The sequence below is a fragment of the Amphiprion ocellaris genome, chromosome 8, assembly GCF_022539595.1.
Source record: "Amphiprion ocellaris isolate individual 3 ecotype Okinawa chromosome 8, ASM2253959v1, whole genome shotgun sequence".
NCBI classification, from domain to species: domain Eukaryota; kingdom Metazoa; phylum Chordata; class Actinopteri; family Pomacentridae; genus Amphiprion; species Amphiprion ocellaris.
In genome coordinates, this window is record NC_072773.1 from 28242263 (window position 1) to 28312549 (window position 70287).

Here is a 70287-nt window from a genome sequence, read left to right on the forward strand (position 1 = left end):
ACAAATTTCTCCAATTATCTGATAAGTTTCCAATAGACCTGAAAATTGATGAATCGATGGAGTTCTGTTGCATAGTGTAATAGCGATATAAAGAATGAAGACATACTGCTGCAGTCAAACCCAACTGGATTACTCAAATCGACAGTCAAATGGAATAGCAGTCTTAAAATAAAACTGAAATTCATGCCAAATAAAAATAATTATTCCTTGAATACACAAAGAATCTTACTTTTCTCTTTGAAAAGGTTTCTCCTTTTGGCAGCAATAATCACGATAAACATGACGAGTAAAATCACAGCCAGAGGTACAGCCATTTTCAAGATTTCACCTAAGAAAAACAAAGAAAATCTATGTTAAATGTTATTTGGGAATAATAAATAACCCTCCTTCAGACATGCAATTTAAATGCAAATATTTCTTGAATGTGTTGAGAATATAGTATGATATTAGCTAATAAAGGGCAAAAGGTTCTGGCCAATCAATGACATCTTCCAAATGTCAGGATTTTAAAACTAAAGGTGAGTAGAAGTTGTTTGCTTGGAGGAGAAATAACAATTATATTTTATTCTAATCATACCTGCAGAATAAGAGTAGGTGTGCAGAGGCTCTTCTGACTCTGGGGTCCAAGTAATGTTGCCATTGCAGAGGTCTGCGTTGCACACACACTTCAGGAAGCGATTGTTGAAGTGTGATTGTGCTTTACAGGTTGCACTTGGGCAGGATTTTTCAACCATATCACAAGCTGCAACAGAAAAATCAGTGGTACAATAAACAATTTAGAGGTTCCGTGTGCGACAGTCAGACCCACTGGGTGTTGTTAGAGCTCCAGCATCTCAGATTGCAACAAATGGGGCACATTTCCTCTCTTCCCTTTACATCTTATTTACAACAAGAAAAAGTGTGTACACGAGAGCCAACAAAATAGAACTACAACCATCGGCCCACATCAGCACTGTAAAATACTTGAAGAATGGCTGTAACAAGCTGTGTCAAAGGGAGGGAATCACATGCAGGCCTGGCTGGACCAGCTGCCAAAGCGTAGGACAGAGAAATTTAGATGAAAACACACACAGAGGGATTGGTGACTAAGTTAAGGATGCTTTTACTCCACAGCAGACCGTTGTTTTCTGCTATTGACACTATGATCGTAATCAAAATCTCACATATTACCTCTTTAAAGATAAATATAGTATATGAGAAACCAGCCAAGACTGTCAAACAACATGGCCTACATACTACACATTACAGAAACTGATCTATATCAGTTTATAGCACTTGGAGGCTTGAAGAAATTCAATTTTAGATCCTTTCCTAAAAATATCTATAGCATAATGGTGAAATGGTATAACGACGAATCCAGCATGTAGTTCTGACACCGCTGCAGATATTAAGGTTTCTTACCAAGAACGTCAACCTTTGGCTGGCCGTTTACGATCAGATAATATCCCACACAGCACTGGGTGTTCTCGCACAGCTGCACCGATCCAATCACATTTCCAGCAGTAGTGTATTTGTCGTAGTTCTGTGACGTCACTTGAAAAACACACCTCCGTAATGAAGACTGGCTGGAAATGCATATACAGATGCATTCTGGGAAGAGGAAGAAAGACGAATATCTGTGTGATGACAATCCTTGTTAACTTAGTTAGTATTGATAAAGGTTCTATTGTGAGTTTCTGAATAGTGATTTTTGTATCATGACTTATAAACTTTACTAAACACACCAATTTAATGCTTACATCACCCAAGACAAGTACGTCTGAATTAATAATAGTAGATTACAAGACTCAGTCATGCACAATCCATGAAAGAATCTCATCAACACAGTAGCTCAGTTACAGAGCATATTCTGGTGGCATCCCCAGATCTGAAGCATAAATTCATGCATTCATTTACTGACCTGGGTAGCCAAGCAATAAATCAAGTCAAAGAAGTTAAAAAAAAACAACAGAAAATACAAAAAAACCCACATTTGCTATAATATTATCAAATTATTGATAAGGTGGGTTACACTGTGGGCAGCAATTATATTGTATTTGTTTAAATTTCGAGCCGTGAAGTTCACAGATTTAACTATGAACAGTTTATTTGTGCTGTCTACCATTGGATGCACGTACAGCTGTCACTGGAACATTTCATACTTATGAAATCTTGAAAAATGCGGTATTCTAAGGCCCATTCCTGCCCCACAGTACACACACAGTGAGGTACCCATTGCACTGCAAACTGAGCCTCGTTTCTACTATTTGGGCAGAAATATGAATAATTCATAAAAGCCTGTCAGTTTTTGCCATAGACTGTACAATATAGATTTCTTTATTATACAGTCTATGGTTATTGTAACGTCTTCAGTATGGGAGTAATTCAGTACAATGCTTCAGCAACACAACTACAAACAGCAGTCAAATTGCAAATTAGAAAACAACGATTTATCAAACATCTGTCCTGAAAAGAAGAATAACTTATTATGTTTAATAACTTTAAAAGATTGAGCGTTTTTTTCTTCTTTAAAAAAAAAAAAAAAAAAAGTGTACTCACCCACAGCCAAAAGCAGCCACTGCTGTTGCAGGATCATGGTCACTCTCAGGCCAGAATGGCCAAGCAGGGAGTGAATTATCAATCCTGGGAATGTGAGAGGAGTTTCCCACGTTTGCCTGCATCACTCCCACTGACACACACCTGCATATTGTATCCTTGCACGTTTACACACACTCTGAAAAACTCCTCAAGGCCGCCACACCCCCACAAATGTGCATTTAGTTAGTGCTGTCATTTAATAGTAATTCCGATGAATCCACTCCCTTAACAGGCCAGAAGAAGGGAAGCTGTGATGCATTAAAGGGGGAAAACAATTCACCCATAACATCATCCATCCATCCATTTTCTATACACTGCTTAATCCTCACTAGGGTCGCGGGGGGGGGGGCGCTGGAGCCTATCCCAGCTGACTCAGGTGAAGGCAGGGGACACCCTAGACAGGTCGCCAGTCTGTCGCAGAGCTACATACAAAGACAAACAAGCACTCTCACATTCACACCTACGGGCAATTTAGAGTAATCAATTAACCTCAGCATATTTTTGGACTGTGGGAGGAAGCCGGAGTACCCGGAGAGAACCCACGCATGCACAGGGAGAACATGCAAACTCCATGCAGAAAGATCCCGGGAAAGCCGGGACGCGAACCAGGGACCTTCTTGCTGCAAGGCGAAAGTGCTAACCACTACGCCACTGTGCAGCCCCCCATAACATCATATTACACAATAAAAGGCCAAATAAATAATCTGATAGTCTGTGTTACCAACAAAATCTTTTTGTTGTTAGATCATTTATGATGTCCCAAAGCCTGACAATTTTGTGTCGAAATAATGTGTCGAAATACGGCAACAGATACTAAAATTTTTTTGTGTGTTATTTGTTGACATTTTGGTAGTTACTTTCATGATCATAGTTACTATCCACACAAAGACTGCATGTAGCTTGCTGTGTAAAGTGGAAAAATGTTTGTAATAGAAGACGCATGTAATATTTTGACTTAAGTAAATTACACTTAAAATAACAATTAGCAGTAAAATATCAGTAAAGTAAAAACACCTTACTTGAGTGGCTCGGCTACGACGTCACTCTTGTGGGCGGAGACGGCGGACTTGAACCCGGAAGTTGTAGGGCACAGGCCCTGAGGAAATTTCTATTTTGGAGCTTGAATTAGAGTTTATGTTGTGTAGAGGAGAGAAAGATACACACCTGAATCAGACGTGACATGGGGAATTTGGGTGCGAGGACTTCCGGAGCGGGAGCGCTCAATTTTTTGTGGAGCTGGTGCGGGTGGACCGACGGGGCGGGCGGGGCTGGGACACCGACATTTCCTGGTGTGAAATTGAAGTTATAAGCTGAGGTAGTCTAAGCAAATCAAAAGTTTGTTATGACTTACGCCGCTCGGAGTTTGAATCTGACTGCTAGAAGCTCTTACTGCAGGCCCGGAGTGGCTCATCGGGAGGACCGGGACTTCCCGGTGTGCCGGTCGATGTTTGGGCCGCCAGGGCCGGTGTTCACCATTTTTTGTGTGCGTGTGCTCAGTCCATAGACTCATAGACTGTATATAAACTATACTCTATATAAACTCTATATATAATCTATATAACTATACTAAATCGCCATTGGCCATAATTGTTTTTTTGGTCACTTGGTTTTATTATTTATTCACAGATGCATGATTGTGCAATCACTTATTTCTCTGTAGTTTGAAATAATTGACTTTTTAAAAAAAATTGTGTTTACATTTTAACAAAGTATTTTTTGGTAAATTATTATAAAAATAATCTAAATTCTATCAATCATGATTTAATATTGAAGAGCAATAAAAAGGGAAAATTTTGCTTTTTTAAAAAATATGTTTATTTTATAATCCTTAAATTGTTTTAAAAGCTATAAAGATATGATATGCTCATAAGCGGTTTTGGGGCTGTGGGTAGGTGTTTGCTCAACATATGTAGAGTCAGGCCAGCCCATATTCCCAGTTCTAAGCTAAATTAACAGTCTCCTCACCGCAGAGTCATATTTAATAGACAGACATGAAACACTATTGCATTCTTTGGGAAGTTACTGACTGACATACAGAACAAAGCAGCAATCATGCAGACCTTGTTGTTGATACATTACAAATCCAGGACTGAAGCCAAGTTTAGATGAAGTTTTATGACGTTTAATGAACAGATGTTCACTTCTCACATATACTGAGCCCTAGCGTTGTTACTCAGAGTCAGGAGGAGATCTGTTAGGGTGTGAAGAGGCCTCGAGGATTGAGATTAGCAACTAGACAGACGTCATAGCTGTCGTGCATGGCTGCTCGTCTTTCCACCACCGTCCACACATTGTCCGTAGGGTCCAGTTCCAAAATCTCCTTGGTGATGATCTCATGACGGCCTGCAGACACAAGACAAAGTATGTAAGTGGTAGCTTACCAAAATCTAATTTCCAGAGACACTGCCTCATCAGTTAGCTGGGATTCCCTAACTCTGACAATGGAAGATCTGCCTTAGGTTGGTGCAACAGGAGGAAGTTTTGTCAGCAAATGCTATTTCCTCCAAGTCAGTCTGGTAGAAATGTTTTTGGAGACTATGCAAACCAAAGAACTGCAAAAAAAAAAAAAAAAAAAAAAAAAAAAGTAATTGTGTCAATATATAATTGCGGGACTTTTTGTATCATAGTTGACATTTTTGCTGTTTTCAGGGCTAAAATCAACATGGACGCCTATAACCAAACACCACATAACATTTTTAGAGGAAGATTCTTCTTCATATTATACATACAATTGAGTAAAACTGAAAGTTATTTCTAAAGATATTGTAGTAACACTGTTGACATGCCATAAATCCACACTTGACTCACACACTACTTTATATTAAATAACTCAGAAAGCCTTGGAGTCTTGCCAGTCTTTTCTTCAGGAGGAAATGACATCATGTGGAGCAGGTCATGTGATCTGGAATTAACACACTTCCTAGAGAGGTGTTTTTGTAATGGGTAACTTAATTGAAAGTGATTTCTCGGAAACAGATACAATTTGTTATTTTCCATATAAAATTTGATATATTGCCAAAAAAGTATCTGTCATGATTATCTCAACTTAATAAAAAGAGCACAATCGAAACTATTTTTGAATAAGCTCATTTTGTTATTGTTTAGCTAATTAAAAGGTGGTTGTTACTAAATCCAGACGGTTATTTAGTTGACATTTTAGTGATATCCAGTCATTTTTTATTAGTGATTGTTTCCATAATAAATAATTATGAAATTTGTAAAGACATGATCACAATGAACATAAAAAACATTAGTTTTTTAAAAACTTTTATTAAAAATGTATGCAAGATTTATCCCATGGACTTCAAAAGTCCCTCAGTTACATAGTGACCCAATTAACAGGTGTTAGATAACTGACCGGCCCCCTTGTAGTATCCACAGAGGTAAAGCTTTCCCTCCACTACTCCTATATTGGAGGCGTTGGTTCGAAGGGCGAGTAGGGATGTGGGGAGGGTTGGTCCGGCTCTCCAGGTGTCTGTGTCTGGGTTGTAGATCTCCACAGAGCTCAAACAGCGCCGTGATTGTCCACGGTCCTCTCCATCACAGCCTATACCACCTAAAAAGGAACACAGATAATCTTGTTCCTATGCACAAAATACAGTGCTACACAGTCCTGGACAGTAATACAGTTTTGTAGTCTGACCTAATATGTAGATTTCTCCACTGAGAACAGCTGTGCCACAGCGGTACCGTGAGTACTTCATCCTGGCACACTCTGTCCACCTGTCTTTGCCAGGGTCAAACTGAAACACACGGTTACTCAGCTTGTCAGGCTCATCATCTGGCAGATCCTGGAGGATGAGAAGAAAATCAAGGCAGAGAGGAGGGAAAAAAGACAAGAAAATACAATATGTGAAAAATGGAAAAAAAAGGGATGGAAAAAAGGCTTTAAGTCACAAAAAAATTGATGGTGTCACTACATTCTATGTAAATTTTACATGATTTTATTTTGATAGTACAAAGTCTTGTTGGAAATATATGAAGTTTAAACATCATCCCTTTGTCTCATGGCGCTTTTTAAAAATCCTTTAGAATGTTACCAATAGAGGGTGCTAAAGTCATGAATATGCAAATTCTCCACTTTGTGAATTTACAACCCCTGAAAACATGGCTTTAAATTTTAAGTGTTTCTTCATAATATTGAATGTTTCTGAAGAAATATGCAATGATCAAGTGTTCAATAAAAATGTGCCTAATTTCTTTGTGGAAACTGTGATATCAAGGTTTTCCAAGTGAGCTTTTCCAACTCAAACTTAATAAAACAGCAAAAAAACAAAAAACAAAAACAAACAAAAAAAAAAACAGCTATAATGCTATTCATGTAGGAGCCAAGTGCATAAACAGGAGTTTTTAGGTACCCTTCCCTACTGTGCATTTACTATAACCTGCAAAACTATGTATACTGACTGGTCTGTGAATACCTGTGGTGTCCAGCCGCCCAGCACATAGAGATGCTCCTTTAGGCTCACGGCACAATGGCAGGCTAAAGGAAGCGGCAGCGGAGCAAAGCTGAGCCAGCTCCCTGCTCTCTTCAGCGACCATCTCTCCACGCTGTCTGTGATTATGTAATGATTGTGCACTTTCATCTGACCACCTATTAAATAGAGGCAGTCGCCTACCAGCCCTAAAGCATACATGTCCCTGTATGCTGCTGAGCATAACTCCACCCAGCTGTTCTCCTCTGAATTATCGTACCTGGAACACAGACAGGCTGTTCAGATTTCCACTGCAGTGCCATTCAAAAATCTGTATTTTGCCTACATTACCACATACACACCTGTAGAAATCAACCCTTTTGATTCTGTGTTGGTCTTCTGCCTCTATGGCCACCACTATATTATTGTCTCTGGTCACTACTCCTGCTGTGATCTGTCCCATACCTCCACAGGCCCTCAGTGGAGAGGGGATGTAGTAGATCTTTCTACCACGGGTGTCAAAGCAAAAACAGAGATCTGCAACTCCTCCCCGTCGGGCAGGCACTCCCTCCGTATTTATTCCGCCCAAACAGAGCAACAGGTCAGTTGTTTCCATGCCATAGCGAAGAGCTGGACGAGGTGGAGCTGACGATTCACAGAGACCTGAGGTCTGGAGAGCAGCATCAATCATCCCAAAGCATTCAGCATCCCGTAGCAGCACCTGGGAGATTCATAAATAAGCATGAAAGTCCATCAGTCTACTTATCTTGTGATAAATGTCGATGAGGAGCTTTGACTTGTGGCCCTTGCCTCTCATCCCTTCTCACCGGGTTTGTCCTCCTAGCTTTACGGAGAAATCCAGGGTCTACCAGCTCCAGTCGAACGCGCCGGAGTAACTGCACGGCCTGGGCTTCGCTTTGTGAGTCACCCCTTCGCCTCTCCACCCAACGCAGCACCAGCTCCAGCACAGCCTCCTCCTGCGATATGTTGAGGTCATCTGAGCCCAGCAGATCCCCAAGACTCTGGGCGTCCAGCTCCACCACTTCTTCTTCCTCACAAACCTAGATGAAGCAAGAATAAAGGGAAAAAAAACAAAAAACAATGGCATTGATATGAAAAAAAATGAAAAACACCACAGTGGATGGTAGCCGAGATTGTTGAAAAGTTGGATCATAACATTTGTAACTGTCAAAATACTTTTACGCCTGTGGATGTAAAGTTTTCTGCCACCTACAGGCAGTGCGTCAGAGGAGTCAGAGAGAGGGGCAAGTAGGGGACATTCAGGCTTCATTGTGACAAAAAGCATCATGGAAGATCATCTGTTCTGGAAATTTAAAGCAGGCTAATCCTAAAGGGCTTATATAAGGGGATCTTCTTCTTCTTGTCTACATAAATATATCAGAAAGCAGGTGTTTTCATTAATCATATTCAGGACATACGTTGTTTTCAGGCATCATAACATGTTTTGTCTTTGAGTGTGGAACACTTTTTGACGCTTCGAGTTAAGAAAATATTTGCCACTTGTCATACTGAATGCCTCACCCTTGAAAAGTGTTGATAGAGGTATTTCAAGGCACCATCAGCCAGACCGGTTGCCCCCAGGTCTCTGGCCCAGTGGTACAAACCGATGCAGTTTGATGGGTCCATGCGGGCCTCCATATGGCTCTGACACAACCTTAACTCAGTAACATGTAGGAGATGATATTAGAAAAACAACTGTCAGTACTTCCTCAATAGGCCACTGCCTAGTTAGAATAATAATTGACATCCCATCCTCCAGGTTCTTCTCCCACCTGAAGGCTCCATCTATGTGCAGCAGGAAGGCCGCAGCAGCCACGGCCTGGATGTTGTTGTTGGAAAGAGGGAGCTCAGCACGGTACATGTAGTCCAGGAGCAGCTCCAGGCTCTGGGCAGGAATGTCTCTGAGAGGCACCTCTCCTCCTCGGGTCTCCTTCAGACCGCATGTAAACATGGCCTGGACACAATGATTTATCAAAGAAATAATGCAGCACGATACAATCACAGTAACATAACATCATAAACACACTTGCTTATAGCAGTTTTGCATTAAACATTGTTCTCCTCAGTACATGCATTATGAACCGCTTTACCTGGAAATATGGACTGAATGCAGACAGCACCACCTTGTGGCAATGGAAGGGAATCCCTTCTGCCAGCAGCACCACATCAGTGAGCTCCTCAGCTGCTCTCATCCTCTCCAGCTGCATGAGCAGAAGTGAGCCGTGTTCTGCATGAGCAGCGTGCAGCAACTCCACATCCATGGACTCTTGTTCTGGATGTCTGCACCCCTTATCTGAGCACTGAGATAAAGACCTTGTGACAGAGTTACGCCAAGCACATCTGAGAAAAAAATCTGAGACGTTCAACCTTGATCAAGCAAATACATGTCAGTACTATAATGTTATTTCTAGCTTATTGCTTTTTGTTCACAACAGAAATAAAATGTTGTTGAATTAAACATAAATCCAGATTTTGAAATTCTTTTGATTCTGAAGTTTATTATCTTACGATATCATGCAAAACTCACAGTGAGGTGACATCTAAACACCCAGTTTCCACTTCACACTTGTTTTGCAGTCTTTGTGTAATTTGTAATTAAGCTCAAACATCCACAGTATTGCAATTAGAATAAAATTATGAATCAAACATCTTAAATGAAATGCGGCATGAAAAGAAAAATGGATTTTTAAGTGAAGACTTAAGGCTTAATAACTGTCATTATCTCCAGTGTTCTGGATCCATGCACAAAATTAGGCTCCACTTTCTGTTTATTCCATCTGAGCTAATGAATCCCCACCAGGTGTTTTGCACAAGTGACTTCACTCATAACAATCGCTGTGGTCACCATTTTATGATCACACTAAATGTGCAAAACACTGTGGGCAGTTGAATGTTGCCCAACGCTGCACAAGTGAAGGACTGAAGGTAAAAGTAATTGGGTCCATCTAGATGAACGGATTGCACAACACGCTAGAACTGACAGAATGTTTCTATCATTTTGTCTTATTCAGCTGCAGGAGAACACGTTACATACTTGAAAGAATTGCAACTAATGACAAACAAAAGAATAGAGCCTCTTGGACTTCTTGTTTGTTGTTCGGAGGGATACTTAATGGCATTTAAACTGGCTCAGGCAGCAGCTGTGTATGGAATCGATCATAATACAAGAGCTCAACATGAGCAGGTCACCTACCAGACATGAACAGGCAGCTCACAGAATGAGTGGTAGCATGTTAGCATGACTTTAGCTAAGCACATGCAGAAAAACACATATCATACCAGTGGTGTCCAAAAATTATTCCAGGTCAAGATTTAGAAGGTTCAGAACCGATATGATGTCTCCATCGCTTTGGCTACAACATAGGGTGGTTTATTTTTGTTTGCTGGCAGATCTGTCTTGTGTTCTGTGCTATTTACTGACAGGGACTAGGGGCAATTGCATGCTCACTAGTTTTAAAAAAAAAAAAAAAAAAAAAAAAGTTTAAAATAGACCAGCAAGTGCGTGTAGAGCTGTTGGTCTGTTCAGGTTTCTAGAAGTTGCAGTACAGTCTGTCCTTGCTCTCATTTAAACAGTGTTTCACAGTGCTTTCTGCTGAAGATACATCTCAATTTGTCTGTAATTTTCTTTCTGACGTAAAGGCGCAAATTTCATGTACGAACTACAAGAATTAGCAGCATTATATTAACAAGTGGTTGACATTTTTGAGTATAAAATATAATTCTCTGGACATAGAGAAAAAAAATCAAGGGGAAAATACATTTCAAAGGGCACATGTAAGTGGATGTTTAACATAAAGAAGCTTTTGAACCACAATTTACAGAGTCTGTTATTTTAGACTGAAGCTGGACAATAACAAGGAAATCTGATAAGAGGCAGTGGGTGTTTTCTATGCATTTATCCTTTAGCTGGGCTCTTCAAAGGCCTCTGCATAGCCATATAAACCAGGAAAATAACATTTACTCGAGTACTGTTTGTTTGGAATCTCCTATTGAGATATCTATGAGTTGTTATCAGTTCCATAAATGACAAATTCTCTGCTTCTAGATGCAGAAAGGTTCACAGAAACAGCAACAAAAAGTAAATTATGTTGCAGAAATGTAGTGTTTTTCTTTCCATATCTACTGTCCATCCCTTGACATCCAGGGAATCTATTAAGTCTGACTTCTAGTTTGGGAGACACTGGATTAGTCTACCTAAATATAAAGAACTTAAAAATGGCTCCAACTCACCAGCAATTGCTTAAAGAATGAGCAATCAGGATTAGCTATCTAATAATGTCTGCATTGAGTTTAAATATCTCTTCCAGGTACCATGCTGAATATATGGTTCAAAGTTTGGGTACGCTTATTCATTCAAAGACTTTTCTTCATATTCCTTATTTTCTAAATTCTACAACAATACTGAAGACATTTAAATTTGTAAAAAAAATGCATTTATGTTTTGGGTGAAAGCCGGAGAACCCAAGCGCAGACTCACAGAAACTGACAGACAAATGAATAACTGAAAGAGATTTATTTAACCAAATAACTAACCAATACATAAATACAGAACTGAACTGGGGGGGAAGGAACCAAACCAAAACTACTAAATTCTACAAGTAAACTCTATGAATACAAAAACAGAAGTCTACAAAACTGAACTGACTTAACAAAACTAAGCTAAAGAGGGGTACTCACAATATGGGGAAACTGACAACCGAGGGGAAAACAGCCTGGGAAAAATCCATGAACAGACAAACAGGAACACAACAGAGTCCAAGAGGGAAGGAATCCAGGAGGGGAAAAGCAGCAGAGTCCATGAGGCTGAGGCAGTCCAGAAGTTGCAGGCTTGGTGGGAAACAGTATCTAGGAGGGTAACAGAATCGATGGTCCGACAGGGAATGAGTGACTGAGCAGAGTTTAAATAGTGAGCAGGTGATATTGAGGGCAGGTGAGCTGATTACTGCAAAGTGAGTCACCTGCAGTAATCAGCTGAGTGCAGACAGGTGAGCAGGGAGAGCAAGACACAGGGATGAGAGACAAGAGGGAGAGAGATGACATATAGAGGGAGCCAAAGGGACAGGTCAAAACAGAAACAGATCAGGAACCAAGGGAGAAAGGAGGAAAAAAGAGGAAGAAGGGAGAAGAAGCCTAAACTATGGTGCTTTGTACTAAAAAAACACCACCACCCACTGTTACTTTAAGATGTCAAGGTCAGGTCAGTGTGGAAAAAATGAAGAAGTTTGAAAGTTTCTTCAAGAGTGATCATAAACAAATTTGAAACACTGTAATGAATCTGGCTTTGATAAGAAGCAATCCCTTCTGTGGGGGATATTTACAATTAGTTACAAGGCTCGGAAATCAGTTCTCCTTCAGAGGAGACCACGTGAATCAGGCCTTCATGGTCAGATTGAAGAAAGAAACCACCACTGAAGCAGATTAGTATGAAAAGGAGCATTGCTTGGGTGAAGAAACTCAATAAATGTTCATTAGATTTAAGTCTGATGAGCCCAAATTAGAGATTTTTTTTTTCTGGAGCTGTGGGGGTGTTTACTTGTGACATTGTTGTTCTTTTAGGTAGCACAACATTCTGGCACCAAGACATTATGGCATCACATCTGATTTGTGCCTAGTAGGACCATCATTAGATTTTTAGCAGGATAATGACACAAAACACATCTCCAGGCTCTATAATGGCTGTCTCAAGAATCAAGAATCTTTATTGTCATTGTGTTTCCACACAGCGAAATTACAATTGGTGACTCCCAGCAATAGATAAAAAATAGAAAAAGGCATACTATATACAAATAAAATAACAAATACTGAAAAGATGTAAATATGTAAACAGAGTTAGTGCACATGAGCAGTAGGATGAGTGTAAAGTACAGTCCAGTGCAAGACTCAGTTATTTATGGCACATGGTATGTCTGTTGTGTGTGTGGGGGGGAAATGGACTGGACAGCTCTTGGATAAAAACTGTATCTGACCAAGAAGAACATGAAACTCTGATGATTTGGGATGAGTTGGACAGCAGAGTGAAGAAAAAACAGCCACCAGGTGCTCAGCATATTCTGGAACCTCTTAAAGTCTGTTGGAATACATTCATCCATCCATTATCTATACACCAATTAATCCTCACTGGGGTCGCAGGGGGGCTGGAGTCTATCCCAGATGACTTAGGGCGAAGGCAGGGGACACTCTGGACAGGTCATCAGTCTGTCACAGGGCTACATATACAGACAAACAATCACACTCGCATTCACACCTACGGGCAATTTAGAAAAATCAGTTAACCTCAGTATATTTTGGACTATGGGAGGAAGCCGGCGTATCCGGAGAAAACCTTGCACAGGGAGAACATGCAAACTCCATGCAGAAAGATCCTGGGACGCAAACCAGTGATCTTATAGTTGCAAAGTGCTAACCACCAAGCCTCTGTGCAGCCCTGCTGGAATACAGTTCCAGTAAGAACTGAAGTCAAATAAAAATAAAAATTCTGACTATGTCTTCACTTTAACATGTTATTTCTTGGATTTTGCTTCATGTCTGTAAAATAACAGGATAAATTAGATCAACTGAAAGTAAAAATTGCATATATCATCCATATGTGTAAATGCATGCATGTAAACTCTTGCACACGTGTACAACCACGCAAAAAATATTTAAAAAAAAAAAAATGACAGCAGCTAGATGAACTGGCTGACACAGACGACATGTGGCTCAGCATGAATGAGAAACAGCATTAATCATAGCCTGCTGTAAACTCAACTTTATTGGCCAATATGTCTACACCTGAGGTTAAAGTATGAATGAAAACAGATTTTATAGGCGTAGACAGTAGTTGTTTACTATCGACTGTGACTCATGCATCTCTGCTCAAAACACAGCTGATGGAAAAGACTGCAGAAAGCAGACCTTTGGTGTTGCAAAGTGAAACATTCACAAAAATGCACTCTCCCAGCACACCATGTTCTCTTCATAGACTCTGTCATGAGTCAAAATGTTGCAGGGGGGCGTCTTCTTCCTGGAACAGGCTATTGGAGGTGACATCAATTTCCATGCAGCGTTATTTCAGGCTTGTTGTTCTCTTACGGTATTTTTCACGCACAGCCGAGCATACTGCATTACACAACAGCAGGAGCAAAGTGTATAGACAGTTTACAGTTCATAGACGGTGCAGATTAATCAGTGACACTGGATCTGAATGTGAACACAATAATTCGTCTCCGCATAAGAAACATATGCACGTGCCAGTGGCAGTGCAGTGATCCCAGCTCTGATCCCAGCTCTGATCCCAGCTCTGATCCCAGCTCTGATCCCAGCTCTGATCCCAGCTCTGATCCCAGCTCTGATCCCAGCTCTGATCCCAGCTCTGATCCCAGCTCTGATCCCAGCTCTGATCCCAGCTCTGATCCCAGCTCTGATCCCAGCTCTGATCCCACCTCTTCAGCAGGAAGGCCTCAGTTTACATGCATGAATTGCAACTCTTAGGAATCCTCTTCTTAGGAATCCTGTAATAATTTTGAAGATCCTCTGACTGAGTTACTTTGTGTTTTGCTAAAATAAGGTGCTGATCTCTGCACACCGTTCTCTTATATCCCGTTATTAATCGTCCTTTATCGTAATGCAAAAACTGTCATGAAAAGTCCTCAATAAATCCTATTTTTTGTTGCTTTCTCTTTTATCATCGTAAGGTCAAGCTGTTCTAAAATTTCCATTCATATGAACCAATTTAAAATCTAGGTCACGAAAACAATTGACTTCCCGGCCACGAGGAAATCTACAACCCTAATAGGTTATTTCTTAACATGTAACCCACATAACACTTCACCTCTTCATCCCGAGCAGTTAAATGATTTATCGCACTATTTGCCTTTTGATAAGAGCATAAGCAAAGAGCTGTGCAGCGGAATCTCCATATTTGGAAGACTGACACCAAGTTAATGCAACACATCAATCATGAGTTAACAATGAGTTAATTTCATGAATATTTGTCCTTTGTCCTACACTTTCAGGATAGAAAGGATTTTGAATATTTGTTTTTACAGAAATCACCTTGATCTTTTTTTATAAAACATTTGACATTTGACACACACACACAGAGACTAAAAGATATGATATGCAGTTTCTAAATAAAGAATGAATTCTCTATATTCTCACCTCAAGAATACAGCATGTGTAGCCCTGTGATAGACTGGTGACCTGTCCAGGTGTCACCTTCCTTCACCCTAAGTCAGCTGGGATAGACTCCAGCTCCCCTGCGACGCTAATGAGGATTATGTAGTGCATAGATAATGGATGGATGGATGGATGGATGGGTGGATGGATGTGTACATATTTGTGTTTTGAAGAAAACATGCCAGACTGATCTTTATAATAATGTAGTGTACATACCGTTACAAAATCAAAAAACTAGGCCAACACATCTCAGGTTTCTACAAATCTGACTTTCCTACAAACAGAGGAATTCAGATACATACAGATACAAAACCAATGGGAAAATCGTAAATGGAATCAAAAAACAAGGGTAATTTCTTCTGGCAAACCTACTCATCAAAATGTGTTTGGATCCAAAAGAACGTGTGAATTTGAACTCAAACTTGTGTAATAATATGCTCACTCATGTCTGGTTATGCATGTTTGTACAAAGAGTTGCCTCTTGAAGTGGTGCTCCCGCAGATTTTACTAGTTGTCCTTTCGGCTGTGCTTGTTCATCAAAATGTTCCAGAGTTTTGACAAATTTCCTTGTGTGTGACGGGAGCCAGGGTTAATATGTGAACGTTAATGTTTGAATGTTACATCCAACACTCATCTATTGCTGTTAGGTATTTCAGTAATGTCCGCTTGTGAGTCAGTTGTCCCTTTACATAGCTGCTGTGGATCTGTTAAAGTGATTGTTTTGCCAGTGGTCACTGGATAACAGCAAAACCTGAGGAGTCTTTTCTTGACTCTGAAATTTTAGTGGCGACATGTAGTTCCCAGTGTTTAAAGCTCCAGGGGAAGGCATTCTGCTAAAGTGCTGCTAAAGTGAAGCATGGAATTATTATCTAAAACAGAAGGTTACAACTACAATTTCTGCTCATATGGGGATTTTGTCGTACGCTTCAACATCCTCATTAGTAAAAACAGAAGCGGTTGAGAACAACGTTTCAAATGCTACTACTAATACTGTGCAGTAACTGTCCTGCTGAGCACATTTGACTGATGCACTGTGCTGGGTGCATTGGAGGTTAACAGTGGTGCTAAAAATGTAAGGCAACAGGGACAGTTTGCTCTCAGTTGGACACTAAGACACTGAGTGATTGTTCTTTTTTAAATTTCAGATCTAATCAAATTCAAGTCCCTCAACTAATTGTTGGATTTTCCAGTTATTTCCCTTGCCATGCCACCCACACTAGCATTAAGATTTTTTATTATTCTATTGTATTGCTCATGGTTAAACAGAAAGTCAAAAAGAGGACTGATTGGTCTCTCATCAGATTTTGAGCTTTTAGAAGACAAGCTTTGTCACATACAGGTTACAGGAGAGTACATTTCCTCGGCCACATATCCCGTCTTGTCAGGAAGCCGAGGTCAGAGCACAGGGTCGGCCATGTCGCTGCAGCCCTGGAGCTGATAAGGTTAAGGGCCTTCCTGAAGGGCCAGCAGGGGCAGCTTGACAGGGCTGGGCCTTGAGCGCCCTTTTCAAACCTGCTTGTCTCAAACTTTATAGCGTATCGTTCTCCTTCTCACAGTCTGCGTAACAAGATAAACCTGAATCAATAATGAAAGTCCTTTGGACAAAGACCCCTTTAAACATTAACTAGTTCAACATAAACATCACAAAGATGATTTGAAGGAGCCTTGTCAGCAGTGTGACTGATGAATTTGTATTAAAAGGTCGCCTGGTTCAAATGGTCGTTTATTTACTATGTTTTGATGCTAAAGCGACACGTTGGAGCCTCTTAAGTATAAAAGGCATAAACATTTATTGTGTATGAAGCCACATCTGTGAGGTTTGAATTTGCTCGTAAAATGACAACGCATTAATCAGCTTATTTTACCTTTTGTTTTGTTTCTCATTTTCACTAAGCAACCTATAAAAGCACTTTTCTTAAAGCATTGAAGCTCTAAACAGAAAGGGAAACAAGAATCAGAAAACTTAATCTAAAACAATGCAAAAAAACTAAACAAAACAAACCAAACAGAGATCTTAAAATTGAGGAGAAGTGAATAAGGTATTACATACCAGAAAGTCTGTCATGAGTGGGATGATAAAATGCATCAAACATTCATAAAAGCATCACAGTGAGTCAGAGGAAATTCAAAGGTGCTAAAGATTTTGCTACTCTTGATAGTCAAATATATAGTAGTGATGTCTCCTATTCACAGAAGAAAACCAAAAATATAGGCAGCGCAAATGCTTAAATAGTAAAGACACATGTATGAGAGATAAATGATTTTAAAAAAGAAAAAAATGTTTTCATTAAAGTTAATAAAAACAAGGTTTTAAACCTTAAATTCGGTTTGTCACTGTTAGAACATCAGGGAATAAAACTTATCTTAGGTTCTGGACTTTAGGAAGTCACATAAAACACAATGTACATTTTCAAAAGAACAGACTATTGCAGCTTTTCTGCTGACAATGAAAATTCTGTTACTTAATCACCTGAGTAAGGAAAGTCTGGCTGCTATAAAGATAAGATCTTTATGTTATATTGTCTATTCAACATACGTGATACATGCGCTTGATAAAAGACAAACTAAGATACTTCTATCCAGTCCAGTTCTAGCTGATCGTGTGTTAATGCACATGCTTTGTAACATTCAGCACTGCTGCAGTGCGGCGTATCTCAGCGTCAAGTTTACCAGCTGTGCAGTTTTTGAGCAAGTTTAGCCTTTCAGTTAGTCACTGTTGGCTAACACACATGCTTGCACACACATTTCCTCAGGTGTGCGTATGCAGAACAGGGACATGTGGGATGGTTGTTGTTCTCTTATAAGGCCAGGAAAGGAACAGTCACTCCCACAGTCCAGAAACAGCTGTAGGAACAACAACTGTCAATCAGTATAGACCAGTGAGGAGGCTTCACTCCCACTACGCAGTGGTGACACCTGTAACTATCTCTTCTACTCACGAGTACCCTCGGACAAAGAACTGGGACTCCAACAGACGCCGGCTTCACAGAGGTTCTGCTGAATTTGCTCCAACAGACGAGGACATGAAGGAGAAGGAGTATTTTGTGCAGAGGGAGGTTCTGGATGAGATACGTCTTGATGAAGTGGCACAGAAAGGGACTTGGTCCGTTAAACCAACTCTGGGTGAACGAGTGAAAGAGTCCCTGAGGTAAAAATAGAGAGGAGAGGACACCGGGGAGGGAAATACCGCTGACAAATCGGACCATTGAAAAGCACTGACACAAACTGACAAAACAGAAAAAAAACAATGCAGTTGTTGTTGGCTGCCTGTGCATTTTTTGTATGGTTGCAACTATATGTGGTTGTCTGTGTGCCTCTAACTCAGTGAATCTTTCCACTGTTGCTCACAGATGAGTGAATGAGTTTGTGTTTCATTTGGATGCAAATTTTATGTGATTAGGTCATTACCTGCTCTGTTAGCAGCAGACCTTCACACATTTGGGTTAAATTTTACAACGGCTTGTGATACAATACATAATATTCTTAGCTTTGGAGTAATCACAACAGCACCGTGCATATTTAACCCTCCTGTTGTCTTCATTTATGGGCACCAAAAAATATTGTTTCCTTGTCTGAAAAAAATCTAAAAATTCAGCAAAAAAATTCCCCAAATTTCTGAAAATTTGCAAAACCTTCGGGAAGAAAATTCCAATAATTCCTTAAAAGTTTCCCTTAAAAGTTTTATTTTTAAAAAATACCCCACATTTGACAAGGAAATTCTTGTGAATATTTTCAAGAAATGAGTAGAAATCTTCCAAAAAAAATTCCTAAAAATATCTAAAATGATTACATATATATCAGTAAAACTTCAGATATTTTCGTAAGAACATTCACAAAAAAATCAACCAAAATCCAGCAAATTTTGATGAATTTTGGTTGATTTTTTGTGAATGTTCTTAAGAAACATTTTTAACATTTTTTTTCGGCCAAAAAATATTCAAAGATTTCCCAAAAATGTTGAAAATGTGGACATCAGAAGTTTCACTGTGAAAATATTTTTTCCCCACATTTTCAAACTTTACAACGGGTTAATTTTGACCCACAGTACAACACGAGGGTTAAAAAAAAACATACATTTTCCATTTAATTAACACAGCAGATAAATAATCTTGTGACATTTCAGCAGAGGAGGATAAGACACAGTTTGTTCTTGCAAGTTTCTGAAACTCTTCTTGGAAAAACAAATGAAGCGTTGATTCACAGGTGCAAGCTTTCTGGCATTTCAGTAGTAAATATTTGTAGTAGTAGTAGTAAATATTTGCTGTGAGGAGGCTTCACTCTCACTGTCCTGTTTGTTTTTAAAAAAAACAAACAGAATGCAATAAACACTTAAGCTTCCCTGACTATGATCTAAAAACATCTGGTTTGGATTAAAACCCAAAGAAGAGCGCTTGTCTGTTTCTATGTTTTTCCAAAGTGCCTCCACGTTTATTTATTCTTTGAAGTGAACAACAACATATCAATATGCTGGTTTTATCCAGAGTGTCGCTGTTTTGCAAGGCCAGCTGATAAAACCTATAGCAGGTGTTGCAATTCACAAGTCTCACTACATTGCATTGCTCATAAAAATGCATTAATATGTATGTTTTACAGCCTCTCTTCAGCTAATTAGTAGATGGTGTAATCATAATGTATTATTTTCTTTATCTTGCACACAGCATAGATGACTAAAGCTGTCGGACATTCAACAAAAAACTTGACAGTGGTATTGTGGATCTGTATGACTCCAGTGCTACAAGTAGCTTGATTGTTGTGTTTTTCTGGAATGGTTGTTGCAGGTGTTCGGGGCCCAGGCTGAAGCACATACTTCTGAGCTGGATTCCTGTTCTTGGCTGGTTACCTCGTTACTCTTTCAGAGAAAATGCCATAGGGGACCTGATATCTGGCTGCAGTGTGGGCATCATGCATCTGCCGCAGGGTTTGTATGTGTGAATGTGTACACTGGCGGGAGCTCACAGTTTTTCCACGCACTTTAAAAAACTTTAAAAAAAAAAAAACAACAGATTTTTCCAAGAGTGACGTGGGAGTTTCAGCACCATTCTCACGCCTGTCTGTTAATCGTGAAGCCGTGGTTGAATTAGCTGAATGTAGAGAGTAGAAGCGAGCAGTGACAGCTGGTTTGGCTCAGTGTAAATGTAACAACAACAAATTGTGGTATTTATGGAGTCTCTGCTGCTTCACATTCAATGGGCAAACATGAGATTGATCCTCTCTTTTCTATTTCATCAAGAAGGAGACTACGTTTCTGAAAATGTGTAACAATTCCATAAATGTTTTAAACACCTTCACTATCACTGAATTAGTTTTGGTCAAGGGACAGGCTTTCTTATCCCTCTTTTTGTTTTGTTTTTTAACCAGGCATGGCATATGCTCTTCTGGCTTCCTTACGTCCAGTGTTTGGTCTTTACACCTCTCTCTACCCAGTGCTGGTCTACTTCATCTTTGGTACTTCCAGACACATCTCCATAGGTGAGAGGAGATCAAAAAGGAGGAAAATAAGTCAACAATGGCAACATGGATAAACGGATCCTTTCGTATGTCTTTTTGCATGAATGTGTGTGTTCATGGTTGTGTGTCCAGGCACGTTTGCTGTGATCAGCATCATGATTGGGAGTGTGACAGAAAGGCTGGCACCGGACAGCAACTTTATTGTAAATGGGACGAACGGGACAGAAATTGTGAACCTCGACGAAAGGGACGCATACAGAGTACAGATAGCATGTTCGCTCACAGTGTTGGCAGGAATCTTTCAGGTGTGTGTTTCTCTGTGTATGTGAGTGTCCACTTTGACCACACTGGAAACTTCCAGTGACATTGTTGAGGAAGAAGCTGCCCTTTGAATAACCTGCTCTCTCTAATTTGCCATCCTAAGATCCTGCTGGGTGTGGTGAGGTTTGGTTTCGTGGTCACCTATCTGTCTGAGCCACTTGTTCGCGGCTACACTACGGGATCAGCATGTCATGTGTGTGTCTCCCAGCTAAAGTATCTGTTTGGAGTTGCACCATCTCGCTTCACTGGTCCCCTCTCCCTCATTTATGTGAGTATGTCATATATTCTGAGTTACTTGGACCTCCTTTCTTCCATTTCATGCTACAGCACATTTCAAGGAGAATATATTGTGTTCTGTAGATAAAGATTTTACATACAAAACAAGTACTGACCTCTGCATTGTTAGAAATTATACAGTGTATAGTTAAATTAACTGCAGTGCAACCACTGCAACAGTAACATGTTATCTACATTTAACTGCATTCCTAAATCTTGTTCTAATCTTTTTGTTGTCTGACCAAGCAGTTAACCAAATATCTCAATTAACATTTCACAACTATTACTAGTTTACTTAACAATCAAAGGCCTTGGACAGTCAGTAGCTCCAGCGGATCTCTGCTGATCTGTTTGAAGTTGGGTGGAGCAATGCAGGAAGTTACAGGAGGCCACATATTATATATGATAAAGGTGTACTTTCACCCTTCCTAATAGGTGCAGTTTTACATGCACACAGAGTCCCAAGAAGAAATAAAATCATGCGACCTACACCCATGTGGAGTACAGAATGTACAGTACTCAGTGTGTTTTTACTTTTTTGCCAACTGGTATAGTGTTAATGGATTTTGGCATACACTGTCAATATGTATTTTAACCTGCTGCACTGCACACTGTAAAAAAAAAAAGGTTGTTTTTATGGTAAAATTCCGGCAGCTGTGGTTGACAGAATGCTACCGTAAAATTACAGTAAAAATATTTTCTACATTTATGGTAAAGAAATGTTCTGATTTTGCTTATTTTTGAATTAAAAATTGTGCTTCATTCCATATTTTACTGTAAAAAAAGAAACGTCAACCTTTGGAAAATTGAAAATTTACATGAAAATACTATATAAAATAAAGCTTGTGTAACTTATAAATATTCCAGCATTTTTCCTTATTAGCAGAACAGTTAGTGTTAACATTAAATGTTTTTTTTTGTTTTTTTTGTTTTTTTTTAGCAAAAAACAGTTAAAGCTGTCATAAATATTAAAGCATATGTCTGTTATTAACACAACATTAATATTTACTGGGAAAAACAGTTTTCTTTTCAAGGCCTAAATGCAAAGATTACGGTATTGTTATGCATGTTGAGGCATTTTTCCACTGAAAACTGTGCAGGAGTCGGGAAATGCATTATTTCAAGAGACAAAAGATCTAAAAAAAAAAACAACCCACTTTTCTCCTGATTAACCTATTTACGGTGATTCAGTGTTATATAAATGGCATCAAACTGTTATAGAGTTTACAGATTTTTACTGTCATGGTTTGACAGTTTTTCATCGTAAAATGTACAAACATTTTGTACAGTGCAGCTAAAAGCTACAAGCATGTCTGATATTACACTAAGATGAAACAATTAGCAATGGGCTACTGCTTTGATTTTTCAAAGAAATAAAAGTTAACCAGTCAATGTGCATACAAGCTGGATATTTGCAGAAACACCTGTCACAAACTCTGCAATGTGGAAAAGAGACAAGCCAATTAAAATACCATAGCAAACACTGGACACCAAACATGCTGGGATAAGGCCCCATAGCTGATAGCAATATAAATGAATCTAAAGGAGTTGAGTTTAAATAAAATGCTTCCAAAGGCAAATAGAAACCATGACAAGTATCATCACTTATGATTCCCTGCAGAACTGTCATATTGTTTAATTTTTCCACAGTTGTGTTCACTCCCACCACTTAGAGGGCACTTCTTTATTACTTTTTGACAGTATTTGTGCATTCACTTTGCTTCCAACTCTTAATTCTATCTGTCCTCCACTGTTTTCTTCGCAGACTCTGGTGGATCTTTGCAAACTGCTGCCTCAGACGAAGCTTCCAGAGTTGGTGGTCAGCCTGGTGGCGCTCAGCGTTCTTATTGTGGTCAAAGAAGTCAATGCGTGCTACAGACAAAAGCTACCTCTGCCTATCCCCATAGAGCTCATAGTTGTGAGTCCTCCTGTTGCTTTTTCCTCTCTTTTTTTCTCCCCACACAAACATTAGGTGTATACATTAAATAATCCAGCAGGGGGCATCTTGACCACAATGATCAGAGGAGCTGCTGACCTTGTTTTGCACTTGCCAAAAAAACAAACAAAAAAAAACAGACTGCATGTGAGGAAAATAATGATTTACCTCATGTACTCATAGTGAAACACCACCGTCTGTGCTTGTTTTCAACAGATCATAGCAGCTACAATCATTACCCACTTCTGTGGACTTACTGACAAATACTATATTGATGTGGTTGGAGAAATTCCCAGTGGGTAAGTTCATCTTTGTATGTTTGCAAAACAGTAAGCAGAAGAAACGGGCTTTGGGGGTGAAACTCAAGATACCAGTTAATTCATGGCTGTTTACAAGATCACAGATAGTAAAGTCTCATATTTCACAGTTGCCAAAAATGCAGAGCTGTTTATAAGACACGCAAAAAAGGGTCACATTGTGTGTTTGTATGAGCGAGCGTCTAAAAAAGCTGGAAAAGCTCCTGTGGTGGAAAAATCCATAAGTGAGCACTGAATCTCCGTAGTAGTCACAAAAACAGGGAAGTTTAGATATGAGAAATAATAGCAGATAAATGTCATAGCCTATATATACAAAATCTACTTGCTTTGTGCTTGCAATCAGAACTGGATTCATCCAATTCCTCTGTGTTCCAGGGTGGGTGTGTTTCTAAATTGTTATAAAAAGCTGCACGTATATAAGTAGTGTTATATATGTTTGCAAGTTACCACCTTTCCCCCCCCCCACTACAGACTCAAGGCTCCTCGTGCTCCAGATGCCACTTTGTTCTCAAAAGTTTTAGGTGATGCTTTTGCCGTGGCCATCGTGGGCTACGCCATCAACATTTCTCTCGGCAAAACGTTTGCCCTCAAACACGGCTACAAGGTGGATAGTAACCAGGTGAGGAAAACACACACACAGACATGCACGTACGCACTGCAGTACTCACAAACAGCTGATAGCGTTATAATTGGAGTGTCTGTTCCTGTCTGACTCACTACTAACAGGGGGGGAGTAGTTTGGCCTAATATTAGACTCAACCCTTCAGTCACTCACAGTTGCTCATGACTGTCACATTAATGGACACAATTGTTCAGATTGTTCCAGATCAACCCTCGTCTCGACAGCATTACTTCCACAGACATTTTTGCTCATGGTGCTTCTAGTGTATAGTTCTTTTCAAAGAAATTCTACTTGAGTAATTTCTTGGCATTAACTGCAACATCAATACGCGTGACTGAAGCAACAAATAAATGGAATTATATTATATGAGCTACTAAAACTCAGCACATTTTAAAAAATTTTTTTGCAATAATTTACTGTCTTTCACCAGGACTCTTTGTAAATTGTAATTTTTTTTATTTGAGAAAAGCCTTTCTGTTTCCCAAAGCATGTTTATGTGACTGAAAAAGAGTGTTTTCTTATTTTCTCATAGTCCCCACCTGGTATTTTATGCATCATCAGCGTGATTATGTCCAAACAGTAACAACAGACTATAGTTTAGGTCGTGTAAATGTCTGCAGGAGTTGGCCAAAGATGTGTTTAAGTCAGTCACTAAACAAATCCTTTCCAAATATTACCTCAAATGTCTCCCAGTGCATAATGTTGTGTGATAAAATTTGCCACTTATCTGCAAGATAGCAGGCATGTTTTGCTTTTCGCTGGCCAACTTGTTCTGCATGTGGCAAAAATAGATGAGATAAGATTATATGTTAGAAAAAAATACAGCTTCAAGGTGCATAAAACCAGCAGGCACTGCAGAAAAGTCTGTCACTTCTGATTATTATTATTATTTTTTCCAAACATGTCTGGGGGTTGAACTGCACTGTCTTCCCCTTTGCTGCTATATCAGGCCAAGATGCATGCAAATATCTTCTCATAACCTGCAATTATTTTTTTTCAAGACATTTGTATTTTTATCTTGTATCATTATGTGTAACACAAACACTTGTTCACACAAACAAAGAGTCATGTGATTGGGAGCATACTGCTCTGGAAAGAGGTGGGTTAGAAGCACCCATAGCCTCTAAGAACTGGCCTGCTAAAACATTAATGCCCAACAAGCTTTATTCAACCCAGCATCTTAAATATACTGGCCACTACTCTCAGCGTGGCACTGATGTGTTAACCAGGCCATAATGTTAATGAATGCTACGCTAATGTCACTGACTCCTTCAGACTGAGGTCAGGTGTTATTAGTGTCAAATGTCATGATTAGTGTCAAACAATGATATTGCATTTAACTAAGATGTTCTGTCTGTCTTGCTGCTTCTGTTTTTCCAGGAGCTGGTTGCCTTGGGACTCAGCAACACTGTCGGTGGCTTTTTCCAGTGCTACTCTGTGACTTCCTCCTTGTCTCGGAGTCTTGTCCAGGAGAGCACAGGGGGCAAGACACAAGTAAAAACACAACACAAATACAGCCCTGTGCAAAAGTTTTCAGACGGCTTGACAAAATGCAGAGAAAAAAGTTAAGGAAGTCCAGCTGTTCTGTGGATTTAAGGATCGATACCGCTTAATTGTCTAAAGCTTTTGCACAGTGGGGTTCCTGATTGCATCTCATTCTTATGCTCGTGTTGAGAATATTTGTTGCACAATAAGTGAGTGTTTTCTCTGCGTGTGATTTGTCAGGTTGCAGGACTGATTTCCTCTATCATTGTGCTGATCACAGTTTTGAAAATAGGTTCTCTCTTTGAAGATCTCCCCAAGGTACCGCTCTCCTTCCTGTGCCGTTTCTCACTAGCGATCAGAATCTCTCCTGGCAATATTATACCCAGTCCGACTGTGGGAATGTGGGAGTTCATTCGTCTGTGTGTGTGTGTGTGTGTGTTTGCTCCTCAGGCCGTCTTATCCACAATAGTGTTTGTGAATTTGAAAGGAATGTTTAAGCAGTTCATGGACGTGCCTTCGCTGTGGAAGACCAACAAGGTTGATTTGGTAAGACTTAATCCTCTTTAACAGTCATTCAGCTCAGTTGAATGCTGCAGGCATGTTATTGAACTGTTGACCCCATTGACTGTCAGTGTTTATACCGCCCTCTAGCTTGTGTGGCTGGTGACATTCACAAGCACCATACTGCTCAACCTGGACCTGGGCCTGGCTGTCTCCATTGGCTTTTCCATGCTCACCGTCATCTTCAGAACACAGCTGTAACTACACACCTCAATTTAATGAATACAGAAGTATACGCAAAACATTTATGAAGATTTCCATCGAGATGAAGGCACTTTTTGCTGCAATAAAGACATTTTAATACCTTCCAGACCCCACTACTCTATCTTGGGCAACGTGCCAGGCACTGACCTGTATCTGGACACAGAGAAGTACAAAGAGGTGAGAATATTACTCAGTATCATATTTATTCACAGCAAGTTTAAGTTTAGCCTAATCTAAATTATGATAAAAAGGCATATATTCTCATTCACCATGTGTGATATTTAGCCAAGTAGAGGGCTGCTATAGTAGTGAGCAGTTGTCATCTGTCTTCAGAAACCTAAAGTCAGATATCTTAATAACTGGACAAACTAAAGCAAAACTACCATTACTAGTTACTAAAGGGAAATGCAATTGTTTCCCCCTTGAAATTGGGTTCAAGTGACCCTTTTAGAGGAGCACTCTATGGATAGCATTACATCCACTTTCAATCATTAACAGATAAAAGAGCTCAGTTTAGTCAAACAACACCTGAGGGAGTTAGGAAGTGCAAATGAAAGTACAACAGGGTTTAAGTTTCCGAAGCCTTCTACTGTCTGGTTTGTCCCCGCAGGCTAAAGAGATTCCAGGAATTAAAATCTTCCGTTCATCAACGACTATCTACTACACGAATGCTGAGATGTACTTGGAGGTCCTGCAAGAGAAGGTGTGTATGTGTTTTTGTGTGTGCAGGCTGGTGGTGCCTTTGATTATGAGATGCAATCCCTGTCCGCTGTCTACGGCACCCATAATTGCTTTCATTATCTCTCCCACTCGTCTCACTTTCTCTTCTCTCTCTTTAATGTGATGCTCGGCTTTTTGTGCAGAGTGGAATTGAAATTGGGAAGCTGCTAACGGCCAAGAAGAAACAGCAGGCAAAGCAGAAGCGTAAGCAAGAGAAAGAGAAAAAGAAAGCCAAAAAGGAGGAAAAGAAACAAGTACAGTATCCGAAATGACATATTTAAATAAAGTTCAATTCATCTGCAATATCAGTCAATTATGGATTTCAAGTGGTACCTTTTTTTAATAGTTGTTTTCATTTTTTCAACTTTTTTGGCAGAAAAAAGCTGTCAAACATTTGCCCAATGGCACATTCTCTTTGAAGGAGTCAGAGATCAACAAGAGAAAAGTCTCTGAAGAAACAAATGGACAGCGTCAAGGCAATGGTGTCGCCGCAAACGGCCTTAGTAAAGGCCGAGTAAACTGGGCTTACCAACCTGACACAACAATATCAGAGTCAGACTCAGACACAGGTTGCCATGGCGATGACAGCATCACCCAGGTTTCGCACCACAGTGACGAGGAGAAAGGAAAGGCCAGCGGATCAGGCACCCACAGCATCATCTTGGACATTTCCACAACCAGCTTTGTGGACTCAGTCACTGTGAAGACGCTGAAAAATGTATGTGTCTGTGCTGAAGTTATTAATTTAATCATCAGACAGCCAATAAGAGATTAAATAAGTGACTATGATTTTCTAAGAAGAAGACTAGATGACAAACACAAACATAAAATGAATTTTGTGTTTTCTCTCAGATTTTCAGGGACTTTGGAGAGGTTGATCTGGAAATCTACCTCGCTGGCTGCCAAGGTGAGGGACGCACCTGACAAAACAGAGACAGAGTTAATGTCCTCAATGCACAGTCAAGGCAATGAAGTTTTTGAAAATGCATTCAGACATCAGTGACATGTCAGTCAAAGATAAATGTTAATTACTATAATCACAAATGCTTTCCTAATGATGTTTCATTTTCTTACCTTAGCTTGTGTCGTGGAACAGCTGGAAACGGCAGGTTTCTTCTCGGAGTCCATCCCAAAGAGCAGGCTGTTCGTCACCGTTCATGATGCAGTGCTGCATATTCTCAATAAACTGGGGCAGAAAGACTTCATGCTCGTGAGTCAGGCTTTCATGAATGATTGTTCATTACACTCTTGAGCTCTCACATCTTTACTTGTCACTCGTTATTGCTGTGACACAATCAGAATTTTTCATTCTTTCAGCACTGAATCTTTCAAATATTTTTCAGGATATGTCCTGCAACACCCAGATGTGACCAGCAGGTGTCAGATTGCTCCAACTCCAGCCATCTTCCTCCTCCTCCTCCTCTTCTAAGGCCGCCTCTTCCATTGCTCACTATTGGTCACCAGTGTCTCCTCCCCTTTCAGTGGGGGAGAATGCACCACCTTGACATGGCGGCTGGTTGCCATGGAAATACAGGGAGCCGTTACTGTGGCAACAGGCTTTTTATGATATTGTCTAATGAGATAGCCAGCAATACGTCATTGCAGCTCTCTCGCTGTGTGGTGTGTGTTAGAGACAGCAAAGGGGCGGGGGTTGAGTGGGAGAATGTAACACTGGACTAATAGGAGTCTGTATTTATAGCCTGTGTGAGAGTGGAAAGTGAGTGAAAGGTTGAAACTCATATGCAGGAGGTGTTTGTTGTGAACACACAGGCCATGATGTGTGTGCATGTGTCTGTCCGTCAGTCCATATTCCACAAGAGGAGGAAAGCCAGGTGTCTCCAACGGATCAATAAAATGTAAATATTCTTCACTGATATTGACGTGTCCATCCGTTTTGGAGGGGTTCTTAATTCTAATATCACCCCTCATTTGCTCCAGCAGTGAAGAGCTGAATGGGGGACATAGTGTATATGTGTTACATTTTAAAACAGCAGGAGTGTGTATTTATAGTTTGCATTCACATGTCTGATTCCTCTGACATTTTGAGCTCCATTCTATTTTTAGGATCCAATGTCATCTGCTGTTGCAACGATAGAGGCTAAACACTGTGTAGTAATACGTGATGATTTCCATGGATTGAACCGGAAGGTCCAAAGATAAACGCTCCCAGACATTTTTTTTAACCTTCTGATTACTTTTTTACTTTCAAAAATGTACTGTACACTGGAAATGCATGTGAAAGCACAAGGGGCTTAGAAGGGCTTTGAGATCTGGGAGGTGCATTTATGTGTACTCCTAAAGTCGTAGACTTTCCTAATCAGACATAGTTCATGAGTGAAGTGGGGCTTTCCTTCACATGGGGCCGACCACCACAAACAAGTGATCAAAGTGCTGAAAACACAGCTGAATGTCCCCATCTTTAAATTATTTGTTTGCTGGATCGACCACTACAATGTAATGAATTGTAGAACTTATTCCTTGTCTCCAGAGCATGTTGCTCGCCGTTGTGTTCATTGCAGTTTTATGAAGCTGACTTGCATGAAATGTTGAACTATCAAATGTGTCTTGAAATGTATTTTTATACAGGTGTCAATGTGTAACGTATTTAATGTGAATGAACCTGAATATCTTCTGTACATATCCACGGCATTTCGTTTCTGATTAAAAAAACAAACGCGACGATGTAAATGAAGACCCATAAAAACACAGTACATCCCTCTTTATCTGGTCATTTATTGCTTCTCTCCTGACCATATCAAGTTTCTTTCCCCTCCCCACAACCCAGTCTCCTGCTCATTACACAGTTCAGTCGGAAGTTTCTCTCCTTCTCTAAATGTGGAAATAATGATTATCATCCCCTTCAAATAGTAACACTGATTCACAGACCCTACGATACACTGAATACTTAAGTTAGTTTAAAATACACAGCTGGAAGTGGTGATGTATTGTCTCCTTATGATTCTTTTTTTTCTTACAAATGGAAGGTTGTTTTTGTACAGTTAATTCAGAGAGCACAGATGGCAGCAAACGATGGCCAAAAGGCTTTGCCACATGTAAATGAAGACAACACTGCCAAAGTTCAGCACACACTCCTTTTCACAGGCACCTGCACACGCCCCCACACACGTACGGACACATGCGCACAGGCATACGTGCATCTACACACGTACACGCTGAGACCAATGCATTGTAGCAGCAGACATAAGGTCTTCCATTTAAAAAGGTTCACCCGAATCTTTTAAAAACAAAACGACATAATGGCTTGGGACAGATGAAGCTGTTGAAACCCTGACAGAAAGGTGTGGAAAGGGAAGATACAGCAAGGACACCAGACACATCACACTCACAGGACGAGACAGGACAGGACAGCACAAAGGCAGGGGGCAGAAAGAGAGAGGGGAGAGCCAGCGAGGTAGAGTCAGAAAACAGAGCAGAGGGTATATCAGCCTGTGATGACATATGGTTGCGGGTGTGTTTCAGTTCTTCTCCGATCTAATCTTTGGTCCATTTGTCCAGGGCTTTTTCATAGCTTTAAAACTGTGGGGTGTGTAACTAATCTGCGTTTAACTCTCACCAGGTCAGTGTAGTGTGCAAGTGTTTTGTGTATGTGTGTGCTGATGTCAAAGGTGATACGGCTCTATGTTCTGCAGAGCTCAGCTCGTCAGATGACACTCTCAAAGAGAAGCGTACTCTTGGTTCCTACAGGGGGCAGCAGTTTGGCCTCACTCTCTGGGGCCAGGTACTCCAGGTGATGTCTGCCCCAAACTGGGGTGGTCAGATGCTGCCACCTCTGCAGAGACAAAAACAGAGACATGATGAGATCTTTGTTGGACAAAGGCTTCAGCATTCTTAGTAATGATAAAGTCACCTAACCAAATAATGGATGTGAGGGGGAGAGGGAGATACAAGGAGATACATTCCTACTAACTTATCAACAGCTCTGCACAAAAACATGCACACGGGAACCGATATGAAGGCATACACCTGCAAGCGGGAATACTGACCTCCCGCAAAGATCCTTTGCAGCGCAGAAGTTTGTAGAGAACAGTGAGTGGTATACAGAGCATAGAGGACAGGGCCAGCGCCCAGCCAAGTGCTTGACCCCACACAGGGTATGTGTACACCGTGTTGTAAGTCAGGGGCTTGTAGTTCACCACGTGGAACAGGAACAGTCCCTATATGCATGAAAAATTATCAGCAGTTTGCAACTGGTAGTGGAAACACATTTTAAAAAAACCGACAGAGCTGCACATACCACACAGACAAAAGGTGTGACGTAGGACCAGCACCACTTCATGTAGGGTAGGGGCTGATAGCCAATCATACGAGCCACGTCGTCCATGAAACGGTCTGCGCCTGACGGGTGACATAACGATGATGTGACTATGCACGGAATCGAGCAGTGTGTATTGTTTGTACTGTAATTGTTTGTACTGTCTCACCATAAACCCATGCAATCACCACACACTCCCACAAGGCTTGCCACAACAGAGTGATGCCACTGGCAGAGTAGTAGTCAAACAGCTGGAAGACATACATCCCTCCCTGACAGAAGCAGTGAGAGGATTAGAACCATTATGTAAATACTTCATGCGTAGCCTGTTTACAGCTTTCATCCCAGATCATGTCTGGAAATGGCTAATTGTTCGAGTTACTATTAATTATTATTAATTACAGCATAAGTTATCAAACGAAATTTCTTAAACATTAAAATATAAAATATTTTTCCACTTTTGCCTATAGTTGCCTACAAGGTTGCTGTGTTATGGTGAGAAAATAACTGTTGTCCACCTAATTCTGAAGAAAGAATCTAAAAATTCCCACTGTACCTCAGTGACCATGGACATGTCAATAAGGAAGCAGATGACGCAGCAGATGGCAGCTACCACCTCTCGCCGCAGGGAGCCCATGACAGATTTAGGGGGTAGCATGTCCATGATTCCCGTTATCAAACCTTCTACACCTACAAACTGAAAAAGAGAGAAAGCAATATGAGGGGAAAAAGCAAGAGGCAAGGGAGCACAAAGGAGAGAGAGTGGACAAAACTGAAACATGCCTCTGTGAACATTTATGGTTCAGATATTACTGGACCTGGAAACAACATTATGGTGCTCACTGGATGATAAAGGTGTTGGATATATCAAAGTAAACAACACAGAAACTGACAACCGGTAAACTAAAATAAAAGGTGTACATTCTTAGACTGGCTACTGCTACTCAATAACCTTCCCTTCAAACAACCAGCATGTGTCAGACAAACTGAATTGCACATGAGCTTGACGTGTAATTGAGATTTTGCAGATGAGCATATTGGCCCAAACCCCTTCTCTACCTTTCTGTGCAGGAATGTTTATGTTTATCTTTCTAAAAAAACATATTTTGGCCTCTGGAATGAGCTGCGGGGACGACAGCTGTGCGGCTATTTTTACATCATTTAACAGAAATGGCAGCATATTTATAGGCAATGCGGCCTGAGCAGCACAAAAAAAGAGAGATGGATAGAGAAGAAATGCGGGAGAGAATGGAAAGTGAGAATAAATGAATGGATTGGAGGGGAGACAGGCGCTCTCTGTGTGAATCAGACAGAAGCTCATTGACAAATCTCTGGGCTCTAAAACAATGGATGTAGGCACTGGCTCAAACAGACACACAACAAACAGGCTGCTGAGAAATGTAATGCTAAAACTGGACGTGACGTGTTCAGGCTGTTTCTGTCACTCTTGCGCATCACATCAAGTAAGACGGAACAAGGAATGTAGATTAGCTATATATTCTACAAAATATATGAATGCACTACACAATCAAAGTGACACCAAAATATAGAATCTAGTAATACCTAACATTTGCATATATTCTCTTGAAGCTAAATTCTTTCTCCAGTGTTTAAAGTGGATATAATAAAGCAAACTCAAATGTGGCTACTATCAGGATATTACCTGACTGTCCAGGCCCAGTATCAGCAGCATAAAGAAGAAAAGTGCTGCCCAGAGTGGTGCCAGAGGCATCAGAGTCACAGCCTTGGGGTAGGCTATGAAGGCCAGGCCTGGACCTGCACATTGAGAGACAGAGTCAGAAGTATCAAGCTTTTGTGGTTCTCACTGTCAGTACTTAGCTCATTACACTTGATTTTTCATTTGCCGATTCTTACCACTCTCAGCTACCTTACTGATGTCCACTCCTTGCTCTGCAGCCATGAAACCCAGCACAGAGAACACCACGAAGCCTGCAAAGAAACTGGTGCCACTATTAATGAGGGCCAGCACAAATGCATCCCTATAGAGAAACAGAGACAGGCAGAGTAATTGAGAAAGAGGGGGGAAAAGAGCACAGAAAAGGACACTGTGAGAAAAAGCATTCTAATATGATGTAACATGAGGCTCCAGTAACAAACTCAAGACAAACATTGGCTTGGAGAAGATGGCCCGGGATAGTAAAGAGAGGATCAATAGCAATTTCTTTGAAAGCTGCAGCTGTCTTTATAGTTGGCAGGTAGAAAACAAGGAACACATAAGCCAATAGGCAGTCTGTCTCAAGGTCTGAGAGGAGAGAGGATAAAAGGAAAACTCTTTTTGACTACTTGCTACGCATACGCAGTGTACACTGTATATGACATTGCAATAATAAATAAATTAGTAATATTAAGAGACTGAATTCTCATTTAAGTATGAAGTCAACAACATCCCTACTATCTGTCTGCAAAGTGAGGACTGAACTTCTGTTTATCTTGACGAGTCCAGTCGAGTTGGCAACACAAACCAAGAATCCTGGCTGATGTGAAGAATGTATAAACAACAGTTGCATCAGGATGGTTTTATCACACTGTTACACAGCTGCATTCAGCAGCAACCTCCACGCAGTCAACTGTCAACATTCTCTTTCAGTCTGAGGCGGTACTCAGAGGACTGCGTATGGATTTAGATAGTCACAAGAAGTGAGAGTGAGTGACTGTGCTGAGAAAGCAGCCCATTACGAGACTATAATCATTAAAGAACACTGAAATTCTATGGACATACCAACAGCTCTTACAGACTGTGATGCTCATCACATGCCAGGAAACAAAGCTATTGGATACTGAATTGACAAACAAGGTAAATTTAACATACCTAACTCCACTTAGCTTAGTACCTACCTCTTTTAATAAAGTTGTTGTATAGTCTGCTTATCCAAACACAAAAATAAGCTCACACTGAAAAAAAATTTATGTATTTTAAGAGGAAATAAAGCTGGAATAGTTTAGTTAAATATAGAATTCAATAACACAGGAGAAATAGTTACCCAGACCAACAATAGGGAAGAGATGTGTCATATGTTGGGCTGATTTATAACTCATTCACTTTTGATTAGATGGCTGAATGGTTGCTGCCTTCGCTCTTACTCAGTGAACACACTCAGGACTGGGTGGAGCTGGATTTACGATCTGTCTGAACGATATGTCAGATGGTCAGATAGCTTCCAAAACCTCCTTCCTCCACACTTCTCAGAGGGTGTCTGTGGCATCCATCATTGGTAAGTTTCTGAGACCTAAAGTCTGACAGGTACATCCACTGTGCTTAGTGAGTGACCAGTGTGGAGGCAGGAGAACAAAGTGTATACTAACTTCTTTATCACACGGACTTCTGTTAGATTTTGTTGATACAAATAAGAGAGAACACCATATATGCCTTTAAGGAGGGACTGCATAAAGAATGTGTGCCACTATCCCAACTTGTCATTGCATCAAGACAACAAAGATACAAAATTCCCGGAGAGAAACTGGAGCTTGTTCAAGAGAGCCACAGTCACATGAGAGCACACTCACTGAGAAATATTGTAACACTACTTTACAAAAGGTGTTAATTTTGGCCCAAAAAGATCATAGCTTTTTTTGGAGAAAAGACAGCAAATGGGTCTTTCAAGTTGGAAACAGTGGTTAACACATTAGTATGCAACATTAGCAGTAGTAACGTGTCAAACTGGGTTTAAGATATTTCACTTTGGACCAATGTATTAGACCAACAGATGGACAGACTGATACTGTGATCCATAAAGCTACACAGCCAAAAGGGCTTAAAAAAGTCAGAAACTATTTGTTTTTAAAGCAAGTGAACCAAAACCTGAGTGCAAAATTTTCCATATACAAGTATAGTTTATGTGTGAGCCCGCTATCTACTTATAAGCATCATGCTATGTGTGTGTGTGAGAAAAAGAGCTGACATACCTCAGAATGTGTACTCATCTTTAAACTTCCAAGTAAGGTCAAGGGAGAGAAAATATCAGATAGCAGGATATTCATGAGACCCCTCCAATTATGGGCATTCCAAATATGCAAGCAAGTGATGAGATTTACCAAAACAAAGTCATTATTACTGCTATGGAGCTACCAACCTCATGAGCGTCTCAATAGGTTTACATGTCCGTCTGTTTAGGCTAAACACATGCTGGCTTATCAGCCAACGGCAAAAACAACAGGTCAGCCGACGGGCAGTAAAGCCTTTCAAAATGCATAATGTAATGTTTGCTCGAAAACAAAAATAAAGCTGTTACATACTCAGGACTTACGGAGGCCTTCCTGGCAACCCATTCACTTCTATTTTAATCAGGGATGGAAAATACTTTAAATGAGCAGTGTGCAGGGAAGTCGTTGGGCCTTCGATCATATTTCCTGTGCATAGTCTATTTAAGTGTAATGGTCACTGTGAAGTCCACAGAACAGCATGGTCCTTGCAATAAGGCAATAATGAGAGGTGTTTCTAGGAGAAAAGGAACGGATCTTTCTGGTATTTCACGTGACTGTTAGTAAAGGCAGAGTGAGATATGCTCCTTCTCTCAGAGTGTGTGTGGTGGAAAAGCAGCCTGCTTCTAGTTGAATATATGCGTTGTCAGGTTGTGCAACAGAATGCAGGTCAGGCTGTGACTTTGTGTTGACATTGGCCTCCTTCCAGTGATAGTGGCGTCTGATTTTATGTTGTGTATAAACTCACTGGTAACAGTTGTTATGGAAGCGGTTGTAGCTGCCCAGTGCAGTCAGGGCACCTAGTCCGATGGCATAGGAGAAAAAAATCTGAGTGCCGGCATCAATCCACACCTATCATAAAGAGAAATGTGTGAGCAATGCTTCACATTAGTTTTGACCTAAGTCTTCGAGAAGTTGCTGTGAAAATCCGTCATATTTCCTTGTCACTACACTGCTACAGAAAAATGTGCACTGTTGCCAAATGCTAATGCAAAAGTGAAACCTGTGCTTCTCCAAGTTTGGACCAGTCTGGTTTCAGGTAGTAAACAATGCCATCCAAAGCTCCGGGCAGAGTGACTCCGTGGGCCAGCAGAACAACCAGAACCAGGTAGGGGAACAAAGCTGTGAAGTACACAACCTACAGAGAGATGGAAAAGGAGAGCTGTGAAGTACATTTCTGGGTAATGTTTGACCAATTTACAGGATATTCTTTGGGTAGGGAGGTGAAGTTTGAGTGCTATGCATTAACTTGCATTAAGTGACAATAGAAAACTCCACAGTAAATACTTAAACCCTTCATATTACATGATGTAAGTACATAAAAAGATGTGGTTATACTATCAATTTAATAGACTAGCTGGAAAGGTTTAGTGCTAATCAACATGGTTCATCAGCTATGGTCAAATGTAACTGCACCTAAGTATATTTTTATCACTTTGATTAAGCAATTACCTGCTTTGCAAATACTCAAGTCATAAGTAGAAGCCCATTAGGTCCTTCCTGTAGTAGATGTGTAATGGGTCATGTTACTTTGAAGAAAAGGTAGCCTGTAAATGGAAAGCCAGACAATTTGTAAACCTCCTGCAATAGCAGGGGTTTTTGGCAGACCTTTTCAGAAGGTATTCTTTGTCAAGTTATGCTGAGAAAGCCACCCCCTGCTACCTAGTAGAAGCATCAAATCCCAGCTAAATCAGAGTGGTAAAAGCAAAGTAGCGAGAAAGCACATATTTGCCTTGATCTAGGGCGAACATGGGCACAAAAGCCCCTTTCCAGCTTTCAAACATCTACATGGTGGAAAGTTAGTAATCGGCTTACAGCTGGCTGGTTCAATCTCTTTCATTATTTTTTCCCTCGCTCTATGAGCTTTGGCTACTCTGGAGACACAAGTATGCAAACACAGACATCCCCACATGCAACAAAATAAGGACGTGTTTTTTATGTCAGTGTATCAGAGCACACATATATAAAAGAATGAGGAAATGGCAAAGTAGAAGTCACTCTGAACAATGTGTATGTTTAGCATAACAATATAAATCTAGGGATCAGTGGAAGATTATAGTCTGACTAAAAACAACGACAGAAATGAGAAAACATTCAAACAATACACGTGTGCTTATATTGTGTTCATATGTGTTTCAGTCTAGACACTGATCCTCTCACTATGCTAAAGCTGATTTGGGGTCAAAGGGCAAAATGCTGCAATTATTTAACTCTTTGAATGAAGCCATGCAAGTATCAGTCTGCACTCCATAAACCCAAATGGTGACATGTGACATTATGCATCATGAATTGAATAGCCAGAAAATGCTTTACCTTGCCAGTAGATTTAACTCCTTTCCACATGCAGAAGTAAACAATGATCCAGGTGGCTATGAGACACAGCACCATCTCATAGCTTATGTCACCAGGCTCATGTAGGCCTCCAGACAGACGGAGCACTTTGCGTCTAGAAAGAACAACAAAAAAGTGTGGCCATAAGAGACAAAAAACATGCACATTCATAAAAACAAACAAAAGCACAAGCTAAATTTTGTATTTGGCAAAAATGACCAGTAAACAAACCGGGAGTACAATACATTTTTAAGATCCTTAATATTAGGGATCGACCGATATGGATTTTCCAGGGTCGATACCGATGCCAATTATTGGTACTGAAGAAAGGCAGGTGACTGATATTTTGGAGCGATATGCATTACATGTAATATTTTAATAGCATGTGATGGCAGAGAACCATTCCTAACTAAGCTTCTTCATTAATACGACTGAATATATAAAATAGAAATAGGAGTGATTAAATTAGGGTGCTGTCTGTTTATGTGAGATCAACTGAGATTAATCAGTTTGTCTTCTGCAGTTACATCTGCTGTTCTTCTATTTTCTTAATCTGTCACTGCTCTATCCCTTTTACTGTCCGCTAAGGTTCAGAGCTTATAGCACTGTTAGTTATTGTTTTCCACACACTGTTTCATTGTAATTTGTGGCCACCTTCTAACTTAAGTGTTAGCCATTAGCGTAGCCTTAGCCACTGTGGGAGTAGCTAATGTCCTGGTTTGTGGCAACAGCTTGTATTTCTTGTTCAGTTTTTGCAGTCTTTGCTTGAGAGACATTTCTGAGACCACAGACGGACTACAGACAGAGAGAGGAAGAAGCATCAGAAATTTAGTAGTTAATTTATGAACAAATATTGGCCATGACAATTGACCAGGCTGATAATTGGTCTATCCCTACTTAATATTTAGATTGAGGGTGTATTCAAGTCTTTATCGCTTTGAGTGTATCTTAAAGACTGCTGACTCCCATTTAAGTCAATGAATGACATACTCCCAGAACTCGATGACTGGGGAGCGCATGCCCTCAGCCTCCATGCAGCTGCCATTAAAGAGGATCTGGGCTGAGGACAAGTTCAACGGGGACGCGGAGGACAGGAGGTTGGAGGGGGTGGCAGCAGATGAAGGCAGAGCAGACTGCGCAGCGCTGCGGTTGTGGCAGGCACGTCGGAAGTCCTGTGTACAGTTTGGGGTGTTCCAGGGATGTCCACAGGTGGCCCAGGGCAGTGGGTTAGTGAAAGAGTGGAAGAGAAAGTAGAGGCCCCACACCAGGATCATGACGTAGTAGGTGTTACAGAAGAACACTATGACCATTGACGCCAGGCCCAGACCTGACAGAGAGAAAGAGAGAGAGAGGGAGAGAGGTGTATGGGTATAAAATTTGCAAACTCAAAGTGACGACCGGATTAAAAAATGTCTCATCTTCTCTGCATTTTCCTGCAACACCAACATACACAGAGATCTGTACCTTTGAAGAGGGGTGCGATGTTCCAGGCAGAGACCCCTCCCTGCTTCATGAACTGTCCCAGAGCAATCTCTAGGAAGAACACTGGGATGCCCCCGATGAACACGATCAGCAGGTAAGGGATCAGAAAAACTCCTGCAACACACATATTTATCATGTGGTGTCAGAAGTAGCAGGCAGATATTGATAGATATTGCAAAAACAATGATTGCCCCAACATATAAAATAAAACCACTGGCATGGGTTGAATAACTACGTGGATATGCATTTCTTGCGATTTTATGTGTCATGGTGTGATTAAACTTAATTATTTTAATATCATTTTGTCTATTATCATAGACGTACAAAAGTAAAAAGAAAGACATAAATATAGGGAGAGTCAGAAATAGAAAGAGATCTACAAATGTAGATAAAATTACCTTGATAATAACATCATTAATATTACATTAAGCTATTCCTATTCAAACTAATTATGTTTGTGTGTCTTACTGCTGGCTTAATAGAACCAGGCTCTTTAAATATGTGCTGCTCTTACAATCTGAGTTATAGCAGTAACATCTGAACAGACAGAAAATCGGATACAAAAGTCAGATTTAAAACTTGCAAGTGCACGAGCTGCACAAACACAAACAAACATGGCTCTTAGCACTCCACAGACCAAGAAACAATCAAGAGGAGGTGGAAACGTTAAAGGACAAAAGAGCGAACATCAGGAAAGAGGACAGACAAGGCCACAGATAAGAGACGCATTGAAAATCTATGTGGGAGATGACCACATTGTCTCCCATTCCGCGAGTGCTTGGACATTTTGGCAAGCACAATATTGTCCTTCAACTTGAAAACTGCAAAATGAGACAACAGACAAAGGGCTGTCAGTGGAGAAGGGAGGAACACAATAGACTCAAGCAGGAATTATTAGTCCTGATAGAGACATCTAATACCTGTTTCATTTTGATTAGCAGCAGTTGGCCCAGAGCAATTGGTTTGTGCTTTTCTATAAATAATCTCCTTTTGGATTCTCTTACAATAGCAGATGCTTGCTCCGATCAGTAGAAAATACATGAAAAGGCAGCGTAATGCATTTAAATCACTAAATCCAAGTGCAGCAATTTGGTTTGAATAATAATATAGCTGAGTGATGCCACCACAATGCGCAGATGGAAGGGAGTCACATGACCAGCTATGACGCAGAGCAGAATAAGGGTATGAAGCAAGGAGGGAAACATGGATAGATTACAGGAGAGGCAGGCAGAAAAACTGGGATGTCGAGGTAGAGGAGGTTCAACAAATAACAAAAATGACACACCAAGGCGTTGACCTCGTTGCTCTGCAACAATGCCATTGCTTCACATATATATATATTTTTTTGCCTCATTCAGTTCATCATTCTTTATGTCATTCACTGAGAGCAGAGGGCTGTAGCCATATAAGGAGACATTCGTGAGTCTACGAGAGAAAGGGGTGGGTGAGCGAGAGAGATGCAGAGAGAAAGACAGAGAAGGGGAGAGATGCAATGAAAGGAGTGAATGGAATGACTAGAGAAAATGCTTATGCTGACATACCCCAACATATTGGCCAAATCACCAAGGAACAGCATCTTTAATAGGCTTTAATAAATCCTGTGTAATCATAAATGGACCAGACACATCAGACCCAGCAGCTGAGTTACAAATAAGTAGATGAGATTTGCAGAGCACTAATTCCATGCTTTTACAGTTCATTCACCTGTTACTGTCTCCAGTGGACTGTGACCTTGTTTCAGAAACAAGCAGGTCTTTCTAAAAGCCCAGAGCTCTTATCTGATACCTTTGTCATGTCACGAGGTGTACCCTGGGTTGGTCAAGGGTGTAAGCACTGTAGCGGATGTGGCTGTGCTGACGCATAGGAGACAAATTGGCAAGGTCACAGAACGGTTATTGTGTGACATATCCATATGCCTCCTTATCAGGAGGAGGGTGGGAGAGAGCACCTCTGTGTGCCTCATGAGTGCTGGGCAGGAGCACAGGGGGTGGACTGTGTGAGGCAGGCCATTGTTACATGATACCACAAGGTGGGTATCAGAGCCACTGGTCACAAGACACACACACATGAGGGAGAGCTGGACAAAGAAACACACACACACACACACACACACACACACACACACACACACACACACACACACACACACACACACACACACACACACACACACACACACACACACACACACACACACACACACACACACCCTCTTACACATTCAGCTTCATTACATAAAAAAACAGTACAGTGGGTTGGGCAGAGATAAGGAAAAGTCAAGGGTAAAAGCTGCAAATAGGTCAGGTTACTGTTGGGCAAGTCGGCATTGATAGAAAAATAAGGGATATGTAACTTATAACGGCTCAAATAACCTAATATTTCAATGGGAGCCAGAGCAACACCGCAGTGCAACTTGCACTTTGTCCGTCTGTTAAGCAACTGGCAGCTGTAATAAATAAAGTGAAATCACGTGGGGGAGTCACAGCTTTGGAGCTACGTGATCACAGCCATGCAGGACCTGCTTTGTCTACCTTTTATGTCTATTATAGTATTACCTCTCACCATGCTGCCTTTCACTGCTATCCTTCTGTTGGAGTTATATAACCCGTTTTATACTGACTGTAAAGTAAAATACCATGGTGATTCTGAAGGTAGTGAAACTGAAACGGCAGAATTATTCTTTAATTAGTAAAACTTCTCTTTGCACTGAAGATTTTCTAGAATTTATTTTTCTGAAAATGCATAATGTGTTCGAATAACAAGGTAATGGTAGCTCTAAATCTTTCTGTTTTGACGTTTCAATGATATATTTTATTCTCTTTTAATAGTACTGTGGAGGTTAACCTGTTGTTTAATACTGAAGACCCGAATCTCATTTTGTCTTTGTGAATAATACACTTCTTCACCAACAGAACTCAAGGCAGTTTGGATTAGCACAAGGCACATGAAAAGGAGAAGTAGTTCGCACACTGAAGTCTCCAAAATGCTAAAATTTTTATTGTGGCAGACAACACACCAGGTGACCCTCAAAGCTGTGACCTCTTACGTTTACCCATAACAGCTGTCACTGCATCTACCTTTTAACATGAGGGTATTTCACTCCTTACCTTTGCAGACGACACCGCCATTACCACCTAAATTTTTCAGCAATGATGGGGACCATGGGGATGACACATTTAAAAGTGACACTTCTCATATGGTTATTGCAGTAGTGCTCATTTGTGTTGAAACACAAACTAGATGAACCACACAGTGCTCCTGAGGCTCACCTCCTCCGTTCTTGTAGCAGAGGTATGGGAAGCGCCACACATTGCCCAAGCCAACAGCAAAACCCACGCAGGACATGATGAAGTCCATCTGTCTGGTCCAAGTTTCTCTCTCCACCACTGGTACCGCTACAGCTCCATTTCCAGTCCCAGTTGCAGTCCCGTCCTGGGTCAGCGGTGGGCCAGCCCCTCCGGCCTCACCACACCCTTGGCCCACTCCAGGCACAGGCACGAGGGGGCAAACCGACTCGCCGCCCTCCTCCTCAGACAGGATCCCTGCCTCCAACTGGGGGACACTGATTTCACCTGGACAGAAAAACAACATGTCAGATAAGAAAGAAGATGATAGTCTTAGGAAACAAAGAGACAGGAAAAGGAGTTGGTATGGCACTAATAAAATCTTCTTTTTCACAAAAAAACTGCACTCAATGTTGCAACACCACTCATTCCTGAAGTGTACACATTCAGAACTTCACATCGCGTGTCAGCACTGGAGACAGATGATCTCTTGGACCACACTTGTGCTGAATGGAGAGAGGCTTCCCATTCATTGTGATACTGTAAATAATCAGTACAACTGTAGCCAATTATTACAAACCTTAAGCAGCAACAGGATTGAAATACATCTCATTCACATTTAATAGATTGTATTTATAATGTGAACTGCCCACATCCTGTTGCAGCTATATTATCATCCCTGAGCCCTCCCCTGATGTTCATTCTGTCTGTCTCTGTCTGACAGAGTGATTAGTGTGCTGCGGAACAACACAGCAGAGAGCTGCCTCAAGGTATATCTCAGGCTCCCCTGTTACTCACAAAGCTTTCATTTCCCGTCTTTCAGGTAAACCACTGAGCAAACGCATGTAGACTCCCAAACACAAATGAGCGCAACGTGTCACTGGTTAGTGCCATTCTAGAATATTAGTATCAGCCGCTCTGTGCTGGATGCAAAGCAAGGCAGATCAATCCAGATCAGAGCAGTTTGAGGGGGTGTGTGAATGGAGAAGGGGGAAAGAATGGGGAAGGTGAGGGATGTAAGCATCTACGGTACAACTCATTAGACTATTCCTGCTGTTTAATATCATTTGTGAGAGGAATAGGTGCATGCTGTGTTTTCTTAGTTTAAATATTTAATAAGAATTTGCTGGGTCAAGAATAAAAGAGACACCTATTGTTCTGGAGAATAAACGGGGTGCATGTCAATGAAATACAATGCTAGACACTTAGATCCATGCGGGTCGACGCATGTACAGGAGTTGCCTAATTTTACAATCAGGGCAAGGTTTACCAACCTGAATGATGATGCCAATATAAAACTTGTCTATTTGCAGATCTCCTGTACTCACCAGGAGTGACACCTGCTCAGCAACATCAGATTCAAAATGATTTGAGGCTGCTCAGAGTCACCTCTGGTGCCATGTTCCTAGTGATGTATCATTGTGTATGCATGATGTAATGAGAAATGCACTGAGGCATGCTATGTGCAGCTGCAACGTCAAAGCAGTGGTGGAAGCATGGATGCTTTCATTCCCCCAGCTTCTGTTTAGCTAGTGGTTGAATCATATGGCACATAAAGGAGTCATTATTAAGCAGTGGAGGTCATACGTCATACTCACCTTGGCTGTTCTCTTCCAACTCTGGTGACATGTTGTTGGGTAGCGGCACAAAAATATATATGATTAGTGTTATAATTTTTAAAAAAAGCAAGCTGACTGTTTTAATTTAGCCAGGGGGCAGTCGAAGTTTAATAAACGCCTGGCTAAGAAGGCACCCGGCGGGCTCAGAGAGGCAGACGGAGAGATGTAGCCACAATATATAGCGCTCCAGTTGTCTTTTCTTGATTTTCTGAGTTTGTTATTTCTCCCTCCTTGATTTTTAATTTTAAAAAAAAAAAAAAAAAAAAAAGGAAAATCGCAGTTTTTGTGATTACCACACGTCGGAACCCCTCAGCTCAGCCAAGAGATGGAAACAAATTTCACAAAGCGCCGCGGTCAGTTGAGCCGTTGACGGAGGAGATTCAAAAGCAGTCGACGAAGCACTTGAAGGTAAGCCTGAAGAATCTCATGGATAACAGTTAAACGAAAATGATAGTGCGCCTTGGAGTAAAGATGCTTTGGGTTTTTTCTGTCTTTCTCTCAGCAGCCCGGTCAGAAGTCCATGAACCTGTATGGGATGCGGCGGTTCAACGGACGAAGAATGTGATCCTCTGCACGGTCCGTTAACTGTGACGGACGCCTCCTCCCCCCGCGTCCTCCCGCCGCCGGCAGACGTGATTGGCTGAACGAAACCCAGTGCGGTGCGCACAGCATCAGCAGCAGTCAAAATGAGAGGAGTCACAAGGATGGGTTTATTACACTGCTTACGTCCTTGACCTGAAATCCCACAAATAACTGCAGATGGATGCCTAAAGCGGTGTCTGAGTCGCTCTGTCTATTTGCTGCATATCTCTGTGTTTAAGGGACCCAGCTTGGAGTGCAAGGCGCCCTGTGGCACAAAGGTGGCCTCCACATGGCTCCCAGACAAAGAGACTATTACTTTGTCCACCAAATCACTTCATCTGTAGTTATCTGAAATGTTATTTACCCCCTCTACCTGCTTGAACAGCCACACAAATGTAACAGGGAATTCGTGTACCAACAGGAACATAATTAGCCCTTGTAAATAGATTTTAATTGAATTTTTAGGCCCTCTCAGATTGTAGTATCACATACTTCTCACTCCATTATATATTTTAATAACAATGTATTTACCTAAAAAGAACACATCAGTCCATCCATCCATTATCTGCCCACCGCTCAATTCTCACTAGGGGCGTGGTGCAGCTGGAGCCTATCCCAGCTGACTTAGGGTGAAGACAGGGACACCCAGGCAGGTCACCGGTCTATCACAGGGTCACATAGAAAGACAGACAGTCAAACACACTTACAGACAATTTAGAATCACCAATTAACCTCAGCATGTTTGTGGAGTGTGGCAGGAAGCCAGCGCCAACATTATCACCACTTTTCAAACAGAAAAAAAACAAAAAAAAAAAAAAAAAGCAGTATTTAATATTCAAATCAGCTATGTCTCAAGTAGGTTTAAAACTAAAATATCGCTGACATGTTAATAAGCAGCAATAAAAATCCGACATTCACCTATTTATAAATCAATAATTTCACAATGAGATGCTTTCAGATGTACTTTTAGCATATATTGTTGCCAACACATTTTTTTACTTTTACTTATGCATAATTTTTAATGCAACACTACTTGGTAATGGAGTGCCCTATATCTGTGGTGATGCTACCTTTGCTCAAGTGATATAAAATATTCATTTGCACTCTAGTCCGAGCCAGATATATATGATATAATTGGATTATCCATATTAAAAGGTGCTGGCCAAGATTCTCATGAAGCTGTTGCAAATTATATCACAATTTGAATGTTCGAACCAGCTCATTCTAATCACTGAAACTGTAATTCTGTAGTTGTTGTTGGACGACATCTAGTGGTTGTTGCATATATCAGCAGCATGAAAGAAGACAGATCCCACTCACAGCACTACAAATAAAACATTGCTTTATATACTTTAGAACATAAATGAAATGCAAAACAAACACAGTGACAGATTCGGTGCAACATCAAGCCGTTATAAATATTCACACTTTAACTTAAATCACCAGGCGGTGGTAATAAATAACACTCAAATAAATAGTCTTAGACAATAAATATCTTTGAGTTGTGAGAATAAGAAACACAAAAATTGGGATTCCAAAGTTAATCTTAGTTTAAATTACACCTGAAGGACAGACCTTGCACAGCCAGTGTGACAAGTGATCGTTTTGTCCAGTCTACAGCAGCCCTGCTTTTGCAGTGGGTATAGCAAACGCTTCTTAAATAACACTTTATGATAAAAGCTCATTAACTCTGGAAACAAAAGTGAAGAACAAAACAGATATACAAGATCTCACAAAAACATCCCTCAAGAATACACTCACATATGAATATTGTGATATGGCTTGTAACAAAAGGCTTCAATTCCATAAGAATAAATAACATTGACCTGTAAACGGGGCAGTTGCCTAGTAAACCCATACACACTGCCTGACCAAAAAAAAAAAATTCGTCACCTGGATTTAATTAAGCAAATAGGTAAGAGCCTTCCATTGGATAATTACTGCAGTGATGAATACGTTTCAGCTGCAACAACTTATTTAACCCTAGCTGATGCAGTGAGGAGCTTCTCATTTCTTAAACAACCGTGTTGGAAGATATATCCTGTGGTAGTAGAAAGGATGTTAATTTGTTTCAGAATGGTCAAATAATTTGGCCTGTATCAAGCACAGAAAACAACAAAGGAGATTTCTGAAATGACTAAAATCAGGATAGGAACCGTCCAACGCATTATTAAAACCTGGATAATGGTGAACCATCATCTTCGAGGAACAAATATGGTCTGATGAGTCCAGATTTACTCTGTTCCAAAGTGATGGAGGCATCAGGGTAAGAAGAGAGGCAGATGATTTTATTTTATTTAGCATTTATTTAACCAGGTTAGTGAAGTGATGCACTCATCATGGCTAGTGCCTACCAGCCTGTGGGGGTTAGGGTTATGATCTGGGGTTGGTCAGGTTCAGCAACATTATGTTCCCAAAGAATGAGGTCAGCTGACTACCTGAATATACTGAATGACCAACTCTTTCCAAGATGACAATGCCAGGATTCATGGGGCTCACACTGAGAATGAGTGGCTCAGGGAGCATGAGACATCATTTTCACACATGGACTAGCCTCCACAGAGTCCAGACCTCAGCCCCATTGAGAATCTTTGGAATGTGCTGGAGAAGACTTTGCACAGCTGTCCGACTTTCCCATCATCAATATAAGATCTTGGGGAAAATGAATGAATCTCTGGACAGAAATAAATGCTGTGACATTGCAGAAGCTTATCGAAACGATGCCACAGCGAATGAGTGCCATAGTCAAAGTTAAAGGCAGTCCAACAAAGTATTAGTGTGTGACTTTTTTTTTTTTGGCCGGGCAGTGTAGAAGGCAGTCAAGCAGGCCTATTTCTTAGACATGACTGCATTTTTTTCCAACTCATATCATGGCGTCTGTACATAATTGTTACAGATAATTTTTTGAAAGTGCGATTTCATAGTGAACACCATTCACCTGTCAAATTGGTGTGTATTTGTTATTTTGTTTTATAAATTATTTGTCAGGAATTCAGTTAATTTGCCCCCACAAGTCTGTGGTAATATCTATAGTAAAATTCACCAAAACAAATTTACCGAAAAAAAGGTATGTGCTGCCATTTTGCGCAATTTTCATTCTAGCGAAACATCTGACTGGAAAGGTCTATCAGATCTCACTGGCTTCAATGAAAAGGTTTAGCTATAGATCCTGGTGGAGGTCACTGTGTGAAAGAGATTGATAATGGTCCTCCCTGCCAGATTTAGCTTGATACCTTTGAGCCACTAGTCTCTGGTACCGGGCCTGCTGCCGGTGATCTGGGTCCACATTTACCCAGCTGTTGGCCACCCACTTCACCCCACGCCTGACTGGGCAGTCGCCGTGCAAGGAATACTCATCTAACTCCCCCATCCAACCTGAGGAAGCAAGCGGAGAAGATAAACAGCATTTTAAAAAGAGGAATAGGTGTAATTGCTACTTCAGTGAGGTAAACAAGAGGAAAAAAATATTTCCACAACATCCATAATGAAGTTTCAGATGTAACGCCGGATTTAGGGACGTAGAGTTTTGTTTAGTGAAAGACAGACATGACAGAAATCCTTGTCATTATTATGCTACCGACTGTTATGATAACTGTAAGTCACCTCAATTCAATGTATCACACTGCAAATCATACTGTATAATGTTGCCCTTGATGACTTCAAGACGAATGGCAGTGTTTTGATTGTTAAACTTGGTTACCCCTGATTGTATGGCAGTTAATGTAATATCTGAAAATCACCCAGGATCGTGAAAAGCTTTTACAATCTCCTTGAACAAAATTCTATTATTTTAGTCCAATGTCAATGTGTGGCATAAGAAAATATGAAAAAGAAAAAGAAAATGAGGATGACACAACAAATGACCAGGAAAAAAGCAACGTGGCAGTAGAAAAGTAAGATCGAAGACTCCTGGTTGAATATTTGCTTCACTACAGGCCCTCAGTCGATCATATGTCTATCAGCTGATACCGAATAAAGGGCTTTTTTCTCTGAGATGCTGAGATGGTCCATTTTCTCAGGAGGCTAACATAATGGTATGCTTTCAGCTGTGTAAAGGAACCACATGCGGAGAAGTTCGATTTAAAAAAGTACATTGGCATGTTTGAGTCTCCCTGGATTTAGGCCTATTGCTAGCAATACAATAGAAGGGTCCAAACGACATACTGGACTGCTCACATATGTGTTTGCACAAGATAAAGCTAAATCAGTCTATTCTTACCTCTGCCATCAGAGAGATGGTTGTACCAGAGCAGAGCTGTACCAGAAGTAGGTTTCATTCTCAGATTCCCTCTGCCACATGTCTCCTGGGTGTCTGTCAAATCAACTCCATCCTGGACCAGTGCCTAGGACAAACAAAACCATAAACAGCTTGTGTCTAAGCTTCCGTGTTCACTTAAATATGAGATTCCTTGTCATGGGTCATTATTGGTCTGCATTATCAGAGGCAGCAAGGTCATGTACAGCAATCTTCATTTCATAGCGGATAAAAAGAAGAGATGCTTTGCTGGTTTATGACTATGAATTGTGAAACAACATTCACCTGCTCTTCGTAGGTACGATTGTCTGCCACAGGAAAGGTGGATTCACCACCTTCCTCTACAGAGCTGAGGTAGAATAACACGGTGAGATACCTGACGTAAAACAAGAAAGGAAGCAACAGATACACATATTTGTGAAAAATGATAACTACTTTGTCATACAATTTCTTTATTAAAGTAGAAAACAAATAAATTAGTACCTAATACTGATCATAAAACAACTATTGACAGCAGAAACACATCTCTAAGTACTGAATTATTTTTAAGCTAAGGTAATTTGGAGATGTTGCTCTACCTGTGCAATTACATAACTCCTAGCATCTCAAAACTTAAACAGTAAAAGAAAAAAGAAAATGCATTCATACCTGCAAGACACCTCTGTGAGAGCAGATGTGTTTCCTGCCAGTCGTGTGTGTGCACAGGTTGTCTCTGAGTGGGAAGGGCTGCTATCATGATGGGCATTACTGAAGTCTCCATTCTCATAGCGGATCACCTGCAGTGGTTCACTCAGTTCAACCAATGCAGAGGGCAAGCGTGTGAGACTGATTACTCTGTGTAAAAGAAATAAGACAGCAAGATGGTCTATTACATTCCAATTGCAAGTGTATGGGTTATTAGGAGCACAGGAAATAGCGCATAAAGGTAGTGACCTGTTCCTGAGTGTGTGCAGCACATGGTGAGATCCTGGGCCTTGGTGGAGCCATGTATGCTTGCTTCTCTGGTTGAACTGACTAAGAAGCCTCCCACTTTGTGCTTCTCCTGAACGTTGGGACACATCATAAACACGCCTAAAGTCTCCCAAGGTCAGCATCCCTGTCAAGAACACACAGAAAGAGAGAAATTACTAAGGCAGTCTTGCAGTTTTGCAGTATCAAGATTCCAATGCAGTATAATTCAGCAAACAATTCTTCTAAAGTTAAGAGTAGGCTACAACAGCCTCCTTTCTCTCTATTCTTCCATTCCTTCCCTCTTTGTCCAACCATGTGCCGTTAGTCTCAGCTGAATGATTGTCTGGCCCCATCAGTTCCCCTGGGAGGCCGCGCCCCAGCCGCAACAATAGCTCTGGGGTGCCAGAGAAGAGGTGGCCGGGGAGGAGGGGGGTGGGTGGATGAACCAAAGAGTGTGGAGGAGGGAGTTAGGGAGTGCAGGGTATCCGGGGGAAAATTAAGAAAAGGGGGTGGAGAATAATCAGTTTTTAATGAGACAGGACGAGGCACATCCGGACTGGGATGTGTAGAATGCCTGGCACAATGGTATCAGGTCAAAACGGTGTCACCCCTCTTCCTGCCTTGCCACTCAAAAAGACTTGCACGCAATCACAGCCACCCGTCAGCCATTCACAGTACTCTTACCACCACACAGCCACAGCAGAACACTAGCCTGGTAGATTTATTTATTACACATTTGAGTTTGACATCCCACTGACATAAATAGGTAGAAGTGTGTACGTGTAAGTGGGTTGGAAACACAGAAATCAGATGATAAATTAAAAAAAAAACTTTTTTAAACTAAAACTTTAAACGATGGCTTTAAAATGAATTAATTCACCCATTCAATTTAAAACACATTCTACTCGTGTGTCACAAAAGAATTCCAACCTATTCTTTATGTGTCTTAACATAGATGATCTTCTTTCCTAAATGGAATCACTTAGAACAGCCACAAATATACTGACACCCATCAGACACGGGAGCACAGACCTGTTGGGCAGGCTTCCAGACCAGTCAGTATCTGTCGTAAGTTGTCTGGGCTCAACCAAGTTCCATCTCGAGAGCGTGAATGACTCACAATCTGCAGAAAAGACCACGGTGTTTTTCTCATTTCAACAAAGTGTAACATTTCATGACTTACAGTTTATCTTTTTGAAAATCTATTTTCCTGAAGCAACTGTATAAAATAGGTTACCTCTTGTTTCTGAAGCAGTCCATCTTGGTTCAAGTCCAACAGACTGAAGACCTCATCTGTGCTGAGAGAAAGAAGTGGCTGGTTTGATTCTTCTTGTCCCTGGCTGGGTGCTGTCGCTTGGCTGTCCATCAGACCCTTGAGTTGAGCCAGCTGCACCACCACACGGCACTCCTCCTCAGACAGGAAGCCAGGGATCTCTGACAAGGACACAAAAAAGACAAAAGTGGTGAATGTTATGACATATGCTCGATCAAACAGACAGGCATGAAGACTGAGCAAAGCCAATCAAAAACATGCAAATTGTGGCTGAAATTCAAAGATTAACTGTTGTGCTTAATGGCTCCACATTCACATGACTGCTAGCTAGCTGTAAGCCACCAAGCGATTAAAAGCAAATACACTGAAACCATTTCTTTTTACGTGCAGATCGATACTGGTAATTACTGATGTCTAATCTATCACTCAAATTCATTTAAGTTTAAAAAGTAGCACAACCGCTGCAGACACACAAGTCAAATGGAATTTTATTGCACAACTGAACTGCTGACTGGCTGACAGACCTTAAGTGGATTAGCAAGATTTTTGGCTTGATCTGTCAGACGACTAAACTGATTATTGAGACTGCCCAACAAAACCTTTCAGAGAGAATTTTTAAGACGGTCTGATTAATGCGTGATAGTAAAAGCATGACAAATCTTAATAGAATTTCTTCAGAACCACGTATTTGATTTGTATTCTGAAAAGAAAAATCAATGAAAATTTTATTTGCTTGCTGTAAAGAATACAGATAACAGGAATAGAGTTAGACATGAAGTTTTTATTTAATGTTCCTGTTTAAAAATAAAGCTAAATCTAATAACTGTTGGTTATTTATTTGTTGCATGCGTTATGTTTAAGGACAGAAATTCTTACATGACGATGCACATATACTGTGTATATAATGAGTGCAAGCTATTGCCCTCTTTCACTCCATGGTGGATCATTTGTGGTAAAGTCTGTCCCACAGGCAGTTTTAATGAGTGACGACACTGGATTTTTCCGGGGTGGGGGGTGGGGGGGTAGACGGCGCAGGCTTCTAGGAGTCAGTAACTGCTAAAATTAATTAGTATAAAGCATTTGGCATGCTCATTTGCATTTACACATGATATATTTACTGCCTATATTGCACAAAACCACCCTAGAGCAAAAACAGTTCTCCATCCTCCATTCTGGTATCTAAATTTTGATATCTGTTCCCAAGTATGTATTTCAGTGGTTCTGCCCACATTTCCTAGAAAATTAGTTACATCAGCAATAATACTATGTTATGTATTGTCTTTCATCCATTCATAGAATTTATTCAGATGTGTGACGTTGTGCAATACTATTTCATGATTTCATCGTGTTTTCTTCCAGCAATCCATCCATGCTTCTCAGTCATTTCCCCTCCTAATAAAAGGCTTCCGGCAGGTTGGCTGCTTGTACAGTAGAGGCCTTGTTTGTCACCCGTGTCTTTTACACTGTACCCTCGGTTAATCCCTATTGTCCAGTCAAGGCTCATTAATCTGGATAACTGATATGAATGAAGGGGGACTGAGCCTTCCTCTTCTCCCTCCCACCGCTGTCTCTCTTTCTCCTCCCGGAAAGGAAGTGACCTGCTTGTCTGAACAGGAATCAGGCCATGGCTACACAGCAGGACAACACCAATTTTGTTTGTATCCTACACACATGTTCACACGCATACAAATGTACACACAGTATGCACTTTTATGTATCAAACTGTCTACACACATGTCCCACATGCCATTTTGAGGGATTTTTTGATTAATGTCTTTTGATGGTTTATGGGTCAGTAGTGACCTCAACCTGTGACAACTTCACTGTCTCTTCTGTCCTGGCTATTGCGGGCATCTTCAGTCTCTTGTAAGTAATTATATAAAATTTAATCAAAGATGGAATTTTTAGGGTGAGGGTTGGTCAAAAACGTGCAAACAGCAAAGAGGTTAGGGTGGGACAGCATGCTTAAGTGAGGGTTGGAAGAAATGTGGGATGGAAAGGGTGGAGGAGTTTCAGTCCATTCGGGCCAGTATCTTCCTGAATTCAAGCAGTGGGCATGAAAATGGCAGAAAGCCAAAAGTGACAAAGTGCCAAATCCTCAACGCTACAAATCTTGAGCTCTGTCAAACACACTTAAATTTGCTCATAAATGCAAGTGAATCCACATCTCTCATAACACTTTAATACGTACCCTACCCCTTCTCCCTACCGTTTGCTACACCTCCCCGCACCCCTTCATATGCAAATCTGTTCAGAGCCCACTATAAATACACCTATTCTGTCATGCTCTTCTCCACTTTCACACAGAGATCTTCATTTACTCAATAGACACACATTTTCCTGTTTTCCAACTTTTGTCCCAGGATAACTGCAGTGATCTGTCCTCATTTTATATCCAGAATGCCTTTCCATTTAGCTTCCATGCTCTTTCTCCTTCTGCTTGCTGGGCCTAGCAGCACATTAGTGCTGAGTCCTGCTAGAATGAGGGCAGAGGGCAGGGTTCGATCTGGAGTAAAGGACAAGACCGGGGACAGGGAAAGTACTGTAGGTAACACTGAAACTGGATTTGGAGATACTCGCGTTCCTAAGCCAAGAGTGACAGCAGGAGAAGATGGTAAGGTGTGGGAGGACCCTGGTACTACTACCAACTTCAGGTCCACACTTTCTGTTAGCGAAGGTGGACTATGGGAACCACGCAGCTTCTCTCGCTGTGTCCCCATCCCATCCGGCATGGCCTTGTGCCAAAACATTGGCTACGACACTATGAGGATGCCAAACCTGCTGGGCCACGAGTCTCCAGCTGAGGCTGTGCAACAGAGTGCCAGCTGGTTGCCACTACTTGCAAGAGAGTGCCATCCCGATGCCCGCATCTTCCTCTGCTCTCTCTTTGCTCCCATCTGTCTTGACAGGTAGGTTTACACAAAACATTTTTCACATAGCTAAACTTTGAGCAATCAGGGTTTTTTTTCCAGTCAATGTGATTTTCTTTAAAAAAAAAACAAAAAAAAACAGTAAATGTGATTTTCAAAAGACATCGTTGTGTGAGTTTTTATTTACAGATTTATTATTGTGATAGTTCAGCATCCAGGATCCCAGTATAACAGGTCCTAGTGGGAAGAGAATGACCAAGAATGACTAGCTTAATTAGTAAAAATAAAAATCCTTACATGTTAGATAAATGATTGTGTTAAACAGGGCAGGTTTAACATGGAATAATACCCTTTTGACAGCTATGCAAATTGGTGCTAATCTCTGTGGAAAGAACCTGGTTTCACAGAGAATCCAGGCCATCAAAGCATCCTAATCTCCCTTTTGTCACTTTATCACCTCTCAGTTGAGAAAAAGAAACACGAGCACGGAATGTTATCTAATCTCGTGTTCTCCACCACTATACTATTGATCAGATCCTGACACTGTTCACTGCTAATGCTCTTTCTCTTCTTTAACAGGTTTATATCACCCTGCAGGAGTTTGTGTGAATCTGTGCGAGACAGCTGCGCGCCAATCATGAGTTGCTATGGCTATCCCTGGCCAGAAATTCTGCGGTGTGACCAGTATCCTGCCGACCATCTCATGTGCATCTCCTCCATCACCAACACCACTGTTCACCCAGGGGGGCGCAGAGGTGAGAAAATGGCTACACAGACTTATATGCTTCAGTAGATCCCATTCAACAAATTATTCAATTAATGGTTTGACTATTTCAGTTCCTCAGGCAAGCTGTCAGGATTGTGAGCTGGAAGAGGCTTCCTCTTCAAAAGACACACTGGAGACATTTTGTCGGAGCGATTTTGGTGAGTACCAGTATTCTTCCAACTACAACCCTTTTTCGTACCTATTCTTGTTTGTAATTATGTGACAAGAGTGCATTGTTCTATAAACATATGGTGTCACTCAAGCTTTGTGTTTCTCTGTTTTCTCTCCAGTTGTGAAACTGCGTCTAACAAGACTCAAATATAGTCCAGCAAGTCTTTCTCAGTTCTCCTTAGCTGCTAAACTGGACGTCCTGAAGCATGGACCCTTGTTGGGTGGGCAGATCCGCTCCCGCATTGAGCTGTGGTTGGAGAGGGATGCCACCTGTGTAAAGAACATGACACGACAACACCCACGAGGCGGCACTTTCCTTGTAACAGGCACAGTGCAGGGGGAGCACCTGGTGGTCAACAAGGCTTACGCCTGGCAAAGGCGAGACAAGGACCTCATGGCAGCTGCTCGTAAATGGAAACATCACCGATGCAGGAATTAGGCTCATGTATTCAGTTCGTGAATTTGAAATAACTGAACTGAAAAATTAAAAAAAACAAGAATTAACCAGCTATGGCTAGGATAGCATTTAGATTTTCGACATGAGTCAACAGCTGTAAATAATGTGTGGTCAACTCTTCAAGTGGAAGATACAAAATGGAGTGAGCTGGTTACAAAGGAGCTCGGTATGCATCAACAATCTGTATTTCAGGCAGCTGAGGTCAAAGAAATAAAAGTTGTTGAGTAGAAAATGTACATATTAGTTAAGTTTAACTTAATATGGCTGGTCTATATTTGCATGCTTTGAGAATGATTAAATTTTGTGTTCTAAACCTCAAGGAAATGGTATTTATTCAAGAACAGCAGCTCAAATCCGAAAACCCCAGTGTACTTACCAAATAGCAGAGGCTTTAGGCTGAGTGTCCTCATCTCATGCGTCTTGTCAGGCACAACTGACACCTGCTGAACATGTCCAACCTGCAGATGTAAAGAAGACAATGTCTTTGTTGAGGATCCCTTGCTATAATACCTTGAAGCAATATTATAATGATTTTCAACCAGGCTTTACAGCATGTAGTGGCTGAGGAAATAAGCAATAACTCCTGTGTGTATTTTTTTTTTTAATGTACAGACCCTTTTGAGATATATGTTTACAAAGTTAAGGTGCATTGAATGACTCTTTTCATCACTGAGTTAAAAGAGCATGCTTTATCATACTGAAATGTTGCCCATTTCTTACCCGTATCCCCTCAATGCGAGGAAGACTGAAACTCTGACTGTAGTCCTCCACATGTAGCTCTCCTGAGGGTGGGCCAGGAGAGGGTAAACGGTTTATACTGTCGCTGACTGGTGCTGAGGAGACTCCGTCTCCACTGACCAGATCCCCGGGGCCGTTGTTGTAGTGGACGTAGAGTAGCAGGGCGATAACATTCAGGATGTACACATGAAAGAAGACCATGACCACAACGAAATAAGCCCGAGAGCAGACATTACTTCTCTGGATGTGCAGTCGAGTGGACCGAAAAGGAGAATTGTAGGGGGGCGATGATGCTTCGTCGCTGACGGTTTCCTCCTGCTCTGTCAAATCCTCCAGAATGTCTTCCATTTTAAACTAGAGCAAACCAAACCGCAATAGAAAGCTGGGTGTATTATATATCTATTTGGGCAACGTTACTGCACGACTCGAACAGATAAGGTCTGTTTGATTATGTTGTTGGCTGCTTGCCGTTAGCAAATATAACTAGCTAGCTAGCTACGGAGCAAACCTCTGGCTGTTTCGATAAAATTCGACGTCGTCGTGTCCGCTGCTTTTACCCAAAGAAACAGGGTAGTTTGGAGCGAGAAAGCAGATGTGCCGACTGTCGTTTAAATTGATACATAAGTGTGTCATCATTAACAGAAGGCCCTTAATCCAGCGTTAGCTAACTGACGCGCTGCCCCTGACAACCTGCCTAACAACAAGACTGACAAGCTAACGAGTCACGACCGGAGGAGCTGCGGTTCAGAGGCTGCAGTAAACCGTTAGCGACCTCCATCGGTCACCTCCAAACAATTTTAAAACCTATATATTCAAGATTTCGAAGTCGTTTAAAAATGTTGTGAAATATTGCACGCTTTGACCTCTGCAGAACTCAGGAGGTTAGATAAAATATAACTGTCTGAGGAGTTTAGAAGGGGAAAATCTGAAGTCACAAATTAACCTAATAAGTTGGGAACCACAGATCTGACCTTTTCTGCATGTTATAAGCTTGTAATTTGCTCATACTGGAACATTTCCATCTATAGTAATAGCCAGTGGCGTGCACAGACATTTTGGGTGGCAGGTGCTCAGTGGAAAAAAAGGGCACTTTGTGCAGCGTGTAGAACCACTTCGCTGCCTTAATGTAACAGTGTGAGATTTGGAAAAAAAAAAAAATCAGGAACACATTTTCTGTAATGGCATTTATTTTAACATCTTAATAACACACAAAGGGTCAATAAAACATTGTACAGTAACAATTGGTAAATTAAAAGAGATCGACATTAGGCTACAACAAGGCAGAAAGCTACTTTTTCTGTTTGTCATTTAACAAATAAGTCACAGCAAGTGTTGCCTCTACCTAATGTAAATCTACACAAACTAAATATTCAGTTATAGTATACTGATCATATGCTGTCCCATTCACCAAATAACATTGGTTGTGAGGTCATCGTCGTCACGTTATGTCAATTAATTGATTATTATTATGGTTAGTCCAGCTTGTTAAGCAGGCAGGCAGTTGGTTAATTTAGGTACGGTTGTTTAGCGCTGCATGAGACAGGCTATTTCACAACAGAGACAAATAAATGCACCATGTGGAAACTGAGGCTTATGAACAATACACTGGATTCATTTACGTGTTACCTGGTTGGTGTCTACAGTCTATATGGGCTGTGCAGCTGCTGCCACATGCGTGGATTCAAGCCTGTTTTACTAAGATTCATTACAAAACACTACAGAGGGAAATGCATTAACACTGTGATTAATAGAATAGAATAGAATAGAATAGAATAGAATAGCTTTTGTTTTCATTGTGCACTAAAATTGTACAACAAAATTGGTGTGAGCATCTCCATATAGTGCACTTAAAAATACAAATATGCAATATGTATGACATAATAAAAGTAATAAATGCAAAGAACAATAAAAGTCCACTCATGTTGCACTGTTCCCTGTTTGACCAAAAGAAGAGTTGTCCAGAAGTATCCATGGGGGTTACTCCCTTAAGATTAAAAGTCTAATTTAACCCACGGATAAAAACTGTTCCTCAGCTGGTTGGTCCAGCATGCAGTGTTTCTGTTGAAGAGACCCCAGCCAGGGTGTGAGAGGTCAGGCAGGGTCTGCTTTGCCTTGCTGAGACCACGGGAGTTGGCAATGTCTTTCAGAGAGGGCAGGGGGCAGCCGATTATTTTCTGTGCTGACCTTATCACCCCCTGCAGGGCTTTGCTGTCACCAGTTGTACAAGCAACGCACCACACTGTGATGCAGCACGCTTTCCATTGTGGAGTGATACAAATCTGCAACAGATTTGCCTCCAGGTGACATTTCCTCAACACTCTAAGGAAGCGTAATCTTTGTTGAGCCTTCCTGACCACTGCTGGCGTGCTGGTAAACCACAGAAGACCGGATAAATTTCTCCTGACTGACAATGACATTCAAAAAGTGGCAAAACATTCAAAAGACATTGCGTTGTAGAGGTTAATGATGAATTTGGACTATTTCCCGTGAAATTTTGGAAAGGAAATGCAGCTTCTACACCTTTCCAACTGTTCCTGGTCATTTCCAACATGCTTTTTGATCTATTCTAGGACACTATGAATTGTGAACAGCTGATTCAGCAGGTCTCCAGTCAGTTACAGTTGAAGAGTTGAGTGAAGTCCCCATCAGGGTCCATGAATGAGAGAGCTGTGCATTCAGGCAGCTCATGAAGCTGCAAAGTCATATCCGAGTGTTTTCAGGTACCAAGTACAAAATGTAATCAAAAAGTACAAGTCTGTGTAGATTCTCAGTCATCCAGGTCATGGTAACCATAGGAGCTTCAGTAAAAATCAACTGGACTTCTCTCCTCTTGCATCTTTTACAAGAGAAGATGAGATCATCCAAGATGAGAAGTGAAACGTCTTTAAGAACCTACAAGTGAAGTCCAGAGATGTCAAAGACCTACAAGAGAAATCCAGTCGATTTTTACTGAAGCTAGGTTGATTTTTACCTACAAGAGAAGTCCAGAGAAGTCAAGACCTACAAGAGAATTCCAGGTGATCCAAGATGAGAGGTGAAACATCTTCAAGAACCTACAAGAGAAGTCCAGAGAAGTCAAAAACCTCTAAGAGAAGTCCAGGTGATCCAAGATGAGAGGTGAAACGTCTTCAAGAACCTACAAAAGAAGTCCAGAAAAGTCAAGAACCTACAAGAGAAGTCCAGTTGATCCAAGAGGAGAGGTGAAACATCTTCAAGAACCTACAAGAGAAGTCCATTTGATCCAAGATGAGAAGTGAAATATCTTCAAGAACCTACAAGAGAAGTCCAGTTAATCCAAGATGAGAGGTGAAACATCTTCAAGAACCAACAAGAGAAGTCCAGTTGATCCAAGATGAGAGATGAAACATTTTCAAGTACCTACAAGAGAAGTCCAGAGAAGTCAAAGACCTACAAGAGAAGTCCTGTTGATCCAAGATGAGAGGTGAAACATCTTCAAGAACCTACAAGAGAAGTCCAGTTAATCCAAGATGAGAAGTGAAACGTCTTCAAGAACCTACAAGAGAAGTTCAGTGGATTTTTTATTGAAGCTCCTACAAAAAGCACAAAGATGTCCACAGTGTGAAAAAGCTCAGAATGTGTGGTAGAAAGCCAAACGTGACCTCTGGACTGACATAAAGAACGGCAGAGACCAAGAAAAATGTGCATCCTGGTGAATCCGAGTAGTTCTGTACCATCACCTCTGAACAAGGTTTAAAAGTTGGAGTACATACTTGAATTCCAGCTTTAGTTTGTGTAAGGAACTCAAAGACCTGGAGATCATCACCAAACAAAAGTGGAAAACCTCAATGGAGACGTGCAGAAAGATTGTTAGCAATTATAAGAACCATTTCATTACTTCGATGCCAAATAAAGGCTTTGCTATTGATCACTAAGATGAGTATGAGTAATTGTGGATATGGCAGTTTTAGTAAAATACATTTTTAAAAATGTCAAAATGTTTAGAAGTCATCACTAAAACCAAAGTACAATGTCTTAGTGTCTTTTGTCATCTGTTTACATCATTTCCAGCCAGAAAAAAAATTTATTGGTTCCAACAAAAATCCACTATAAATCAAAATACAGCACAGGCCTATCTGTGGATGTATGTTACAGTAAATATAGTAAAATTAATCAACTCTTGTGCTTTATAAAACCCTGTAGTCAAGCACCCTGCTTTAAGGGAACAATAAATATGCATGCGTGTGTTAAACGCATATTGTGTGTTACAAAATTTCATATATAAAAGGCATATTCTTGATGTAAAATTAGTAACAGAGACAAAAACAGAACCTCAGGCACCTTGGAAACTGTCGACTACCTCCAACAACTCTGTTAAAAACACATTTTTGTTTTTTGTTGTTATTTTATTGTTACTATCTAAAAGTTGCTTAAAAATATGCAATTCATCAGCCACTATATACTTACATTTTATTTTCCCAGGACAGTGTGTATTTTTGCTTTGTATTCTTATACTTTCCTAAATATCTTTGTATGTTTAGGACATATTTTTCTACTCAAGTTTATCTTATCTATTTAAAGCATGACCCATCAAAAAATAGCCAGAAAATTCAAATTTTTTTGGAACTGAGATGTTTGACCGTTTTAACAAAATCCACCCAAAAAATTGCCATATCATTTTGTTTATGATATATTTTTGTATCACATTTGATACATTGGACAGTTTTGGCAACTTTTTGCTCACGACAATGTCCTTTTTATTTAACTATTTATTATGTTCATGAGATAGAGGTCTCAGAAACTCATGTAGCAAATAAAGTTCAAGTTTAAAGTTAAAGTTTAGTTTATTTATATAGCACATTTCAACAACAAGGCGATTCAAAGTGCTTCAGAAGGACATTAAAACAGCAGATGAAAACACAATTATAAAAAGAAAGAAAACACATTTATAAAATCATTAAAAAAGGTCATTGAAATTTAAGGATGCAGAAGAGTAAAAGGATCAAAAACAGAAGTTAGGAAACAAGGACATTTTAAAAGTTACACTGCGGAGTTTGTCATGAAATAAGATTTAAAGTAACTGTAAGACACAAATGGTTATAAAGGGTTAAGTATCTTCTATTGCTTAAGGCTTTGAATGGGAACAACTGTAACGGATCCCTTTATTGATCCCTTGGTGATCAAAAAAGTATTTGTGACTGAATTATGGTGGAAAACATTAAATCCCCTTAATTTTAATTCATTTAACTGTACTTTTAGTGAAAAACTATAAATAGGATATCTTTTAGGCTTGCATTTATGTAGTTTCATGGAATTTGCTGGTATCAGACCTATTTATTACTTATCTGATTGTATTTTGTTCACTATTGTTATTTTTTTTTAAAAAAAATGTAATGTCAAACCCATTGAGTTGTGCTTGCTGTATGAACTTTGCCAAACAAATACAACTATTATCATTATTATTATCATGATTATTATTATTATTATTATGTATCCATGAGCAAAAAGCAGTCAGTTATCGGATCACCTCAGCTTGCTGCAGTTGAACCTCTGCTCCAGCAGTCCACGTCCTCTCACTCAGCTTGGTTCCACCAGAATCTGGGCTGCATCCAAAATGCCTGAAGATACAAATTCACCAAAGCAGGGCGGCCTACACACTGCCAAGATAAAGCACACAGACATAATAGTAGGGAGGTTAAGTGACTTTTGACTTCAAGTCATTGATGCAAAGGTCCCCTTTGGCATGGAAGTACCTTTGAGCCAGGGAAATAAATTTATGCTAAGACACAAGTGACATCGGTGCCGACTATACTTCAGAGGCCCATATCTTTGCTTCTGCTATAGCTATAATGACAAACTTGGTGTCAAAGTGTACATTTTTAGGGTCAAGGAATCCAATAAAATAAGTTCCAAGACTAAAAAAAGAATAACGTTCTCCTTACCATGACAATTGAAGGTAAAAAAAAATGCAATTTATTAAAAAAAAAAAAAAAAAAAATGCATGCCAAAAACACAGTCTATTCACAACTCAATAATAATTTAATAAATAACAACAAAGTGTTGAATATGTGTAGTGCGGATGCAGAGAAACTGAGTAGTGAGACAACAAGTTCATAACTACAGTCATGGAAAGAATTACTAGACCACCCTTGTTTTCTTCAATTTCTTCTTCATTTCAATGTCTGGTACCACTAAAGGTATCTCGTAGGAGATTCTGATTAGTCAGCAGTGACAGACCAAGGAAGATGCGCAGGAACAAGTCCAGGTGTCCGTTTGGACTCGGTAAGGCCTCGTCCACAGCTCTCTGGTAGAAAACTATTGAATAACTTTGGAACAGTTCAGTCCAATGGTATGTTGTTTGTTGTTCTTCCAGCAGGTTGATTCCAGAGTTGATGAAGGTCGGACGGACATAAAGAGCAGCCAGAAACTCCTGAACGCTCAGATGGTCGAAGCAGAACACCTCTCTGCAGCTGATTAAAAGCCATTTTTCCCAGAGACTCAATCATCCTCCTGCTGTCTGGACTCCAGTGTGGATCTGTCTTAGCTCCTCCATCATACTTGACCTTCTTGACTTTGGCCTGAACCACCAGGTGGTGGATGAACATCTCAGTCAGGGTTCTGGGCAGCTCTCCTCCATCACTGGTTCTCAGCAGCTCCTCTAGAACTGTAGCAGTGATCCAGCAGAACACTGGAATGTGACACATGATGTGGAGGCTTCGTGATGTCTTCATGTGGGAGACGATCCTGCTGGTCTGCTTCTTATTTCTTACTATCTTCCTGAAGTACTCTTTCTGTGGGTCGGTGAACCCTCTGACCACCATGTCCACACAGTCAGGAGGGATCTGATTGGCTGCTGCAGGTCGTGTGGTTATATCCAGAGGCGAGCAGAGGGAAGCAGCTTCCCCCTGATCAGGTTTGTCAGCAGCACATCCACTGAGGTGGACTCTGTAACATCAGTCAGGATCTCATTGTTGTGAAAGTCCAGAGGAAGGCGACACTCATCAAGTGATGAACAAGTTCCACCAAACTCAATTTTCTCTCTTTCAGCACATTCAGCTCTCTGAAAGTCAATGGAAACATGAAGTGGATGTCCTTGTTGCTTTTGTCTTCAGCCCAGTTCAGAGTCAGCTTCTGTGTTAACACTGTTTTCCCGATGCCAGCCACTCCCTTTGTCATAACTGTTCTGATTGGTCCACCTCTTCCAGGTGAGCCTTTAACGATGTCTTCTGGTCTGATGCTTGCTTCTGCTCTGTCTGCTGCTTCAATCTGTCTGACCTCAAGTTCATCATTGACCTCTGCAGTCCCTCCCTCTGTGATGTACAGCTCTGTGTAGATCTCATTCAGGAGGGTCGGCTGTCCTGCTTTAGCGATGCCCTCAAACACTCTCTGGAACTTCTACTTCAAGCCACACTTTAGTTTACGTCAGCAAACTGCAGCAGGAAATTCTGAATGAAAATACAACAAATGAGATCAATGAATAAATGACAGTCCACACAGAGACAAACACCAGCTACGACACCATGAATGTCTTCAGGAGACTCTGAAAATGGAACCAGTTATCTCCAGATTCAAACCACCTCGCTGTGACGTGGACGTTCACAACAGACAGAAACACTTTGGATTTCAGAGCAGGTCAGACAACACGTCATACAAACTGGTTCTGTCATAGAATAAGTGACTCTTTCAGTCAGCTCCAGCTTACATCTGATCAGCAGATGGATGGATGTCTTTAAAGTTCATTAATTCATCGTTCAACTGGTCGCTCTTGAAGGACAGACAGCTGGGTTCAGGACAGTCTGGTCTCTGCTGCTGGATCCTGAAACAAAACCAGAACAGATAAAAACTGATGAAAAACATCATCAAGCTATTAATAAACACAACAACTTTGAGTCTGAAATGTCTTTCTGTCAGTTTTACTGTCTCACCTTCCACCTGCAGATCAACTGAAATGAAAGGGATGCTCCTTTGACCAGTCACTCTTCACGGGTCCACAGCTGGATCCAGGTCCAGATCCAGGTCCAGGTCCAGCAGAGTGTGTGTTCTGCTGCTCTGGGCTTCAACACACACAGCTGTGAATGTGAATAATGACAGCAGTGATGTGATGCTGAGCTCTGACAGTTAGAGATGCTCATCTCACTTCTGAGCTTTGCTCTGGTTCTCCTGTTCCCCAGAGATCTTTGAAAGGGTGGGACTCCCTCCTCTCTGTCCTCACACTGATGCATAGCAGACAAACACAACAACCTGCTGGGAGAGTCACACATTAGTTCTCCTCCTTTGTCTCAGTCACATGACCAACACACTCAGCTCTGATTGGAGGAAATCTGTCCAGCTTTGGGACAAGTGCTTCACCTCAACACTCCATCTAAAAACTGAAAAGCTCTTCAACATCTGACATGTTTCTCTTAGTCCAAGTCCATTATATCCAGTCAGAGGCTGCAGTGGCAGCTGCTCCAATCATCCAGAGTCAATCATGTTACCTTGCTGAATCCACATCAGCTCCAGAGACATTCTACTTTCATCTGTGGAGGAAACAGCCAGAGCAGAGCTGAAACATGACAACTTCTCCCCACAGGAACAGTAAAGTCTGATCTGACCTTTAATGTTCACACGTTGCTGTGATTCTTCGTCATGTTCACATCAACCACATCTACATCCTTGAGAAAAATTGCTTTCTGTTTACATCAGCCTCTGGAACACAACAACTGTGGAGAGTGTGAAGAAGAAACATCCGAAATGAGAAATGAATGTGACTGGATATAGAAACTTGTCATTATGAACTTCTGATAGAAATGTTTCATTGACAGGTAGAAACAGTGAGTCAGACAGATCCTTCAGGCTCAGCAGGAGTCAGAGAGACAGTCAGAGTCTGTTGAAGGAAAAACCTGCCGGTGAGCAGGTGATGTTCACACAGTCTGTTACCATGGTAATTGGACTGTCCTTCATCTCAGAGCAACAAACTCAGAATATTCACAAGAAACCTGCTTTCTGGATCAGAGTCCTGCTGCAGATCCTGTGTTTGCAGAAAGTCATAAAAGCATGGTTCTATTTTTTCAGCTTTGATTTGAACATTTTTACATTTCATTTCTGCTGCCTGTCTGTCCTCAGTTCTACTGCTGATACCAAATGAGAAATCAAACAAGGTATCTGCACAATCCAAGATCAGACATTAGATGGAGTTGCTTTGTCAATTTTTCTTATCTTGAAACCAGAAAAAGTTGCTTTTAAATTGAAACAAAATAGAAAAGAACAAAGACCACACACACACTTAAGTTTGTGTCGTCGTGTCACAGTCAGAAATGAGGAAACAGGAAAAGATGTTGTATTTAGTAGTTTCTGCCACTTTGAATTGAATCCACTAATAAACAGAATCAGACGTCTGATCAGCTGAACTGGTTGAATGCAGTTCACACACAAACACCAGCATTATTCTGGACTGCTGCTGGTTGTCAGGTTTGTTTAATCCTTCAGCTTCACACATGAATAAAGGTACAGACATCTGGAACAAGAGTTCAACATGTAGGGAGGAGTTTAACTGCTTTTATCTACTTTTCTACTGTAGCTGGCATGAATATCTGTGATGTTGTTCTCTGCAGCCCTGCATCAGTCCAAAGCTCAGCTCACTGTTTGCTTTGTAATATTCACATCTTTAACAAACTCTCCTCATAACTGCTGTTCTGCTGACATCTGCTGGACAAACACAACAACTACACTGTACGTAAAGAGAAGCTGTCGGCTTCAGAAACAGGATTTTAAATGAGTTACTGCGTCAACCTGCGGCACATTCATTACAGAGACGTGTTTGTTACTGGATTTGTTTCACTGTTGAACTGGTAGAAAAGCATTTAGGTTCATATTAAGCCACTTGGAACAACATTTAGCTAAAGCTAACTAAGCTAAAGCTAAGCATATTTGCCACTTGGAACAACATTTAGCTAAAAGGCAGCACATATGTGGAGTCATGTCAAGTCAAGTATTTGATGCAAGTTAATAATAAAATCAGTATTTCTGTGTGATTTTCTTTGATATGTGGTTATTTTATCATCCTTCCTGGATATTCACACCATCAGGTTAAAGTGATCCTTTAAACAGCTCAGCAGGAAAGATGCAGCTGAACACCTGTGCAGGGATTCACCATGAAGCCATCATGAGAAGGAAGAGAATCCAAGCAGTCTTCATCTGCTCCTTTAAAGTCTCATGTTTCACACTGGCAGCTCTGTCTCCACACTACATACAAGTGCTGGTCATATAATTAGAATATCATGAAAAAGTTTATTTCAGTAATTCCATTCAAAAAGTGAAACTTGTATATTATACTCATTCATGACACAGACTGATATATTTCAAATATTTACTTCTCTTAATTTTGATGATTATACCTGAATACTAATGAAAATCCCAAATTCAGTACCTCAGAAAATTAGAATATTGTGGAAAGGTTCAATATCGAAGACACTTGGTGCCACACTAGAAAATCTATGGGTATTGTGAAGAGGAAGATGCGATACGCTAAACCCAACAATGCAGAAGAGCTGAAGGCTACTATCAGAGCAACCTGGGCTCTCATAACACCTGAGCAGCGCCAGACTGATCGAGTCCATGCCACGCCGCATTGCTGCAGTAATTCAGGCAAAAGGAGCTCCAACTATGTATTGAGTGCTGTACATGCTCATACTTTTCAGTTGGCCAACATTTCTAGAAATCCTTTTTTGTATTGGTCTTAAGTAATATCCAAGTCGGACTAATAAACTGCAGCGTGCGTCAACATATTAACATCTATCTGAGAATGTGCACAACTCTGAGAGTAAACTGAACACACATCATGTACTTCTGGATGCAACGTGTTCTGTACATATGCTGCGTTCCAAATCACTTCCTTCTTCTTTTTACTTCCAGTCTGAACTCCAGCTGCCCTCATAAAGTCCTGATTGTTTCATGCAGCACGGATACAACTAATAATCACTTCAACTTTCACTGTCTGTGGAGTGAAATGGGCTGTCATCTGTTTGCTCTCTAAGCTTGTTGATACTCGTGTAATGTTGGTGACGTAACTGTGCAGAGGATTGTGGCTCAGAATGGACGGAAAAGCATGTTGGCTGCACACTTCAGAATCCCTCCACATGTAGTAGAAATCCTGGTTTTAATAAACTACATTTAACATGCTGTGTATCAGGACAGACTAAATCTGTTTCTGGGTCATACATATATGGAAATATTGGAATGCAGTCATAGTTTCAACATTTTCTTCAAACCCACTAAAAGTTTAAAGGACAAAAAATGAAAACTGCTTTAACAAGGAAGACAGAGGCAGTAGAAGTAAAAGTTTTTCACACCCACACCATGGTACACAGATACATGCAGACTGTGCAGTAGATCAGAGAGACACTTACATCCACCTCAACATCTCCACTGAGGAGAAACTCCATCAGCACCTCTGGGAAGTCCTTCAAGGCTGTTGGAAAACCATCCAGGAGACCTCATGAAGCTGATGGAGAGAATGCCAAGAGTGTGCAAAGCTGTCATCAAAGCAGAAAGGGGGCTACTTTAAAGAATCTAAAATATAAAACATAATCTGGTTTAACATTTTTTCAGTACACTACATAATTCCATACGTGTTCTTTCAGTTTTGTTGTCTCCAGTATTCATTTACAAAGTGGACAGTAATTAAAATCAATAAAAACCACTGAATGAGAATGTGTGTCCTAACTGTTGACTGATATCCAGCAATTGTGTCCACTTGCACTTGACAAAGGCCACTAAAATGAACCGTAACAGTTAAAAATGAGGAAACCAAAAATGCTAGTGCAGCTGGATTTAATATGCTGTCACAGGCTAAGCTAGCAAAACTCTGTCCAACTTTGCTACTGCAGTGTGAGCCGCTGTGGAGCTCAGAAAACACTTTCTGTTCCACATGTCCCGCTGGTTTAAAGTCTTACCTGTTGGCCGACCAACAAAATATACAGAACAGGGCTAGCTAAATGGCTAACAAAATATACAGAACAAGGCTAGCTAACCGGCAAACAAAATATACAAAACAAGGCTAGCTAACCGGCCAAAAAAATATACAGAACAGGGCTAGCTAACCGGCTAACAAAATATACAGAACGGGGCTAGCTAACCGGCTAACAAAATATACAGAACGGGGCTAGCTAACGGCTAACAAAATATACAGAACAAGGCTAGCTAACCGGCTAACAAAATATACAGAATAGGGCTAGCTAAATGGCTAACAAAATATACAGAACAGGGCTAGCTAACCGGCTAACAAAATACACAGAACACGGCTAGCTAACTAGGCAACACACGATACCAAACGGCGCTAGCTAGCAAATCCGAGCAGTGGCGCCAAGGTGGTGACGTCATCGATCACGCTGCCTGCTCTGGACCAATCAGCAGCCGTAGCTCCGCCGCTCTCTATATAACCTCTGCTCAGCCGGCAGACCCAGCTTCGTCGTCGCCAAATCTGGACACATCAGGACATGTCTGGACACGTCGTCGGCAGGAGAGGACACGTCCACGTCCGCGGCGAAGTTGCTGCTGGCAGTGCTTTTGGCGTTACATACGGTAAGAAGATAAATTCTTTTAACCAGTAGCGTTGTGTTGTTGTACATTAAGTTAGCGACATGTCAAGAGTTGTGTTTTGTCATGTTTGAGCGCTTTTGGACTGCAGTTGGTCCAGACTAAGAGGCTAATTAAGCTAGCGGGCTAACTTAGCTAGCGTGCTAACTTAGCTAGCGGGCTAAAGTAGCACTGGTGTTCAACGGCTAATTTAGCTAGCGAGTTAACTTGGCTTCTGAATACTTGTGTTAATTACTGCTGCAGTTGTCTATGATTATTAGCGTGAGCTTCTCAGCTTGTATCTCTCAAAAAAGTTATTTCACTTTAAAGTTAACTGAAACCCATTCAGCTGCACCAAAGTTTAACATCCACTGGTTTGAATTAAACTGCTCTTCACTTGATATTGCACAATATTGCACATTACCTCTGATTTTTCATAATTTCGTTACATCCCCTGTCTCTTCAACTACTGAAGTTTAGTACAGTATGTTAAGTGAGATTAATCGTGTATAAACTAACAACTGGCCATTGTTTATTATTTATTATTTACTGTATTTGTAGTGCAACACAAGATGGCACATCCTACTTGTAGATCGATAACTGCACAAGGCATATAATCCACAAAAAGAGCCTACAATAAATCATCTCAAATAAAACAAATGTTAAAATCCTACATTTATAAAGAAGAAACTATTTCACTGTTCACATTTTTTAAATTTGCAGTTGATAGAACAGCTTTCAGCGTTTTCATGTGTGTGTGTAATGTTGTGTGTGCGTTTTGGGGTGTCTTTGGTTGTTTTATTTACCATTCCTAACAGTATTTGCTATGTATAGTATATTCTTTTAACAAGCCTTGTTTAAGTGTATTAATCCCTAGGCATGTTGGTCCTATCATTTTTGGGTCTATTTCCTGTGTCTCTGTTGTGTCTCTGTTGTGTGTGTTGTGTGTCTGCTATGTGCCTGTGTCTCTAGTGTGTGGGTGTGTGTGTGTGTGTGTGTGTGTGTGTGTGTGTGTGTGTGTGTGTGTGTGTGTGTGTGTGTGTGTGTGTGGTGTCTCTGTGGTGTCTCTGTGGTGTCTCTGTTATATGTGTGTTGTGTCTCTGCTATGTCTCTATTGTGTCTCTATTGTGTGTGTTGTGTCTCTGCTGTCTTTGATGTGTGTCTGTTGTGTGTCTGTCGTGTGTGTGTGTTGTGTTCACCTCTTTGTGTAGCCAGTTGAGCGGGTACTGTTGTGTCTCTTTTGTGTGTCTGTTGTGTGTGTGTGTGGTGAGTCTGTTGTGTCTCCATTGTGTGTGTGTGTCCGTACATTTATGAAGAAGAAAAATATTTACCTGTTCACATTTTTTAAATTGCAGTTGATAGAACAGCTTTCAGCGTTTTCATGTGTGTGTGTAATGTTGTGTGTGCGTTTTGGGGTGTCTTTGGTTGTTTTATTTACCATTCCTAACAGTATTTGCTATGTATAGTATATTCTTTTAACAAGCCTTGTTTAAGTGTATTAATCCCTAGGCATGTTGGTCCTATCATTTTTGGGTCTATTTCCTGTGTCTCTGTTGTGTCTCTGTTGTGTGTGTTGTGTGTCTGCTATGTGCCTGTGTGTGTGTGTGTGTGTGTGTGTGTGTGTGTGTGTGTGTGTGTGTGTGTGTGTGTGTGTGTGTGTGTGTGTGTGTGTGTGTGGTGTCTCTGTGGTGTCTCTGTTATATGTGTGTTGTGTCTCTGCTAT

At 40.8% G+C, this 70287-nt stretch overlaps 6 protein-coding genes across 8 annotated transcripts in view; 2 read left to right on the plus strand and 4 right to left on the minus strand.

Annotated features, from left to right (window-relative positions):
- Positions 1–4527, minus strand: part of LOC111576291 (anti-Muellerian hormone type-2 receptor-like) — a 12368-nt gene extending 7841 nt beyond the window's left edge. Inside the window, exons 1-4 of the mRNA XM_023281897.3 lie at positions 2539–4527; positions 1402–1590; positions 578–742; positions 230–328 (exon numbers count right to left, since the gene is read on the minus strand). Coding sequence (XP_023137665.2) covers positions 230–328; positions 578–742; positions 1402–1590; positions 2539–2575 — 490 coding nt within the window. The 5' untranslated portion in view covers positions 2576–4527. The remainder of the gene's footprint in view (positions 1–229; positions 329–577; positions 743–1401; positions 1591–2538) is intronic.
- Positions 4528–4677: 150 nt separating this feature from the next.
- LOC111576289 (kelch repeat and BTB domain-containing protein 12-like) lies at positions 4678–10450 on the minus strand. 2 transcript variants are annotated; one of them, XM_023281895.3, is made up of 10 exons: positions 10293–10450; positions 9104–9313; positions 8786–8967; positions 8535–8667; positions 7820–8053; positions 7355–7713; positions 6999–7272; positions 6221–6368; positions 5936–6133; positions 4678–4920 (listed from the first exon to the last, which is right to left on the minus strand). In XM_023281895.3, the coding sequence occupies exons 2-10, from the start codon at positions 9272–9274 to the stop codon at positions 4772–4774; spliced, it is 1848 nt and encodes a 615-aa protein (XP_023137663.2). In that variant the 5' UTR covers positions 9275–9313; positions 10293–10450; the 3' UTR covers positions 4678–4771. The 2 variants fall into 2 exon arrangements, with proteins under 2 accessions (XP_023137663.2, XP_035809481.2); XM_035953588.2 differs by having other exon boundaries at positions 9104–9326; positions 10293–10445.
- A 7382-nt stretch (positions 10451–17832) lies between these two features.
- On the plus strand, positions 17833–29783 carry si:ch211-117c9.2 (solute carrier family 26 member 6). The gene is made up of 19 exons (XM_023281871.3): positions 17833–18318; positions 19949–20088; positions 20529–20639; positions 20751–20923; positions 21043–21207; positions 22981–23133; positions 23368–23450; positions 23940–24087; positions 25471–25584; positions 25816–25893; positions 26026–26121; positions 26227–26333; positions 26448–26517; positions 26951–27043; positions 27204–27314; positions 27437–27778; positions 27913–27967; positions 28140–28270; positions 28404–29783. The coding sequence occupies exons 1-19, from the start codon at positions 18194–18196 to the stop codon at positions 28428–28430; spliced, it is 2322 nt and encodes a 773-aa protein (XP_023137639.2). The 5' UTR covers positions 17833–18193; the 3' UTR covers positions 28431–29783.
- Positions 29774–44546, minus strand: si:ch211-117c9.5 (sodium- and chloride-dependent creatine transporter 1). The gene is made up of 14 exons (XM_023281873.3): positions 43968–44546; positions 42355–42657; positions 39068–39199; positions 38594–38930; positions 37586–37718; positions 36276–36410; positions 36021–36124; positions 33209–33333; positions 32997–33109; positions 31890–32030; positions 31503–31605; positions 31316–31416; positions 31065–31235; positions 29774–30850 (listed from the first exon to the last, which is right to left on the minus strand). The coding sequence occupies exons 1-14, from the start codon at positions 43996–43998 to the stop codon at positions 30722–30724; spliced, it is 2058 nt and encodes a 685-aa protein (XP_023137641.1). The 5' UTR covers positions 43999–44546; the 3' UTR covers positions 29774–30721.
- LOC111576275 (transmembrane prolyl 4-hydroxylase-like) lies at positions 44202–56740 on the minus strand. Of its 2 annotated transcripts, XM_023281875.3 has the most exons (10): positions 56034–56740; positions 55690–55771; positions 51014–51210; positions 50809–50899; positions 49759–49921; positions 49474–49659; positions 49111–49201; positions 48790–48913; positions 47804–47945; positions 44202–45232 (listed from the first exon to the last, which is right to left on the minus strand). In XM_023281875.3, exons 1-10 carry the CDS (start codon positions 56397–56399, stop codon positions 45181–45183), a joined length of 1494 nt encoding a protein of 497 aa, XP_023137643.1. In that variant the 5' UTR covers positions 56400–56740; the 3' UTR covers positions 44202–45180. The 2 variants fall into 2 exon arrangements, with proteins under 2 accessions (XP_023137643.1, XP_023137642.1); XM_023281874.3 differs by lacking the exon at positions 44202–45232 and having other exon boundaries at positions 45896–47945.
- Positions 53343–55674, plus strand: LOC118471101 (secreted frizzled-related protein 2). Its single transcript, XM_035953591.2, has 4 exons — positions 53343–53958; positions 54499–54674; positions 54757–54843; positions 54976–55674. The coding sequence occupies exons 1-4, from the start codon at positions 53450–53452 to the stop codon at positions 55293–55295; spliced, it is 1092 nt and encodes a 363-aa protein (XP_035809484.1). The 5' UTR covers positions 53343–53449; the 3' UTR covers positions 55296–55674.
- Positions 56741–70287: the final 13547 nt, after the last annotated feature.

Bases quoted from the DNA above. Each gene is read 5' to 3' on its own strand.
- LOC111576289 (XM_023281895.3), bottom strand. From the start codon at position 9,274: ATGGATGTGGAGTTGCTGCACGCTGCTCATGCAGAACACGGCTCACTT. The intron at 7,714-7,819 runs GTGAGAAGGGAT...TGAATCTCCCAG, and splicing joins AAGCTAGGAGGACAAACCCG to GTGCTGCTACGGGATGCTGA. The intron at 6,134-6,220 runs GTCAGACTACAA...GTTCCTTTTTAG, and splicing joins TGGAGAAATCTACATATTAG to GTGGTATAGGCTGTGATGGA.
- si:ch211-117c9.2 (XM_023281871.3), top strand. From the start codon at position 18,194: ATGAAGGAGAAGGAGTATTTTGTGCAGAGGGAGGTTCTGGATGAGATA. The intron at 20,640-20,750 runs GTGAGAGGAGAT...TTGTGTGTCCAG, and splicing joins TTCCAGACACATCTCCATAG to GCACGTTTGCTGTGATCAGC. The intron at 24,088-25,470 runs GTGAGGAAAACA...CTGTTTTTCCAG, and splicing joins ACAAGGTGGATAGTAACCAG to GAGCTGGTTGCCTTGGGACT.
- si:ch211-117c9.5 (XM_023281873.3), bottom strand. From the start codon at position 43,998: ATGTCACCAGAGTTGGAAGAGAACAGCCAAG. The intron at 42,658-43,967 runs GTGAGTATGACG...TTTTCTGTCCAG, and splicing joins GTTGGAAGAGAACAGCCAAG to GTGAAATCAGTGTCCCCCAG. The intron at 33,110-33,208 runs GTAAGAATCGGC...CTCAATGTGCAG, and splicing joins CAGTAAGGTAGCTGAGAGTG to GTCCAGGCCTGGCCTTCATA.
- LOC118471101 (XM_035953591.2), top strand. From the start codon at position 53,450: ATGCCTTTCCATTTAGCTTCCATGCTCTTTCTCCTTCTGCTTGCTGGG. The intron at 53,959-54,498 runs GTAGGTTTACAC...CTTCTTTAACAG, and splicing joins GCTCCCATCTGTCTTGACAG to GTTTATATCACCCTGCAGGA. The intron at 54,844-54,975 runs GTGAGTACCAGT...TTTTCTCTCCAG, and splicing joins ATTTTGTCGGAGCGATTTTG to TTGTGAAACTGCGTCTAACA.
- LOC111576275 (XM_023281874.3), bottom strand. From the start codon at position 56,399: ATGGAAGACATTCTGGAGGATTTGACAGAGCAGGAGGAAACCGTCAGC. The intron at 55,772-56,033 runs GTAAGAAATGGG...TTACATCTGCAG, and splicing joins CTCGCATTGAGGGGATACGG to GTTGGACATGTTCAGCAGGT. The intron at 51,211-55,689 runs GTAAGTACACTG...TGTCCTTGTCAG, and splicing joins CCTAAAGCCTCTGCTATTTG to AGATCCCTGGCTTCCTGTCT.